This window comes from Lissotriton vulgaris, chromosome 4_1, assembly GCF_964263255.1.
Source record: "Lissotriton vulgaris chromosome 4_1, aLisVul1.2, whole genome shotgun sequence".
Lineage (NCBI taxonomy): Eukaryota > Metazoa > Chordata > Amphibia > Caudata > Salamandridae > Lissotriton > Lissotriton vulgaris.
In genome coordinates this window covers 854,477,747-854,549,835 of record NC_141691.1, presented here as the reverse complement: position 1 = coordinate 854,549,835, position 72,089 = coordinate 854,477,747, and positions in this window count along the sequence as shown.

Below are 72,089 nucleotides of genomic sequence, written 5' to 3'. Positions count from 1 at the left end.
CCAAGCTAAAACTGCAAATTATGAATGAGTCCTCAGGAAAGAAACTCGCAGACAAGCATTGCCAGAACGAGAGATATTGTGTTACAAAGCCTCCAGCTAAAGGCCACAGCATTAATTTACAGGCAGGTTACATTTTACAACCCAAGAGCATTAGTTGAGAGTGTTCTTTTGCAAAACTGTCAATATGTATTTTATAACGTATTCTTGTGCTCTTCTTTACTCTGCAGAGGAAATCTCTGGAGTGTAGTAGTGCAATTTGATTTATTTTCTTCTTTTGTTTGTATGCTTTGTAGTCCCCTGTGTCCTATTACAAGAGAATAAACTCCTATTTTTCAAGAAGAGGAAAAATCCTTAGTAATAACAATAAAAATAATCCTCCCTCGTACACACTTATGAAACAGGAACTGCAAAGCCTGCTATGCCATGATTTAAATTTAAATAATTGAATATCATGGGTCCTCTTTTAAAATATGCGCAAATGGTTCAAGCCTGGACAAGTTAGATGTCTTTGCAATGCGTTGTCCAAATCGTCGATTAATTGTGTGAAAATATAAAAAAACATTGTTAAGTATCATGTGTTTCACATTGTGATGTGAATATTAGAATACTTTTTTGTTGGGTTTAAGTGACAAAGTTTGCAAATGAAATGTTTGGAATTCTACAAATTCAGAAAAAATCAGGGGGCATATTATCAAGGGGGTTTATCTCCGCTTTTTTGGCTTTAAAAGCCATGAAAGCGGAGATAAAATTATCTCCCTATTAGCTAGCTGTCGCTAACACCAGTTAGCGACAGCTAGTAGGAGATAGCGACCATCTTGGACCCCGCTTTGCATGTCAGTGAAATTTATCACTAATGACATGCAAAGTGGGCGTGCCAAGATGTTAGCGACTGGAAACAGTCGCTAACATCGCTATCTCCTATTATCAACTTTTGGAGATATTCGCGCTAAGCGCGATTATCTCCAAAAGCTAACACCTGCCCCTGAGCAGTTCTTAGCCATGTTATCCAATGGTAGGTGGATAACATGGCTAAGAGCATTAGCTCGGTAATGCATGAATATCGCTGACTTTTGAGCGATATTCATGCATTTCGGCCGATTTTTATCGCTTAGGAGATAAACCTTGATAATAGCAAGGTTCCTAAGCGATAAAAATCGCCACATCTCGGCGATAAAAATATTGCTGCTAAGCCAAAATAGCGATAATTATCGCTAGTTGTTGGTAATATGCCCCCAGGATCCATATCATAATCTTGTGAGCACGTGCACACACGAAAAAGCAAAAAAATAGTTCTGCCTCCGATACTGTACAATATAGCACAGTCTAGAGCGCATGCGTTACATCGTTCTACTGTTTAGCACATGTGCTGCATACAAGAGTAGCAGATATACATGGTTTGCGGCTTTTTGCTCTGTGTTTCAGATCTGTGCTTTTAGCAATGCTTCCTGTATCTTCACCCAAAATGAAATTGTGCTCGAAGTTTTCTGCAGTGCCTCCATATGGCGGTTAAGTTTCAGTGGCGGCTAGTCACATTTGAAAGTGGTGAAGGGTACGGGCAGACAACCAGAGCTTTAAGTGGGAGGTAAAAATTGGGGGGTCTATCTAAGGGGTGTGGCCGACGTAATTAAGGGTGTGGCTTGAAACACATAAACCAAAAATCTGTGCTTAGCTTGATGTACCGCCCGGCCGGTATTTTGTGCTTCTGTCATTGCATATAATCCAATAAGTAACACATACATCTTCAACAAGCCAGGTTAATTGGCTTTGTCAATAGTTGTTAGGTGCGTAAGATAAGTAAGAAGTAACTATGGCTTTGTTGTATATAACACTGACAGTGCTTCAGTTCTGACATGAAGAGATTCTGAAAGAACTGATGGGCATATGTACAACAAAGTGGTGGAGCGTGTCGTTAGCCTCCTTGGCTTAATGAAACGCTCCGCCACTTCGGAAGCGCAAGGCTGCACCATATTCACAACTTAGCGCCAACGCATGCACCCTTGCACCAGAGTGCAAGGGTGTCTGTGTGCAGGAGAGGATTGGTTATGTGTAGAAAGGTGTCCCTTCCTCCACATAACCAATCCTAAAATGCCATTTTGTAACGTTCATGTGTGCTGCTTCATGCAAACACACATGAAAGTTACACAATGGCATTTAAAAAAAAGGTTTGTTGATGTACAGGAAGGGACACCTTCCTGTACATAAACAAACAATGGCATTTTGCCTTTTCCATGTGTGATTCACAAGGCAGCACACATGGAAAAAGACAAAAACAAGGAAAAATAATACATTTCTCCTCGTTTCGCCACCTTAAGACCAGGATTTTCTTGGTCTTAAATTTGGCACTGCCTCCTACGTACACCATCCTTGTACATAAGATGCAGTGTCAAATACAATGGGTGTAGCGGTGAAACGTCCACCACAATACCCACTGTTTATGTAACAGATCTAATATTCATTACTAAAACATGGGTGAGATCAATCTAAAAGCGCAGCACTTAGGAGGTGCGAAAGAGATAAAATTGGTGTAAAACATATGTTACACCCAAAACTGGTTCTAGTCCATGACTAAGGCTTTGCCTAAAAGTTCTTTTACCTTGTGTGCTAATTTCGCTAATCTAGCAAGTTCCATTGGGATCTCCAAGTTAAAAAGAAGTTTCATGGCATCTGTGCAAGTACGTGTTCCATATTTTAAAAGCAGAGGTTTCAGTAAAGTGCGACATGCGTGGATCAAACAATTTCATGTGCAAACCAGGTGAACCATAGATTCCTCATCCTGATGACACAGTCTACAAGTAGAAACCGCCTCTAAAGATTTCCGGCGTGTTTTGATATCTTTTATCAGCAATACCATAAGTCTCACTGATAAGATTTGCTTTAAAATTGTCTTGTTTAGGAGGTGTGGCTTGGCAAGCCATCATGGCGAACATGTGCTGAGTGAGCTCCGTCCAGCCTTAAAATAATCCTACATCATCCTGCTTCTCTGGTCGATTTTTGTGCCACAAAGCTGCCCCGCAGACATTGTGGACTGGTGTCACGTACCTGGGCTGAATTCAGCTCTGTGGAGTGGCCTGTGGCAGCTGTGAGGCATTGCTGACAGGACGGGATCTGCTGGAGGTGCGGCCTAGAGGCCCTGCGTGAGGCCGGGACATCGCCTGGGCCCTCCGGCGGGGGTCGACGCTGCTGCTGCCGAGCTGGTGCGCTGCGCGACTGTGGCGGACCGAATCCTGGTGAGTGCCTCCTGGATGGACAGCTCCCCCAGGGGTTGGCTGCCCATCCATGGCCGTGATGACCAACAGGGAGAGCTGTGCTGATGGCCGGCTGTGTCGGGCCGTGGGGTATGCGCGCGGCGGGGTCAGCAAGTTGCCGGTTCCTGGCCGCGTCCCTGGCTTTGCTGGTGTCTTTGGCCCTGCTGGGTCCCGAGGGACAGGTGTGTTTACCCTCCCGCCCGGTGCCCTCTTCATCTTGGCGGATGGCAAGCACCTTTTGGCCCTCTGAGAGTGGGGCCTGTCATCTACCTGTGCCACTCCTGCCCATTGGGCGCTTCTGCATTCCTCCTTTCCCCCTGCACACATAGGAAGGGGGTTCGGCGGTCTTATCGGACCACGGGGGAGTCCATTTGAGGCGCCGTGAGGTGGGCGAATGTGGCCTGTGGGCGAAGGGAGTGTTTGCCTACCTGTCTCCTTTCTGGGAGAGGGATAGACACCATGCTTTCTCCCTCCCACCCCCTGATCCATGAGGAGCACGCATCGGTGGTCAGTCAGGCCGCGCTGGTGTATCCCACTGGGGGCCTGCTGAGCGACCCGGACTGAGAGGCAACGGGGTGGGGCAGCAGGAGAGAGGCACTGGGAGTAAAGACAGTGGGGGCAGTGACCCCAGTGTGTGCTGGCATATGTGTGCCTTACCCTTGGCCTGGCAGAACTCTTGCATCGGCGGCCAATTGGGCCGCGTGAGCATCGTCAGTGTCCTTTGAAGATCAGGGCCTGGCTCTTTGCAGCACTCATCCTTCTAATTGGGCGCCTTTGCTTCCCTGCCTCTCCTTGTGGGGTGTAAATTGAGTAATCCAGTGGCTTTGTCAAGCCGCAGGGGGTGCCTACTGGGGGTGCTTTGAGGTGGGCACATGAGGCCCTGGGCTGCTGGACATACCCCCCACCGCATCCTGCTGTTCGGCACGAGGCAGACCTTGCGCTCCATCCTCCTCTCCCACTACGCGGAGTGCCTCCATCGGCAGTCTATCGGACTGCGCTGATGTCCTCGAGGGCTCCTGGTGGTGGAACTGGGCCACTGTGCTCCCTGTGGTGCATACTGATCCTTAGTGCTTCTTGGTGGGGGGTCCTCAGCTCCCCTCTTGGATTGTTGTGCGTTTTCCCGGCTCTGGTGCCCGGTGGGACTGCTGGGGCTATGCTCCCCCCGTAACTGTTGCTCCTGATTAGTTTGGACGGCCTCCCATACCTAAACGGCGATAGGCAGTTTGCAGGCAAGCCCTGCCCGGGGCGAGAGGTGGTGTGCAGTCCACCATGATGGGAGATAAACCGGGGGAGGGTCGGCCAAGTGGAGCATGAGTGACAAATTTACATCCGGGGGGATGCAAGGTGCTGTGCCTGACAATGCCGCCCTCATGGCCGCCATCATCCAGTCTAGGGATGTTTTAGAGGCCAAGATTGGGGCAGTTGGCTCAGATGTTATGCTGCTGCAGCAGGACTTGCGGAATGCGGTTGCAAGCATCACAGAGGCAGAGTCAAGGATTTTGGGTGTGGAGGATGTCGTTGCCACTCTGCAGCAGTGAGTACCTTCTCTGGAGACCACTCAACTGGGACTTTTATCGTGAGTGGAGGACGCCAAAGGGAGAGCTCGGCGCAATAACCTAGCCCTGTTGGATTCCCGGAGGGTTGTGAAATTGGGAACTTGGAGCGGCTAGAGGGCTGGCTCCCCCGGGGGCATTATCTAAATGTTTTGTGGTGGAGCACGCTCATAGGGCATTAATGCAGAAATCCCCACCAGGAGCTCGCCCGAGGCCCTTCATTTCCAAGTTACTTAATTATCATGACCGGGACGCTATCCTGAAGCTTGGGCTAGGGCCAAAGAACCGCTACTATTTGATAATGCCTGCATCTTGATTTTCCCAGACTATTCAAAACAGGTTCAGCAGCGGAAGCAATCTTTGATGGCGGCCAAGGCCCGCCTTCGAGAGCTCAAACTCCCCTGTGCATTGCTCCATCCTGCTAGGCTATGTGTGGTATATTGGCCCCACACACTCTTCTTCGATTCACCAGAGGAGGTGTTCCTGTGGACAGATGACACAGAAGGATTGCAACCCCACTCACCGCCAGGGAGGGAGTGTGACTCTTCCTCAAGCAGGGTGGCCCGGAACCAGCTCAAACCAAAGGGGAGAGGTAGCAAGCGCTCCAGGTCCAGGAGGTGCTTCCAGTCATGTGAAAGAGAAAAAAGAGAGAGGACCAGCTGACAATGGGCTGTGAGTTGGGATCCATTGGCGGGTGAGGGGTGGGACCTCCTGTTGGGGTCAACCTACTCTGCCTGCCGCAACAGGTACTTCACTGTTATCGAGGTATAGGGTGGAGGGGGACTGTTAATTTTTGCTTGGGGTTTTTTTGTTTCTCTGTTGCACTAACTTACATTATTCCAGAGTCAGCTTGCGTATTGCACATTGGCATCTGTGTCATTGACCTACATGGAACCCTTTAATGGCAGCTATGTGGGTAGTCCACAAGATATCCCGGGGTCCCTTCGGATATTTAGCTGGAATGCCAGAGGGGTGCTCGATAAGATTAAATGGGGCTATTCGAAAACAGGCAAAGCGTGCTCATGCGGATATTCTGATGTTGCAGGAGACGCACCTCATGGGGATGAAGGCGCTGTGCTTTCAATGATTTGGTTATGTGAATGTCTTCAACTCAGGGTTTGTGAGGGGGTTCCAGGGGGTTGCTATCCTGATTCATCACCGGGTTTCTTACACACATGTCAAGACATGGGCGGACACTCAGGGCAGATACTTGTTCATACAAGGCACAGTGGGTGGCGACACCGTGATGCTGGGCAGTGTGTATGCACCCCGTCTCTGTCCTGGGGGTTGGGAGAGAGAAATATGAGCCTGTGGGCAGATATACCAGAGGGCCTGGCAGTTGTGGGTGGGGACTGAAATGATGTGCTGCCGTTGTCGTCGCATCTCCGGAGAACAGGGTAACAGCAGAAGCTGTCGTATCACCGGAGAAGCTTGCCGCCGCATCCGCTGTCGCCATTGCATCACCCGAAGCGCCTCGCTTCACCGGAGAAGAGTGTCACCGTCACAGCAAATGCCGTCGCATCACTGGAGAATCGTATCGCAGGGCCTGTTGCAGCTCAGGAGATTCGTTGAGTCGCCGCCCGGCTGTCGGGCGTGCACACATCGTTGTCGCATGAAGAAGAAGACGCTATTTTATTTCATTGCACCGGATCTTCATTGCATCACAGCGCTGCTGGTCGCATCATCTGGAGGCGCACTATGAAACCAACACCTCACCTACCCACGTGGAGAAGAACCAACGCATCCCCTACGCAGCAGTAGGGACCCGACACATCACCGTTCTTGAGTGTAAGGAACCGACGCATCACCTTCCCTGCAACACTTTTGTTGTATAGCATTATGCATACAAAGGTTTATTGAACTCAAAGTGTTGCATTTTACATCTAAAGAGAACTAAGGTATTTCTACCATTTCTAAGTGCAGGATTGTGGATTTTTGTTGTTTGTGGTCTTGTGTTAAGCCTGTATAAAAATACTTATTTTTATACTTATTTTTATACTACAACTTGTGTGGTGTCCATCTGTAGTGTTGTCACTAGGTTACTGTATGTGTTCACAAATGCTTTAGACACTGCCTCTGAGATAAGCCTGTCTGCTCCTGCCAAGTTACCAAGGGGGTGAGCAGGGGTTATTTTAGGAGTGTACCCCCTTACCCTAACTAGACGCAAGGGTCCCTATTTGGTCAAAGGTACCTACCTCTGCCAACTAGAGACCCCCAAATCCAACAGGAGGACTATAGGGAACGGATGAAGGATGCCATAGATCAATATTTGGCATTCTATGTTGGCTCGGTACAGGGGGCTGCACCTCTGTGGGAGACAATGAAGCCCACATTTCGTGGGGTGGACATTTCCTTCTGTGCGGCAGCCATCAGAATGCAAAGGGAGGCCCTCAAATCCTTGGGTTAGAGGCACGAAGGAGAGAGGAGGGGGGCGACTGGATAGCTGCCAGCTGCTGCTGGCACAATAGAACTATTCGCACCTTCTCCTAGATGAGGCCCGCAAGGTGTGGCTGGCGACGCGTAGCAGGATTTACCAATAGTGGGATAGATCCAGTAAGTTGCTGCATAGACGGTGTGAGGGGTCACTTCACCCCCAGGCTCTCCCTGGCATTGTGGGACCGGACAGGACTTTTATTTCCGACTCATCAGCTAATGCTGAGAGCTTTGCTATGTATTACACTGATATTTATGCCCCAAAGGAATGCTTATCAGCAGAGGTAATCGATCGCTTCTTAGATGACCTTCCGCCTATGGTCCTCTCTGACAAAGTGAGTGTGGAGTTACATCATCTGCTCACGGAGGATAAACTGAGAGCCGCCCTAGGGGACCTGCATCCAGGAAAGGTCCCGGGACCGAACAATTTCCTGAATTAATTCTTTAAGCAATATTTCTTGCAGTTGGGTCCCCACTATCGTAAAGTGGTGAAGGAGGCCTGGGAACAGGGTCGTCTGCCCAGCAATTGGAGACATGTGGAGGTGGTGGTTTTCCACAAGCCCGGGAGACCTCCTGATCACCATGCCTCGTATCGCCCTATCTCCCGTCTGAACAATGAGGCCAAGATTCTGGCCAAGGTATTAGCAAATCGTCTCCAACCACATATTACTTCATAAGTCCATCCTGATCAGGCTGGGTTTATGCCCCAACAGGCGACCCGTCACAATATTCGGCGGGCGCATGTTGCTCTTGGAACTGTTCAGGAATTGGGAGAACGGGTGGCGTTATTTCTTGCGGATATGATCAGGGCATTTGATTATTTAATCTGGGTGTACCTATTTGCACTCCTGCGCAGGTTAAACATAGGGCCTCGTTTTCAGTCATTTTTAACACTGCTGTGTACAGATCTAACTGCATCTGGGTGCGTGGCGGGCTCTGTCTCCCCTACGCCCCTATTGGGCGGGGCACCAGACATGGGTGCTCGCTGTCCCCCTACTTGTTCGGGCTGGCGATGGATCTCCTTGCTGCCTGGGTTCAGATTGATGCTCAAGTTACCGGTCTTAAATGGGCACACAGACTGTCCGACCGTATTGCCCTGTAGGCCGATGATGTGCTGTTCTTCCTCACTAATCTGGATAGGACGGGACCGCTGCTGCTACGCATAATGCAGATTTTTGGGTAAAACTCTGGCCTATATATGAATTCTCGAAAGTCCCCCTTCTGGGTCTTGGGCGGTGGGGTCTTTCTCGGCTCCTGGGCATCTTTGCTGCAGGTGGTGTATGGGGGGATGAAGTACCTTGGAGTGTTTCTATTGGATTCCCCTACCATGTCCTGGGATAGGCTCTTGTCACCTGTATGGGATCGTGTACGGGAGGACATTAAAACCTGGTCTCACATGCCCCTGTCTATATTTGGCTGGTCGGCCATTTTCAAGATGGTTAGGCTCCTGTGCCTGCTGTACCAACTGCAAAATCATCTGTATCCGATTACCCCTAGGTGGTTCCGTCAGGTCAATGCGGCCCTGGGTCAGTTTCTCTGGGATGGTGGAGTGGCAAGGTTGGCCCTGCGGACTTGCTTTCAATCTACAAACTGTGGAGGATTGAAGACCTCTTATATCTTGTTATACTATATGGCCTCGCACTTGCTAGTCCTGAATGAATGGTGGTATGGGGATTGAACGGATCCGGGGTATGTGGTTGAATGACGGTGTATGGGGGAACACTCTTTGTTTACAATTCTTTACTCTGCACAGTTGAGGCGCTCCCTACCATCTGCCACGCAAACTGTTTTCCAGACCCAGAGACAGGTGCCTCGGGAGGATGGGTTGGTGTAACAGGTTAACCCGGGAGAATCCTCTTTGTCACAATGGGCACCTACCACACTTGGCGGCTCTTTCTGGATTCCGCGACTGGGACAACATCGGGATCTTCACCCTGGGCGACGTTATGCGGGGACCGGTTTTGAAATCCTTTCATGATATCCAAAAAGACTTCCAGATGCCGAAAACCCAATTCTTTAAATATTTATAGTTCTGACATGCAATTTCGCCTAGCTTGGAAGGGTTGAAGACACTGGCAGAGTTCAGTCTTGTAGAGGCCAAGGTGTTTATGGGAGACATCCAAGACCACAAAATCTCTATAATATACCAGTCCCTGGTCCCGCACAATTCCCATTCATTGCAGCATCTGAGGGAGACATGGGAGGGCGATGTCAGTCCGATGGAGGAGGAAGATTGGACAGAGGCTTTGGTCTCTCCGCGAGGGGCGGCTATTGCAATGAGCCTACGGCTTATCCAATTCAAATACCTCCATCAGGTATATCATACCAGGGTTAGGTTGTGGAGGGCAGGGTTTGTGGCTCCCCCTGTGTGTCTCTGGTGTGAAAGTGAGGAGGGTACCCGCTACATACTGTCTGGCACTGCTCCGCATTGGCACGATTCTGGAGGGGAGTGATGGCCTGTCTCTCTGAAGTGTTGGGGTGGGAGCATCCCTGTTCACGGAAGCTGGTCCTCCTGCATGTCATGGAGGGGATTGGGGGCAACATCTACAAGTGCCAAATCATGCTTCTGGGATTATCCCTAGCTAAAAGGGATATTGCTAGTGCCTGGAAGGCGGCAGTGGCACCCTCTGTTTCTGCCTGGAAAAATGGTCTGAACTTCTGTATGGGTCTTCAGACCCCAATCTTTGTGGCCAGGGAGTGTCCCCAAAAGCACTTTAAAATCTGGAAGAGCTGGGCAGACTATTGTGGTCTGGAGCTGGAGCCGGCACCAGTGGACCGGCACCAATACCCAGTATGACCTCCTTTTGCAGAAGTAAAGCAGAAAAGCTGCTTCATAGGCGAGGACATGTTACAACTGTATAACTGTGGTTATTGATATGATGTGTTGCTCTGGAATGGACGACAGTGCGATGGGGGTGGGTTGGGGGGGTTACAGTTTTAGAGTTAATGTTTCATTTGTATTGCTTTTCATTTTCTCCTGAATACACATGAAAATGGTCAGATTCAATTGGGGTATATTGATGCTGCAGAAGCTTCTGGGACACAGAGCTCTGCGCTATATGTGATGTTTTGACAAATAAAATGTATTAAAAAAAATGTGTCTTGTTTAGGGTGGCGTCAAGGTATGGCTGCCTTAGTGGATCTTGGTAGGAACTTGTTACACCCACTGCATGCCCCTTTCACGTTAAACAGTGCTTGAAAGCAGGATGTATGTACAAGGCAGCATTAAGCCATGTTAAGTGGCTTAACACTGCCTTGTACATAAGGCAAGGCCCCTATTGCCACAGGGGCTATAGGGGCTTGTACATATTCCCCTGAGTCTCTTTGTAGTTACACCAGAGGCCAGTGAAGGGTGGTACTGCTGCAGAGGGGAAAAAAATCCACTCTGAGGTTGAGGGCAAAATTGGAGTGCCCAATAGGGACCCGCCTCAGCACCTCAGTTTTAGAACTATCGGTGCTGAGCACCTGCAGGACTCATCCCACTTAAATCCATGAAACAACCAATTTTGACTGATTGATTAGATTACCATTGCGATGCCCTGTCCAAAATAAGGCATCCTTCAGTGTCCTCAGTCAGGGATCTCCAGGCTGCAGAGGGGGTTAAGGGGAGACAACCATTCGTCCTGTCAGGCACTGTACATCCTCTGGGGCTCACGGAGGGTCGCTGGGCCTGGTGGGGGTGAAATGAGGAGAGCCAGGCTAACCACTGGCCCTGTCAAGTGCTGTACATCTGCTGGGGTCCTCGGTGAAGGGCGGGAATCGGCAGGGGAGCTCCACAATGCATCAGAAGCAGTGTTAACCATTAAACTGGGAGCACTCACCCTCCCATCACCACACACATCAGATGTCCAGCGGCCTGTCCTGGCTCTGAAGACAATAGCACCCAGTGTTTATCTCTGGGCCTTTCATACCGGTTCGACTGGTTTTGATGGGCCCTGTGATCTGCGAGAGGGAGAAGAATCCCTCTGGGCCATCCATCTTGATCCTGTACCCCATTTAGGGTCAAGACACTTTTTCATCAGGCTTCTCAGGCCGTCCTAGCTGAGATGAGTATCAGTTGCTCACAGCCTTGGCAGGGCGGATTCACCATTTTTATCCAGCTTAAGGAAAGGAGCCCCATTGTGTTGTGTGTTTAAGGGTGGTGGCAGCTCCCTGCTACTCCCGCTTAGTTTGTGGCCATATTTAGATCAGCGGTGATTTTTACTGTGTGTTTTGTGCTTTTTAGCGCATAGACCGAACTTTTTAAAAAATTGCATTTTACTTTGCCTAACCCCTTTTAATTATGCAGGTACATCGCGGATGAGCTTTTACTCACCCGTTCATCTTTGTTAAGCCTCTCCTGGCCCCCTCTTCACCATAGCTGCTATCTCCATTGTGGCGAGGGTGGGGCGGCCATCTTGATGGTAGTCCTTCTCCCCAGCAGAACTGGTGGCAGCGTTCTAGCTGGTGGAGAGAGGACGCGCCATAAAATTAGCATGCCTGCTTTAACGCGCAGCGGTCGCGCATGGCGGGCGCGCCTTAGGCGCGCCGAAGGTAAGCCAAAGGTCAGCCCGTCTGCGCCCGTCCGCGCCTCAGACGTGGCGGACGCAGGACGGGCTGCCGGACTATCGTCGCTCCTGCCTAGCCCTAGCATCGCATATACGCGTGCGTCTCTGATGGCGCTTCGCCCCTCCTTAGACAAAAGAGCTGTCTGTACTATACTCGACCCTGTTAACCTTTACCCATGCACTACTTGCGGTTATTCCTGCTGTACACATGATACTGCCAGTCCTGAACCCGCTCCTGAGCTGGCTTCTATCTCGGCAGCTTTAATAAATGCCCGCTCTATGAGCAAACATGCTCTAGATATTTTCGCTCTACTAGAAGATGGTACTTTAGACCTGTTGTTTATTACAGAAACGTGGCTGAATGGGTCTTGTGCTCCTGATATTGAATTGGCCATTCCTAGAGGGTTTAAAATCCAACGGAAAGACAGGAAGGATGGCAGGGGTGGGGGACTAGCAATTATTTTTCGAGAATGCTGGGTTCTTAAGGTGGAAGACTCAGATTTTTTAGAGGAAGGTGAGCTTTTAAATTTTGCCTTAGGTCTATCCCCTCATTTCACACTGGGCGGTTCCCTTATCTACAGGCCTCCAGGTCATTCTGGCCCCTTTCTTAAAGCTCTCTCTGAGACTCTTGTTCCCCGTGCACTGAGGTTCTCTCGCTTTTTAATGCTGGGTGACTTCAATATCCACGTTGATGTTCAAGACTGCCGAGAAAGAAAGCTGCTATATGACTACTTTGATTTGGCCTCCCTTACCCAATGGGTTTCCTCCCCTACCCACTCTGGTGGCCATATCTTAGACATTGTATGCACCAACTTCCCACTGATGGTTGAGGCCCCACAAGTAGTTACCTGGTCCGATCATCAGCTGATTAGATTCTCCTGGTCCGCCTTGAGAGATCCTCCTAAGTCTGCTAAAACAATGGGCCCCCCAAAAATCAATGTGGGTAATTTGATGACCCATCTTAATTTGAACAGACCCATCCTAGGGGCAGATATGGATTCTGCGCTACAGGTTTACGACAGATGGATGAATGCAGCGGTGACTTCTTCTTCGAAGAAGGCCGATCCAGGCAGAAATAGGATGACGCCATCTCAACCTTGGTATTCGCCCCACCTCCGTACTCTGAAACTTGCTTGCAAAAAACTGGAGCGAGCATGGAGATTAGCTTATTGTCCACAGGCCAAAACAGTGTTTCGTGCAGCCCAGCGAGATTACTATAATAGCATTAAACATGCAAAAACAGAGTTTTTTTCTAAAAGAATTGAGAGAGCTAGTAACAATAGTCGGGAAATTTTCTCGATAGTGAAGAGCTTTCTCTCTCCCTGTGCTGAGCAGGTATCCATAAGTCCTTCTACTGAATGGTGTGAAAGGCTCTCCTCCTTCTTCCTATCGAAAATTGTTAATATTCAACACAGTTTGAGAACAGTTGGAGGAGGCGATAAAATGATAGGCAACAACGAAACTAAGGTTCCTCCCACCATCATCATGGAGAGACTTATTCCTCCTTCGGTCGAGGACACCCTGACAGCAATTAAATCTTTAAAATCTGGTGCTCCCGGGGATGTCTGTCCGGCCCGGGTGTTGGCCGAAGTAGCCGAAGTTGTGGCTTCCGAAGTCTCCCAAATAATAGGGCTATCTTTTTCCACTGCAACTGTTCCGAAAATATGGAAACAGGCTAAGCTTTTGCCACTGCTTAAGAAAACAGGCGCGGATCCAGCTGTGCCGAATAACTATCGACCTATTTCTCTTTTACCAGCTATGGCTAAAGTTGGTGAGAAGCTGGCATTCTCCCAGCTTAATGCCTTTGTGGAAACTTCAGGGGCGTTACATCCTGCCCAATCTGGCTTTCGTGCAGCCTATAGCACGGAGACAGCGCTGGTGGAGGTTACAGAGGCGATTAGAGGGTGCCTGGACAGTGGCGGCAGAGCGGTCCTAATTTTATTGGACCTCTCTGCTGCGTTTGACACTGTCCCACACACACTTCTCTTGGCACGACTGGCCGATATCGGCATAGTGAGTTCTGCTCTGGATTGGGTGAAATCCTTTCTTACAGAAAGATCTCAGCAGGTCTGGATTCCTCCTTATTCATCCTCGATTAAATCCCTTGCTACAGGAGTTCCCCAGGGCTCTACTTTGAGCCCCCTCCTTTTTAATGTATATCTCACCCCTCTTATTTTTTAGCTGAAGAAATGGGAGCGAAAATATTAGCATATGCGGATGATACGCAGCTCCTGTTCACGTGGCCAGATGCGAACACTGACACTGAGGTAGTGCGTTCATGCCTTTCCGCTGTGTTTAACTGGTTAGCAGCAGCACAGCTGAAGTGCAATGAAGATAAAACAGAAATCCTGCTATATGGCCAGTTTCCGTCCAATTTCAGAGAAACTCTATGGCCTTCTGATTTTCCCCAGCCAGGCGCTGTTAACATCCCTGCTAAAAATTTGGGAGTCTGGTTTGGGGAGGATTTGCGATTCGAGGCACACATAAAAAAACTCACTGGGGTGTGCTTCGGGTCCCTAAAAGCCATGAGGAAGATTTTTCCTTATCTACCTTCTTCAGCAAGAGAGTCGGTCGCAAGAGCCCTTATTCTATCACGACTCGATTATGCCAACTCTCTGTTGTGTGGCTCTCCGGCTTTTTTGGTCTCAAAGCTCCAGATCATCCAAAATGCGACTGTTCGCCTACTGTGCAATGTGCCATATAGAGAAAGTCCTCGGGCTCACATGAAGGAACTACATTGGCTGCCAGTAGCACAGAGGATTACCTTTAAAATTCTTACTATAGCTTTTAAAGCAGTTCATGACCTTGGTCCTTCTTATTTGAGAGACAGATTTTCCCGCTATGTCCCTACTAGGGCTCTGCGTTCTGCAGATTGTAATTTCTTAAGAGTACCTCGATTTCAGCGAGTTCGTTTGGGAGGCCAATCACTTGCTGTCACCGCGGCCAGGACTTGGAATATCCTCCCTCTCTCCCTGAGATTAACTGAAAATTTTGTGACATTTAAAAAGGCACTTAAAACATATCTTTTCAGAATGGCTTATTAATTTCTGTTCTCATCTTTCCCTCTGGCCACATGCTTGTTTCTTCTTACGCGCCAGGACACTCTGGTAGTATTTGAGCGCGATATAAAACAGCTAAAAAAAAAAAAAAAAACAGAACGTACAGAACGTATTATCAAGTTGCCTAGCTATGGTTCTGCTTGTACAGCTTCCTATATACACCATTTTTATTTGTATTATTGTTGATAAATTACTGATATTATCTTGTTAATATTAGTAGTAATACTTTTTGCTCATTTATATAGTGCAAATTTGACCCAAACATACTGAAGTGCTTTATTTTGAGCGTCAATTTCATTCCACATGAAGCATTTCTGGGCATATTACCAACAAGTAGCGATAATTATCGCTATGTTGGTTTAGCGGCGATATTTTTATCACCGAGCTGCGGCAATTTTTATCGCTTAGGAACCATTGGATAAAATGGCTAAGAACTGCTCTGGGGCAGGTGTTAGCTTTTGGAGATATTCGCGCTTAGCGCGAATATCTCCAAAGGTTGGTAATAGGAGATAACGATGTTAGCGACTGTTTCCAGTCGCTAACATCTTGGCACGCCCACTTTGCATGTCATTAGTGATAAATATCACTGACATGCAAAGCGGGGTGGAGTTACATCATCTGCTCACGGAGGATAAACTGAGAGCCGCCCTAGGGGACCTGCATCCAGGAAAGGTCCCGGGACCGAACAATTTCCTGAATTAATTCTTTAAGCAATATTTCTTGCAGTTGGGTCCCCACTATCGTAAAGTGGTGAAGGAGGCCTGGGAACAGGGTCGTCTGCCCAGCAATTGGAGACATGTGGAGGTGGTGGTTTTCCACAAGCCGGGAGACCTCCTGATCACCATGCCTCGTATTGCCCTATCTCCCGTCTGAACAATGAGGCCAAGATTCTGGCCAAGGTATTAGCAAATCGTCTCCAACCACATATTACTTCATAAGTCCATCCTGATCAGGCTGGGTTTATGCCCCAACAGGCGACCCGTCACAATATTCGGCGGGCGCATGTTGCTCTTGGAACTGTTCAGGAATTGGGAGAACGGGTGGCGTTATTTCTTGCGGATATGATCAGGGCATTTGATTATTTAATCTGGGTGTACCTATTTGCACTCCTGCGCAGGTTAAACATAGGGCCTCGTTTTCAGTCATTTTTAACACTGCTGTGTACAGATCTAACTGCATCTGGGTGCGTGGCGGGCTCTGTCTCCCCTACGCCCCTATTGGGCGGGGCACCAGACATGGGTGCCCGCTGTCCCCCTACTTGTTCTGCATCCCTGCTTTTCTGTTTTAAGGGCCTCAGTATACCATGCTTCCCTTTTGGCCATGGTAGGTTTTTTCACATTTTTCTGAGGGGCAAGAGTGTCAATAGCTGTCAACAGTGTGGAGTTAAACTTGGAGAGAGCAGTATCGATGTTATCAGAATTGGAGAGTATCGGCTGTTTCCATGTTTGTGTAAGCTTAGCAGAAGTAATTTTAATGCACAGGAAATTAAGTGAGTGGCCCAGAATCAGAAGGTGTTGAGCTGAAACTGAGTCTAAAAACTGATTTCCCAATTCCAAAGGAGACAGCTATTGGTGGAATGCCACATGCTCTCCACCTTGATATAAATTAACGTTCATAAATACAAAAAACAGCATATGCAGGTTTGAAGAAAGAGTGGCAATGTATTCTAAAACAGTCAGTGTTCTGCCCCGGGCTGTAAGCAAAGGAGGCTTCACCTGGGCTAAATGGGCATCTGGTGATATAATTGCACTTGGCCTTGCACATCTACAGTAACAGCACACTTCATCGAGATTGGGGGTGAGGGGGGATCGAGACCCGGAGAAGGGACAGGAAGTCACGGCGTCTTCTGCTCAGGGAACAAGTTCAGTGTCTTGAATTAGATCAAGGAATTCCCTGATTCTAAATGTCAAATGAGGAAGTATAATCTTTAAAATGTAAGACTCTAAAGCCTGTGGGGCAACATGACATCTGTAGAACTGTAAAATGTGTGGAGACCAAATAAGGTGGGTTTTTCCTTAAACATTTCAAACGTCCTCAGCAAATGACAATACGTAACAAGCGTTATCGCATTTTGTAGGCAGCAAACAGAAGCTCTTGAGCCGGAAATAGCAGGTCTTTTTTGGCTCCCACTGAGCAAAAGGTCTACACACACGATCGTGCAAAGAGCAGTGTGGGGAGGGGGCGATGACCCCAAGGGAAGAAAGGCCCATGGCTAGTACTTACTTTTACAGCAATCTCCTCAGCGCTCTCCCTGGGTCCCGTGCTGTGGATCTATGACAAAATATAGAAACACAAAATATCGAAATACAGAAATATCGGAGCAATAATATCGATGTAAACAATATTGATATCCTATCCACAACAAGGTAAGTAGTAAAATATCGAGAAAAAAATATCGATGTCAAAAATATCGTTTTAAAAAAAAATGTTTTTTTAAATTAAAACAAATATGTAAAATTAGTTTAAAAATATAATAAACATAGTTAAAATATGTTATATTATTTAACATTATTAAGTAATATACATGATTTAATAAAACATTAATTAAACATGTACATATAAAATATATACTTAATTGATAATTAGTTTTAATATTTATTGTAATAACTTAAACATAATTCAACATATTTTAAATTACAAATTCATCTACACACATAAAATATTAACATAAATAAAATTAAATTAATTATGCAAAGCAAATTTTAAAAAATTCATTTACTTTTAATATTTGTAACATTCATTATATAATGCATTAACTAAAACAATACAACAAATATTAAATAACAGAGGGAATAAAATACTATTCCAACTCCAAAAAAATACCAGTAAGGAAAATATTGGATAGCTTAGGGGTAAAAATTACTATTCGCACTCCAAAGAGTGCAACATTAGGGAAAGTGTTGGATAGCGTAAGGGTAAAAATTATTCTTCCCACTCCAAAGAGTGCAACAGTAGGGAAAGTTTCGGATAGCGTAGGGGTAAAAATTACTATTCCAACTCCTGAGAGTGCAACAGTAGGGGAAGAGTTGGATAGCGTAGGGGTAAAAATTACTATTCCCACTCCAGAGAGTGCAACAGTAGGGAAAGTGTTGGATAGCATAGGGGTAAAAATTACTATTCCCACTCCAGAGAATGCAACAGTAAGGAAAGTGTTGGATAGCGTAGGGGTAAAAATTACTATTCCCACTCCGGAGAGTGCAACAGCAGGGGAAATGTTGGATAGAGTAAGGGTAAAAATTACTATTCCCACTCCAGAGAGTGCAACAGTAGGGAAAGTATTGGATAGCGTAGGGGTAAAAATTACTATTCCCACTCCAGATAGTGCAACAGTAGCGAAAGTATTGGATAGCGTAGGGGTAAAAATTACTAATCCCACTCCAAAGAGTGTAAAAGTAGGGAAAGTGATTAATAGCGTAGAAGTGTTTGTTGACGGCCTGACAAGGCCTGTATGGTATTTTTAAGCCACACCCACTGATCACTAAGTGACCCAGCTTGCAGCCAATAGTAAAAAAATGCAAGGCGCCTAAACAGTAGAATTATTGTCATTAAATTTGGGGGCTTTAGGGACAAAATATAGTGGGGCAATGTCCCTGGTGCTGAAATAAAGGAACCACCACTGTTAAGTCATACTTCAGGCCCGTAAACACCCGTTCTGAAACTCTTTCATAAGGGAGAAATATTAAGTAGTATTAATTAATGATATTCAAAATGTCTACTTGGAACCTATAAAGGTGTGCTGCTAAATTAGCTTGGGAAATTAAACAATTTAATAAAAAATTATATAATATCTGGATTTTGACACAGAATGTGACACAGAAGCATTTATCAAATTCTGCATGGAGAAGAGCTAGTAAAACCATGGTAGCCATATGTAAAAACGTAATAAAAAAAGAAGGTTTAGCAAAATATCTGTGAGGAAAGTATCCAGAATTTCATTTAAAGGCAAATTGCATTTTATAAATGAATGTGATAGCCTACTGAATTTTGTTTGTTATTTGTAGTGGTATACCGGCAAGTTATAGAGGGCCTAGAGGATTCACCATACAAGATGTAACCATTGTCTTTTTGAGCCCTTATTCAGGATAGACTTCACGTTGCCTTGTTTAGTCAAAAGATCTGATGTGTAAATAAATGGTAAACAAAAACTGAGAAGCCACATTGGAGGAAACAAAATTATGGCAAAGCAATTTAAGGTTGGACAATTTTAAGAAAATACTAAAAAATATAAAATTAAAGGAAATATTTTAAAGAAGAGATCATTTTAAGGAAAACTCCTAAATTACATTAAACTTTGGAGGAGTTTAGGACTACTGTGGGGTTTTTCGGCTCAGGGATGGGTAATGTTTAGGTTGATGTAGGATTTTTAGCGGTCAGGAATAATTGACGTTTGGGCATCGAAAGGGGTTTTAGGTTTCAGGGATGAGTGGTCTTTATGTGTGTGAGATCCTTTTACGTTTAAGAGATGGTTGGAGTGTAAGGGTGCTGAGGGGTTTTAAATTTCAATTATGAGTAGTGGCTGGGGTGGTGAAGAGTTTAATGGATTCACGATGGGGTGGAGTTTACGGTGGTGAGGGGTTTTAAAGATTCAGAGGTGGGTGGAGTTTAGATGTAGATAGGTGTTTTTAAGGTTCCTGGGATGAATAGTTTTAGAGAGTGATGAGGAGTTCTTATGAGTCAAAGATTGTTGGTGTTTAAGGGTGGTGAGGATTTTTAGGGTTCAGGGATGGGTTGAGTTTGGGTGTGCTAAGGTGTTTTAATGGGGATGGAATGGGTGAGGTTTAGGTATAGAAAACGGTTTTTAGGGTTCAGGAATGGGTGGAGTTAGGGGTAATGAGAGATTTTATGGTTCAGGAATGGTGGAGTTAGGGGTAGTGAGGGGTTTTTTGGTTCAGGAATTGTGGATTTTGGAGGTAGGAAGGGATTTAGACCTCAGTGATGAGTGTAGTTTTGGTGTGGTGAAGGTTTTTTGTGGACAGGTTTTGATGGTATTTAGGACTTGTGAGGGTTCAGCGATGAATGGATTTTACGGGAGGTGATGGTTCAGCAAATTAAAAGCATTTAAAGTAATTGTTTGACAATATAAAAGATATACATATGAAAAATGTGCCCTAAAGTAAAACACTACATTAACTATCTCTGACAAGGGGGCTTGGCCAAGCTGCAGACCAAGATGGTCGCGTGGCTCCGAAGCTCCGTCGTCCGTCCAGGCAATCACTAACTTTCCCTTGTTCCAGTAGGGCCACTTATCGCGAGTTGGACCGCAATGTCCTGGTGAGCTGCTCCAGAGCCAGTTAAGCCCAGCAGCATCGAAAATGAAGCGCTGAGTCCGGAGATATACTAGCGGGATGGGCCGACACAGAAACCAGAATGGCGGCGGCATAGGCAATTGGAGATGCCGCAGAGAGACGTGACAGAGGGGGCGAGCTGCACAGATTCCCAGGTGGGCTGAGTGCGGTGAGTTGGCGGGGCGCGGGCCGGGACAATAGGCAGTAACGCGCCAGTCAAACTCAGCATGGCACAGGCAGGAGGCCCATTCAACCTCATGCAGAATGAGCGCTGAGTTTCTCCCAAGTGGAGCGCTAGTGCATGCAGGGACAGGGCCTGCGTGCATACACAGATATCGGTCTAGGTGATCCCATACACAGTATGGCAAACACCCACGGGGGTCCTCCGATTTAGAATCTGCCTGCGCCTGGCCACTGCCCTACCGCTCCCCCTCCTTCCCACCGAGTGATGCTCCCCCTGGCTAATCCTACTATCCTACTGCATGCCTTGAATGTTTCACCAACAGAGGCCACTACAGAAGCTCCTTGCCATTAATCCACAGTCTAGGACCAGGGGGTCCTATAGCTCGCCTGCCACCTGCTAGGAGAAACTGGCCATCACACCTTTCAGTAAGCGCGGTGCCCACACTACCAGACAACGCCTCATGTCCCGTGTCAGCACCAGCGACAGTTAGACCCCACAGCACCATCTTGCAGCATAGGCGCTGTGTTTGCCTGGCTTGCCTCAGTGAACGTGTCACCCCCAATCATTCATTTCAGTCAGAGGCTTCTCCGCCAAATCGTAATTGTTTGCCTTCTCACCAGAGCTGCGGCATGGGCCGCACAGACCTCAAGCAACATCTTCTATCCTTTGAAAAGATTACAGAAACTGCCCCAGATAAATCGACCAAAATGGTGGAAGGCGGCCAAAGGGTGGCTACATCAGAGGACAGCACTAGCCAAATAGGCTCTCTCCTACACAAGATGAGGGTAGGATTCAAGGCACTAGATGTGTGCTTTGACACGCTGGACAAACACATTGCGGACATGGGAGCCAAGATCCAGGCACACTACAGGCGTCTTAACGTGGTGGAATCCCACCCCTCTGACCTGGAGGACAGAACAGTGCAAATGCTTAAGCGACTCGACCGCGTTGAACGTATTCTCAATGACGTCGCATTCAAGAACGAAGATTTGGAAGTGCGCAGTCACCGAAATACCATTTGCAACTTAGGCTTACGCGAATCCACAGCTGCTGGCCGCATGGACACTCTTGTGGATAAGAGATTGATCTCTTTGGTAGAGACTCCTTCACCCCGGGCTTTGTGGTGGAGCGAGCTGATCGGTCGTTAGAGCCTAGGTCCAATCCAGGTTGCCCACCCAGGCCCATCATTGCTTGTATCATGAACTTCAGATATCGGGACATGGCACTCCGTATGTCTCGTGAACATGGCGAAGCCATGTGGCAGGGCTTCAAACTGTTGCTATTCCTGGACTTCACCATCATTGTCCAGGAGGCCAGGCTGATGGAGCAAGTATTCGCCCGTAATGCGACTTGCTTGTATTCAGTCCTCTTGACATAACGTTAATACACTAATCAACATGTTTGTCCTATTAATATTGCATTACATGACAACTAAATGAAGCTTGCATATGTGCTTTTACTAACGATATTCTGCTTGTATTAATATGGCCACTGCTACACGGGATTTCTTACTGCGCATAAGTCTGTCACACTCACGTGACATGACATTTATTTATTTATTTATTTTGAAAGTTTTATATAGCGCGAACAAGATCTTCGCAGATATCAGAGCGCTTTACATAGGTGAATAGCAGAATATACACAGAAACATCTATAGTGTTAAAAGTACAGTGAAATGATATCATAAACAATCAAGTAGTCAATTTCAAAGTCATACAAAAAAGCAAAGGGTTCGAACAAGTAGTACAGATGAGCACTGAGTCTTTGAAGTTGATCCCCAGTAGTGGTTCAAGTGCATTTAGCCATGAGGATCGCTTTTACTTCTTTCTTGAAAAGAATGGTAGATGGGATGAGTCTGATTTCAGGGGGGAGTGAGTTCCAAATCCTGGGAGCCATTCCTGAGAAAGAGCGTTTGTAGGTTTTTTCTTTGCGGAATCTTTTAGGCTTTAGCAAAAGATTGTTTGTGCCTCTAGTGTTTCTGGATCCTCCAGAAATCGTCAGCTTCTGAGCGAGGTATCTAGGTGAGCTAAGGTGGACAGCCTTGTGTGTCAGACAAGCGATTTTCAAGTGTATTCTGGCTTCAAAAGGCAGCCAGTTCAGGGATTTGAAGTCAGGGGAGATGTGTGAGTGTTTTTTAGATCCAGTGATAAGTCTCGCTGCGGCGTTTAAAGAGGCTCTTATGGGTGCCGTAGTAGCTTGGGGGAGACCGCAGAGGGCGGTGCTGCCGTATTCTATTCGAGGAATGACAAGTGATTGTACCGCAGTTTGGAAATCTTTGGCTGGAAGGAAGGGTTTAAGTTTCCTAAGGGTGTTGATTTGGAAATTTGCCCCCTTAGTTGCTTTGTTGATGTGTTCCTGCATGCTGAGATTGGTGTCGAGTGTTATGCCCAAGGATTTTGCTGAGTCCACGATGGTGGGTTGAACATTGAGTGCCGTTAGGTGTTTAAGCCATATTTGTGCGGTAGTGATCTTCGCGGGAGGTGAGATCAAAAGGAACTCTGTTTTGAGGGCATTAAGTTTGAGATGATTAGCGGCCAACCAGGATTGGGTGCTACTGATCGTTGAATTCAAGAGCGTGATGTCATTGGGTAATTGAAGTTTGAGATAAAGTTGGGTGTCATCAGCATACATGTGGAAGTGCACATTGGATTCTTGTAGCAAGGTGGTGAGAGGTTCCATAACTAGGTTGAACAGAGTTGGGGATAGGGAGGATCCTTGTGGTACGCCTAGCGATACAGGTCTTGGCGCGGACATCAAGTTGTTGCTCTTGAATTTCTGCGACCTGTTATGCAGAAAGGACGTGAACCATTTGAGCACAGTTCCAGATAGGCCCATTCTTGTGTTTAATAGGTCGAGTAGATTCTCATGTTTGACGGTGTCAAATGCGGAGGAGAGATCAAGGAGGATTAGGAGGCAGGTATCGTTGTTATCTAGGATTTGGAGGGCGTCATCGATTATGTGAGTCATAGCAGTTTCAGTACTATGATTTGCTCTGAAGCCTGATTGATGAGAGTTGAGAAGATCAAACTGAGTAATGTGTTTAGACAATTGTATTTGTACGCATTTTTCCAGCAGTTTGGCAAGAGTCGGAATGTTGGTGATGGGGCGGTAGTTGTTGAGGTCTGAGGGGTCGGCTGTAGGTTTCTTTAGCAAGGGCGTGACTTGTCCCACTTTGAGGGAGTCGGGAATGGACCCTTGTTGAAGTGATTTTAGTCCAGAGTGGAAGGAGCGACGGGGTAAGGGCTTTGACAGCGTTAGCAGGAAGGGGGTCCGTGAGGTGGTTGGAAGGTTTCAGTGTGCTGAGCAGTTTGCCAATTTCTTCTTCCGTGTAGGTGACAAAGGTTGACCAGATGGCATTGTTTTTTGGTTTAGTTGGTGCTATGTAGAGGGGTTTGGGGTAGCGGCTTGCATCCATGAGAAGGTCATTCTTTATGTTGTCAGTTTTTTGGATAAAGAAAGAGGCGAAGTCTTCACAGGAGGGAGCTTCACCCATAGTGTTGAGAGGTTGGGGGTGTTCTTTGGATTGCGTTCGGATAAGCTCAAACAGCTTTCTCGGACGATTTTTGGCTAGGTCAAGCTGACGGCTGAAGAAGACTGATTTTGAGCGTTTTATTTTCCTGAAGTAGGCATTTCTCTTTTTCTTCAGGGTTTTTAGGTTCAGTGCAGAGGGAGCTGATCTCCAGGTGCGCTCTGCCATTCGCATGGAGCGTCTGTCGTCATTGAGACTCCCGTCGTACCAGGGATTGGAGATTTTTGCGGAGGCTTTTTTTAGCTGCAAGGGTGCGACTTCATTAATTATTGAGGACATAGTGTTAAGATAGTGATCAGTCAAGGATTGGACGTCCTTAACGCCAGTGGGAGGAAGTAGTGAATTGCAGCTGTTGGGGGGCAGAGGGTTTGAGTTTAGTTTTTTCATGTCTCTTTTCCAGATTTTGGGCCTGGCGGATTGAACAGGGTTAAATTTAACTTTTACATTGATGAAGAATGTGATAATATGATGGTCTGACCAGTCACAGGGTTGGATAGATTCGAGTTGGATAGAGGCTTCTTTGGAGATGAAAAGGTCGAGGATAGAGCCTTTCTTGTGAGTTGGACTATTGCAGATTTGAGTGAGGTCAAGGGCGTTAAGGAAATTCTTCAGACCTTTTACCACCGCATCATTGTGATCGTTCCAGTGGAGGTTGAAGTCACCATACTCTCTGCTTATGGAGGGAATCTTTTGCTTCTGCGCACTAGACCTAAGATGGCTGCTCTATGTCCTCACATGTAAGAAGCTTGCACTGCTGCTTTTGCTAAGCTGTTTGTTCTGCTTAACTCTAATGCAATTGTTAAAAATAAAGTAATGGGAATAGAGTAGAGATAAGTGGTATTCAGTGCATTAATTTATTCTGTGTTCTAAAATTGTTTCTTTCTATTTTTTCATGTAACAATAATCTTGGGCCTGGGAGGTGCTATTACTCCATCTTGAAAACCCCTACTGCACATGTCAAACTCCAGAAGGAGATTAAGTCATTCGTCATTGAACCACAGCCAAGCTTACAGTACACTAGAAGATGTGCCTGGGAGCGTGAACTTTCAACCCCAGGAGAGGAAGCTGAACTGTACAATACTGAACGCTATTGTTACTGATTGATACATTCATTGCCGGGTGGAATAAAAGTGCATGGGAAAGTAAAGTTATGGGCGGGAACATTAATTTTAATATCTCCAAGAAAAGTTTCATTTTGGTATGGTGTGATGACCTCTCCTCTCTTCTTGTCCAATCAAAATTGGGAATCCTTACATTTGCAACATTGGGGGTGGTACACTGGCCTGTAAAATAGTATAGCTAGGGTAGGCTTAGCTGGTTAATTTGTCTGACTTGTCCGAATAGCTGACCTGTCACTGACCCAACGCACTCAATAGGTGATCGGGAGCAGAGGTGCTGGTGGAGCCCTCTGTCAGAAGGTTCGAAACCCAGATAGGGGTTTGAGAGCTGAAGTGCTGGCGAAGCACTTTGTCGGAGAAATCGATAACTCTTACCGGGTTCTGGCTGTTAGCTGCAGAGAGGGAGTAATGCAGGCGTTGCAACTTTAACTGCTGGTGTTGGTCTTAGCCCTTGGTGGTCCTGTCCTGATCCAATTTGGCTTTACCTGTCCTGATTCTGATCTGCATCTGCTTACCTTTATAGTGCCTGCACTTTTGGGGTTCTGTCCTTCAAACTGACCCGTGGCCAGGGTTAGTTCTTCACAAAATTCTAGGTAAATATTCAATGTGGGTATGTCATTGTACTGTTTCCTTCTCTCTTCCCCCCAAAATGTTAAATGTGTAAAGACTGCTTTATATAAGTTCTGCATATTTTCATTCTAATCGTTATTTTCCTAATTGAGAATTTTCTATTGTTCAATGCTTGGATTATGACATTTTAAAGACTTTAGATAAAGAGTTTAAACCTTTCCCGAGTGCAAATGTTCTTATTCTGCCTATTATTCTAACACCTTTGATCCCTTTGGACTTTAGGTACCGATGACGAAAATTGTTAAGACATTGGTATAGGTCATAAATGAAATTTATAAATCACTGATTAGAGTAAGTGCACAGGTTACCTGATTAAATCTCATCATATGTTGTTTATGGGCCCAGGTGAGTATGGTAATCTTAGTTGGGTGACCTGCAGGTGCAAGTATAATGGAGTCAAGGTCACGCTCAGAAATCTTGGCCTGAAAGTATGGCATGCTATTCCCTGCCTCATTGCGAGTTGAGGTCAATGGATGTGCGCGTTTCTTCAACAGTCCCACAGAGGTGCAGGAGTTCTGTCACACATACAAGCTCAATAACAAACGGCCTAGACTCTCACCACCTCAAAGTGGTTCAGATGCAAGCATGGAACTTTTCTCTGCATCATGACCTGGTTTAACTCTATTCTAGGCCTTGCTTCAAGTAGATGATTGAAGATATTGGGATGTAGTTTATTACATGCATCTTTACTGGTTGCCATCTGGCAGTAGGGGGGTTACCACCCCCCTATTGGTGTATACCTTGAATCTGTTCTGCGAATTACGAATGTACCTTGATTGGGCTTTTTTCATTATTTTGGAGATGCAATTGGTATTATGGCTTCTTATATTATTGTTAGTATTGCCCCTCTGGATGGGTGGGGAGGCTGGGTGGGGAGTGGAGGGGGGTATTTTGTTATTGTTAAGATACACCTGGACATTTTTATGATTAAATGCAGTCATGAGTAACAGGAATAAACGTTTGCTTCATTTCAGGCTTCGCCTTTTATTACCAACATGGCCTAGTTAGGACACAACTCCGGCCCGCAGATTTGGTATTGATGACATGGAATATCCGAGGCATAAATAATACGCGTAATAGGAGACAGGTAGAGCATTGTCTACTCTGCCATAGGGTGGACATAGCCTTTCTACAAGAGACCCACGTACCCACAACTGATCAAGCCCGCTTCGCCACAAACTGGAGAGTGCATAGATATTTTGCTAACTTTAGTAACTACTCCAGAGGCACAGCCATTCTCATACACAAAAGATTCCCATTCAGTCTCCATTCTATAGTCTGCGATAGTGAAGGAAGTCATATAATTGTAATTGGCACGTTAATGGGACACAAATTCATTAACGTTTTAATCAGCCCAAACAATTTGTGAGCATGGTCGAGGCTGGGCAAGTGTGCTTTATCCCCATATCTGCTGTCGAAAATTAGCTTTAATACTTGAGGGAAGTCTTTGCATCCATGAGTTTCTCGAGCGCAATCCCCGTGTAGTTACTGTGACCAGGATGCTGTTTTCTCCTCATCTGCTGCCCTGCTCGCTCTCTGACCCTTTATACACAAGAGGCATGTGAACACGCATGGAAGCCCCACCCGTTTGGCCCCGCCCACCCCACACTAGCGGTATGACAGTCTTCCCGTCTTTTCCCAACTATGATGGACAGCTCACTCAGGGGACCTCGGCGCCTTTTGGTGCTGTGGCAAAGTTACAGACACACATGGTCACTGGAGACAAATATTCTGGCCCTTTACGCAGCTGTAGTGTAGCAAAAGTACTATACATTTTCCCAACGAGGTAGCACTTACTGATTAGCCAGTAGAAAGTACTCCAGTTGAGTAGAGGTATGGCATAACACAGTGGCATCGTCGTGGATAAATTTGCAGGCATGATTCATTTTGGCACGATGCTCCTGTCACAAAAATTAAACCTCAACAGGAAGCACTTACAGATATAAATAAAGCAGGTGCCCGAGTAACGCATTATAATCAGCCCAAACAACTAGTGAGCATGGTTGAGGCTAGGCAGGTGTGCCTCCTCCCTATATCTACTGTCTACAATTAGATGTAAATGTACATGTATTTATATAGCGCAAATTACCCACATCGCAGGCATCTAAGCGCTTGCTTAGGGAACCCGTCCTGGTATTCCCCTGTGAGATAACCCCAGCAGGGTGTCCACAAGGTGAAAGCCAGGCATCCCGACGCGAGGGGCCGTTGTGGAGATTAAGCAAGCTATTGCCCAGAGTCGCAGAGTGTGAACCCGTGAGTCGAGTAGGCACCAGAGCGAGAATTATCGAGTCCGTGGAATTATTGAGCCCAAGCCCCGTCGAGGCGGGGAATTGAACCCTGGTCCAGGGCTGATCTCAGCTTCCGGGTCTGCCGCCTCTAACCCCTGAGCCACACTTCTCCACGATGTAATCCTTGATGGAGGTCTTGGCAACCAAGAGTTTCTTGAGCCCAATCACTGTGTACTTCCTGTGACCAGGAGGCTGCTTCCTTCTCATCCGCTGCTCTGATTGGTCTCTGACCCTTTATAAACAAGAGGCATGTGAACTCGCATGGAAGCCCCACCCATTTGGCCCCGCCCCACACACACTAGGTTATTCAACGTCCTCGCGCCCTTTCTCACTATGATGGACAGCTCACTATAGGGACCTCGGTGCCTTTCGGCGCAGTGGCAAAGTCACAGACACACGTGGTCACTGGAGACAACTCTTCTGGCCCTTTACGCAGATGCAGTGTAGGAAAAGAACTATACATTTACCCAACGAGCTAGCACTTACTGATTAGCCAGTAGAAACAGAACTCTAGTATATATTTGTGCAAATCAGCGAGTGTGCCGATTTTCAAGCGAACTCGCAGTTTTTTTTGCCATTTCGCGAGATTTTGCGGACAGCAAATCCGCAAAATTCGCTCATACCTATGGAAAATCCCCCGTCCTGAAGGCTATGAAAGGCAATGGCGATTCCCTAGTCGGGCCCCAGATGACAAATTATTCCAACATGAAATTCGGGAAGCTATAGAGGACTACTTCGCCATAAACAATGGCTCAGTGAATTCTGCAGCGATGTTCTGGGAGGGCTTTAAGGCATACAGAAGAGGTGTATGCATATCCAAACACTCCGGAGTTCTGCAAGATTTGCGCAGCACTCTAGAAAGTTTAGAGCACGACCTTAAGATATTGGACTCCAGGCAGCTGCTCACACAAAACCCTGAAATCGACAAACAACAGATAACCCTGCTCACAGAATACAGAGATACTGCTGAAATAGAGATCCTCTTTATGGGGAAATATCATAATGCAAAACAGTATGGTGAGGGCAAACAAAAGGGACGTGTATTAGCACAGATGATCAGACCCCCATACAGTAGGCGTATATTCCCAATTTACTAACATCGACAAGGTAACAACTCACAGACCCACTAGAAATCCAGAGGGAATTTCTGTCCCATTTTAAGACCTTATACACCTCTAGAGTGAGGCATGACTGCTCTGAGCAGGAGAACTATTTACCTGAGATTGCACTGGTCTACCCCGAGACGTATATGCAGGACTTCCTTGTGGAGCCCATCTCGGAGGTGGAAATTATCAAAGCCATCTCCGCCCTGAGATCATCCTCGGCCCCCGGCCTGGACGGATACACAGGTGAATTTTATAAGGCCTTTAAAGATTTGCTGGTACCGCAGCTCCTAGAGGCATACGCAGAAGCCCTGGAGAGGCAGGTTTTGACACCCACTCTGCATGGAGCGGTCATAATTCTCCTCCCCAAACCTGGTAGGGATCCCTTGCTTTGTGGCTCATATCGGCCGCTTTCACTCTTGAACCTAGACTACAAAATTTTGGCCAAGGTTCTTGCTTGTCGTCTCTCCCTCCTGGTTTTTATCCCCCATCGCTCCACAGCCTTCAATTTACGAACCTTATTCTCTACCCTCCATAGAAGAAATCCTGAATCACGGTGCTGCGAGCTTACTCGACACATAAATCTCTAGAATGGCCATTCATTCTGTTCATCATGCAATGCATGGGAATGTCGGTCGGGTTCGTTCTACCTACAGCAAAGCAGTACAGCCAGACTGAATGGTACACTGTCAACACCCTTAAACCTATCGCGAGGCACGAGGCAAGGCAGCCCACTTTCACCCTTATTATTCATTTTGGATATGGAGCCGCTGATTCAGCATTTTTAAGAAAAACACCTTCACAGACGCCTTCAAGTTAACACAGGTCTATTATTAGTATCATTATATGCAGACGATACAATACTTGATGTTCGCAACCCACATATCAATCTAGAACCCCTCATTCATGAAATTCTCTGGTTTGGCGCGTATTCTGGTACAGGCATCAATTGGCACAAATCCATGATTTTTCCCCTCACAATCAGCACAGTAAAGTGGGACCTTGAGTTCTCACTGGAGTGGTGCACAGATTCAGTAAAATGTTCGGATATACACATACATCTTGACACTGAACAGATTATTTGCCTCAACTACGGGCAGGCGATACACACATTAGAGGCACAGATCGACAAATGACTCAAATTTCCACTTTCCAGGGCAGGTCGGGTAGCCCTTGTCAAGATGGTCGTGCTCCCTAGGTTTCTTTATTTATTTCATAACATCCCGATCCCCCTGCCATGCAGGTTTTTTTTCACTCTTCGTTCCCATTTAATATGATTGGTGTGCGGCGATAAGCGGGCCTGGGTCTGCTGGCGGGTTATGACGCTTCCCTGTGATAGAGGGGGATATGGAGTCCCGGATCTATAGCTGTATTATTTAGTAGCCAAGTGCAGTTATGCACAGACGTGGTACCACAGAGATGCTAGAATTCCCTATTTACGTCCGGAATCCAATCTAGTTCTCCCTGACACATTGGCAGGTATCTTGCCCAAGGGCCTTCCCAGAGACCCCAAAGACATCCAAACTGTGTCCACAACCAGTTGGGCTTGGGAGAAACTAAGACAGATCTCTAACATGCCAATTCTTTATGCTAAATCCATTCCACTCCCAAACACAAGATGGCTGCCAATTACCGGTGAAAACCTCATACAGCATACATGCGCTAAATTCAACATTGTAAAAATGAGCGATCTGTTTCCAGATGGCCATATTTTCGAGGCCAATAAGAGAACCCGCTTCCCTGATGCAACGTTCATGGATAAGTTTATTCTAGTGCTAATTTGTTTAGTGCTGCGTGCCGCTTTTCATGACTTTGCTCTGGACCCCCCGTCCTTCCCCCCACTAACCATGGTGATTGAGAGCACTCAGGTGTGCATTTTATCTCCAAGCTCCACAAGGCGTGTGCTACCATTATCCCACTCAATGATGACAAGATCCGCAGGGATTGGGAGAACAACTTGGGTAACCCAATAACAGATGACCAATGGGCTGTATGCTGCACAGTGACGAAGAATGTCTTCCTTGAGAGCCGCCACAAATTGATACACTTCAAATTTTTTTGTAGAACATACGTAACTTCCAGCCAGAGTCCACAGAATAGATCCTTACAGACCTCATCACTGCCCTAGATGTAATGCTTCACAATCAGACTTTGCCTACCTTGCATGGACCTGCCCGCGCATCCACTCGTTTTGGGTAGAGATACATAGGACTATGAGCAGTATGGTTAACTTACCAATAGATCCCTGCCGGAGATTGCCCTCATAGGATACGTGGTTCAGTTTCCCCAAAAAAGCTGCAATTTGTTGCCATTTGTCTGTTATTAGCCAAAAGAGAAGTCGCCATTCACTGGGGCGGCAGGTCCGCACGCACGGTTAAGGGATGGTTGAGTAGCTTGGCATCCTGCACCACAAGGAGCGAATTGTATGCGACCACGATTCCCCCACCTCTAGACCCAGGGACATATGGGGCTCTTTCCGAACCTACCTTGAAAAACAACAACAAGATCCCCCTACACAACAGGAACAGGGTATTGTTCGAACGGGAGTGGGATAGACAACTCCAGCAAATATGCAAATGGCCACTCTAACACCCTCTTAGACAGTTATTCCGCCTCATATTATACATCATGTATAAGGACGTCAACATGCTGGGGAGTATCTGTATAATGGGGGCAACTGTACACAGCTAGAGATTTTTGGGAATTGGCTTCTATGAAGAGGTAAATGACATTCTTTATGAAAATCTCCATTAAACATTTTAGATTAAATGGTTTCTCAGTAATGGTATTCAATGAAATTGTTTTTCTATAAAATAACATGCATTCCACCACATCTGTATATCGCGGATAATTCTTGGAATACATGTCACATATTAAAAACATGCAAAGCATACTTCATAAATATAGTCAGTTATGTTAAGTATTTTCAGGATATGTAGACTAAAAGTGGCATTATGCTGAGTCACTTTCTATGGTGTATTCTTCATTTGTTTGAATTCTCTTGAAGGAGATTGTCTTTTTTGTAAGTATTCCCCAATTGTTTTGCATGAATATTTCACAACTGGACAGTGGGAGACTGCTACGCAGCCTCGTACTGAATGTGCCTAACCCTAAAATCTGATATTTATTAGGCACAGACAAACTGGCATATTTGAAATTCAGGCCCATGAATCCACTGAGTAAAATTTGCACAGGTAGCATACGCCATTGTGGGGTGATGTGAAGTTTTACACCCCCACTTGTGCGATTTCACAAAAGGGTTGGCAAACAATTGTGTGTTCCTGCTACCAAGACAAGTGTCTTAGGGTGTCATGTGAAACTGCTTAAGATGTTTCAGCATAACATGCAAATCGTGCATTTAACCAGCTGCATAATACCTACAATTACACTAACGGGCGTGTTTATTTAATTACAGCAACAAAAGGTGGTGTGTACTGCAAAGCTTGGTTGCTGTGGAGTTCAAAGTAATGAGGACGCGTGAAGTATTTAACTATCTTTATTGGACAGAGTGCCGGAAAACACAACCGCTTACACTGGAACGGTCGGAGCCAATGCCATAAGATGGCCGCCTTCCGGTTCCGCTGCTCCCCTTCCTGTTCCGCCTAGCGGAACACTAGAGCGCTAATACAAAAGCATTACCACATATCTCCCCCCTTTAATCATTGCAATTCAACAGTATAAGTTCTTACTTCCAGTCCATGTTAAAGTCCTTAAATCTTTCTGGCGTCTTCACCTCTCTCCCAGCTCTGGTTCTCACCTTCGTCATTCTCTCATTGCATTCCTGTTCCCTTCTTGCTGCATGCTCTACCTCTCTTTCACCATCTTTGTCTATCACTTCCTCGCTCCTCTCTTCATTGCATCTAATCCTCTGCTCTCCTCTCTCGCCTGCTCCATCTTCGCCCTCTTCTACTTTCTGCATACCCTCTTCTACGTCCTCACTTCTCCTTCTGCTACTTCCATCTTCTCCATCTTCCACGACATTCTCTTATCCTTCTTCCACTTCGCTTTCCCATTTGATGATCTTGCTGCATTTGGCCATCCTGTCTTGTGACCATACCTTTCCATCGCTAAGCAAGGCCGATCGGGCATACGGCTCTAGAACTTGTAAAGGTGGTGAGAACTTGCTCTCGCCTTTCTTCTTGAGGACCGCTAGTTTGACTCTCACCCAGTCCCCTTTCTCTATTTCCGTTCTCCTCACATTATGATTTCTGTTGAAGTGTGTCGTGTAGATCTCTTGTGCTCTCTCCAGGTTTCTCTTCACCACTGCTGGAGACCACTTGCTCTGTATCACCAGCTTCCTCCACGCCTGGTTATCCTTGGTGAATGCTTCTCTCCCTCTCAAAACCTTAAAGGGGCTGTATCCGGTACTTCCTGGTGTGATCCTGTATGCCCAAATCATTCTTTCCAGTTCCTTCTCCCAGTCTAAACCATCGTTGATGGCTGCTTGGTTGGTTCCCATGATCACGCGATTAAACCGCTCCACTTGGCCGTTTCCTGAAGGATGATATATTGGTGGGTGCTTCACCTCGATGCCATTTCTCTCTGTGAAGGCCATCCATTTTGCCGAGGTGAATTGAGGTCCATTGTCGCTGATGATGACTTTCGGGATTCCTTCTCTTATGAAGGTGGATTGTAGGAAGTTCACCACTGCTTCCGTGTCCATGATTTCTCTTACCTCAATTTCAGGCCATTTGGAGAATTTATCTACTAGGGCCACTACATACTTCTGTGTCCCTGCGCTATTTAGGACTGGTCCCAAAATGTCCACAGACAGCATTTCCCAGGGCCCATCTGGTATCGGGAATTTTCCCAGAGGGGGTCTGATTAGGCTTTGCGACTTGTCCGCCCTGGCGCATGGTTCGCACTGCCTCACATGTCTCTCGACCTGCATGTCGATATCCGGCCACCAGTAGGCTTGTCTGGCTAGGGGCTTGGTTTTGGTGATGCCCTGATGCCCTTCGTGCAGCACAGCCATTAGATGTTCTAATATGCCTTGGGGTGGTACTACTTTGTCCCCTCTCAACAGGAAGATGGGATTCTCGGCCAACGATAGTTCCTCTCTCACTTCCCAATATCTTCGGAGTTCCTCCTTTAGATGCCTTTTCTCTGGCCATCCATGGATGACGTATCCCTTGATAGCCTCTAGATCCACATCCTCCTTGTATGCTTCTTCCCACTCTTGCATGCTTATCACCTTTTCAGCGTCTTGGATCGTGGCAACAACATAACCTTCCCACTTCTGTTCTTCTTGGCCGTTCGCATCTTCCATGGCTGCCGCTCTGCTGAGAAAATCAGCCACCTTGTTCTGTGGTCCAGGGATGTGCTCCACATCATACACGAAGTCCAAGAGGCGAAGTGTCATCTTTGCTATCCTGGGTGTGGCGTGTGCATGGCCACTCGAAGTTAACACTCTGACCAAAGGCTTGTGGTCCATCCTTACTAGGAACTTTGCTCCCCACAGGTATTGGCGGAATCGCTCCATAGCCCACACGACGGCCAGCATCTCCTTCTCGACCACGCTGAACTTTTCTTCGTTGGGGGCTAGGGATCTGGAGGCGAAGCTGACAGTTTGCATTTCACCCGTCTCTGACCGCTGCATTAAGACTTCCCCTAGGCCCCGGTCACTGGCGTCCGTCGTGAGTATGGACTCTGCACTGGGATCGAATCCTTTTAGGGGAATGGTGGCACTCATCTCTTTCTTCAGTGACTCGAACTTCGCTTGTTCCTCCTGACCCCATAGGAATTTGTTCTTCTCCTTGAGCAGCTGACGTAGGTGGTGCGTCTTGGATGCAAAGTGAGGCACAAACTTACTATAGTATTCGGCCATTCCCAAGAATGACCGAACATCTTCCTTCTTGCTCGGGGTGGGGGCATCTTGAATAGCCTTCATGTTTGCAGTTTTGGGTTTGATCCCTTCTTCACTTACTTCGTGGCCCAGATACGTGACTGATGTTACTCCCAATTTGCACTTCAACCATTCCGCTGTCAACCCGTTGTCCTGCAGGATCTTGAGTACCTTATGAAGCTTTTCATTGTGGTCGTGCATGGACTTTCCCATCACCAAGATGTTATCTTGAAAGAACTGGACGTCGTCCACGCCCTTCAGCAACTTGTGCATCATCTTCTGGAAAACCGCGGCCGCAGACGCTAGGCCGAACGGCATCCTCACGAATTCTTTTAAGCCGAACGGAGTGATGAACGACGTGGGGTGGGTGCACGAGGGGTGTAACTTTACTTGGTGATAGCCCGATGATAGGTCCACTGTTGAGAACCACTTGATGTTCTTGGTCTTTGACAGCATTTCGTTGATGCGTGGTAAGGGAAACTTGTCGATGATTATATTTTTATTTAACTCTCTCAGGTCCACGCACAGCCGGACTTTGCCATTCGGTTTCTGAGCCACCACTAACGGAGAAAGCCATTCTGCACTTTCTATGGCTCTGATGACCCCTTCCTTTTCGAGTCTGTCCAGTTCCTGTTGTACCGCTTCTCTGCTTCGGAATGGGATATTTCTCACTTTATGCACTACCGGAGTCGCTCCCTCTTTCAACTTGATAAGGTGCTTGTATCTGGTTAGCTCCCCTATTTGGCCAATGAATACTCTTGGGTACGCTCGTTTCCACGAGTCGATGTCATCTCTTCTGTCCATGTCCATAAGGAGGATTTTCTCGATTCCTCCCGGGTTGAGTTGAATCCATAAGGCACCCTGGTCTCTCCAACTTAACACCGAAGGGCCTTTCTCTGCTATGTATAGCTTGCATATGGCTTGGCGGCCTCTGAACTCAAATGATAGAGGACAATACCCCAACATCGGGATTTTCTGTCCCGTGTATGTGACGGGACGCAAGTCCATGGGGTGTAGGTTCTCACCGTGCTTTGACACGAACTTGTCCTCCCACACCTTCCTTTGAATTATGGAGATTGGGGCACCGCTGTCCGCTATCATTTCCAATGGTATTCCCCCAATGTGCATGTCCAAACGGGGCTTGTCGATTCCTGACCCTTCCATTTCCAGTACCTGGACGTCTATGTACAGTATTTCTTCCAGTTCTTCTGTCTCCTCTGATTCAGTGGTTTCGCCCTGCTGTTCTTGGCCCACGTATTTGACTGCTGTTCCTTTCGGTTTCCGGCGGCACACTTTTTCGTAGTGGCCAAATATACCGCAATATGAACATTTCGCCCACTTTATCGTTTCCAAGGTGCGGAGCACTCCCGCACCTGTAGCAGCTCTGACGTCCTCCTTTGATCGCCCTCTGATCTGTCGAATAGTTGGATTTTGGGCATCTGCTGTCCTGGTTTCTCTGGGGCTCTCTTGGCTTGGGACGCTCTCCTCTTACTTGTGTCGTTATCTTGCACACGGTCTGCGTGCCTCCCGTTTCCTTTTTGGCGGCTTGGGCACAGCGTTTGGATATCTCAACCTTCTTTACCATCGCCCAAATTTCTTTGAGGGGGGCATCTCCATTCACCCATAGCTTCTCCTGGACATGGGTGCTCGATGTATGCATGATGATCTGGTCCCTGATTAGGTCATCATGCAGTGTCCCAAACTTGCATGTGAGCGCCAGTTTTTGCAGGGCAACCACGTATTCATCTACAGTCTCATTACTCTTTTGTTTCCTTTGGAAAAAATTATAAAGGTCAATGGCTACACATACCACCGGCCTGAAATGTGCGTCTAGGTCGGTGATGGCGTGGCCGAATACATCAGTGTCCACAGCATCTCTTTCTACTTTAACGATGGTGTCGTAGACTCTGATCCCTTCCGGGCCCAGGTTGTGTAGCAAGATTTTTTTTCTTCTTTTGCTGGAGTATGGCGCGCCTGCCTCCTCCTCCAAAGCGTCGAGGTAGTTGAGGAAATATCTCTTCCAGTCCTCCCATAGCCTCTCTGGTTCCCCTGGATTGGTTAGGAAAGGCACGAGTTGTGTGAGGGACGACGATGGTACCGCCATGTGGTCCGCTCTCCGTCTGGTGGGTTGGATGGGGACAGTCCTCCCGGGAGGGCTACCTGGCTTGTTTTGCCCAGCCTGGTCCCTTGCCTCAAGGTCACTGTCACTGTCTTCTGCTTGTACTGCGTGTTCGGGAGCAGGTATTGTATGTGTTTCTTCCACTCCCTCTGCCTGTGTGCCTGCCACCCCTCCTGGGCGAGCGTTGGATGACTCCCCTCTGCCCTCTCCCAGTTCCGCCAGCTTGCCAGGCCAGGTTACTCCTCACCGAGGCCGGTGCTCCCCTCTGCCCTCGGCCTGCCTCCCCGCTGCGCGGGCACTATCGCTATGCTCGCTGGCATGAACGCCAATGGGCTCGTGACCGGGGATGATGGCCCCGTGATGCGCGGTGACTGGGGTGCCTGCAGGCCTACCTCCACCGTCTGCTTCCTCTGTGCTCCGCAGACTGAGGGGCGCCCTGTGTGCTGCTCGTTGTGGCCCTCTGCCACGCTCCGTCGTGTTCTCAACTGTCGATTGCGTCGGTCTGTTTGAAAATGCAGCCTCATCAGGATCTGCTCAACCAGCGCGGCACGCTGTTCGTGGGTCGGCGTCACGCCTGAAGCCTCGTCGCCATTGTGGAGTTCAAAGTAATGAGGACGCGTGAAGTATTTAACTATCTTTATTGTACGGAGCGCCGGGAAAACACAACCGCTTACACTGGAATGGTCGGCGCCAATGCCACAAGATGGCCGCCTTCCGGTTCCGCTGCTCCCGTTCTATTTCCGCAAAGCGGAACACTAGAGCGCTAATACAAAAGCATTACCACAGTTGCACCTTCCTATTGACAATGTAGCAATATGTTTTAAGAGTATATTTGGATGGCTTAGTCTAGGGACTAGGTACAGAATTAAAATGTGCAGCATTTTACAATACAGCCATAGTCTAATTCATTGGTTAGCTAGATTTGTAATACATAGAAATAGTTTATTAGAAATGTGCTTCATTAACTGAAAAGTTACCAAACTAGTTTAGCCATCTGCACTGGCTCCATTCCTCTTAAGAGTACAGTAGACTATGTGACAAGCTTGATGGGGTGTCTCTCTGGGGAGAGGGGAGGTTGTAATTAGATTGGACCAGTTCGATGATGGGATTACATTCCCAGAGAGATCAGCAGCTTGAATCTCCCTTATATCTTTTGAAGGTAGTACTTTCTGGGACATATTTGACCAAAATACAAGGAAGTATGGAAATCTAGGGTCTGTTCAGTATGGGTAAGTAACAGTAGGCGGGCCAATAGGTGTTACAAGTAATTATTTTGTCATACTATAAGCAGTCTAACCTCCCCCGCAAATTAGAGTGTTGCTTGGAACCAAGGATGAAGGAAAGAAAGACAGGAAAAGTAATCTGCTGTTGGATACAATTATGCGCTGCCAGGGTCTTAACTGTGCATGCTCTACCTTGTACCTTGGAATATAGAAGGCAGCTATGAGGATCACGTAAGCTGGTCCCTTACACCTCACAAAGAAAAACATGGTATGCAGGACTTATCAAGATGAGCCACTTCTGTGAACCAATCCTTCCCATGGTTGAAATCAACGAAGGACATTACAGAAAGAGAGTGAGCTGCACTGCCTTGGAGAAAGAATGCAGGATAAGTTGCAACTGTTCTTTCATTCCATGGTCTTAAATGAATTCTTGAGGACAGTTCCTTCTCCGAAATTTGTGACCTTGGGTCATATGTATCAAGGCCAAATGGGTTCGCAAGCGCCAAAATTCGCAGTATTTCGGCCTTTGCAAACTCATTTTCGCAAAATGGTATGTATGAAAGAATTTGGGTGCAAAATGAGGAATCGCAAAATCTGTGATTCCTTATTTTGCAATTACATTAAAGGAATCGCAAATTTTGCGATTCCTTAAGATGCCCTTAAGGAATCGCAAATTACCACCAACTTTTAGTTGGTGGTAAGTTGCGATTTCCTTGAAAAATGCACTTTTCAGCATTTTTCAAAGTGCCATGTGACGCACATACATGCCCTTAGGGCATGTATGTGCACCACATGTGCATGTGCACCCATACTTATTTCAGGGGTGCAACAGGGTGTCCTTTGGACACCCCTGCACCCTTGAAATTATTCTCAATTTGCGATTAGCAGATTGCAATCCCAAATTGAGAATACATTCCCATTCCTTCCTATGGGCCAGGAGACCCATAGAAATGAATGGGAAAGTATTCCTTAATTGTGAATTTGCAATTTGCGAATTCGCAATTAAGGTATATCAAGAAATCGCTAAAAAATTGCGATTTTCTTGATACATACCAATTAGCGATACTGAAATAGCGATTTATTAAAAATCGCTATTACAGAATCACTAATTGGTATCTTGATACATATGGCGCCTTGTTTCTAAAGAAGCATCCATGATAGATGGGTTAGGGGACATCTAAAGCATCAGTTACAAGAGCCCCATTTCTTTTACATGTGTTATCTGAAATATGGATACCAGCCACTAGTGTGTGAGATGGTGTTTTTGAACAGAAGACAATGAACTGCTTTGAAATATTTTTACTAGAGGGCTGTTAGACCTGGAATTTATAAGCTGATTACCCCAGACTTTTTGCCTCAACCTCCTCTATTTTTGATGCTGTGATAGATTTTGTTTTGCCAACTTAGAGGCTTTGGACACTATGCCACTGCGAAACAGTGTCAAAGTGCAAGTGCTCCCTGTATAAAGTATAATAGTAATTGGTTGTCCATGATTGGTATGTTTGCCTTACTAGTAGTCATAGTCATAGTCAAGAAACTTTATTCGGTTTTACGAATAGCAAACCATAAAAGCAATATTTCAACAAAAAAAAGGACAATTATATAATTACAAATATGTACATTTAAACTTGTACAAATAGTGAAATAATCCATTCACATGTTAATACAAGAAGAGTTAAAAAGCTTTCATCCGAGATGTGCAAACTTAAAGCTAAAATTTAGTTAATACCATGACTACAGTACAAGGTTCCATTAGTTTGGGAGGCTTTTTCTCAGTCTCAGTGTATTTTTTAAAAAACTAACCACAAATAAAGTACTTTCTGGGCTCAGCATTTGCAGGAAGCAAAGAGCCGGACGAACCTGGGTAAAATTAATATTTTTTTAAAAGAGGTTTTAAGAAGAATCTACGGGGAACATCATAATAATGGCAAAAGAACATAAAGTGCATTAGGTCCTGTGGATATGAAATATCACAGCCACAGGGCGGCAAAACCTGCCCTTTATGACTTCCCTGTGGAATAGCAAGTAGAAGGTGGTAATAGTTAAACCTAAATCTGGTTAACAGAAACCGCTCATGGTATGAAATAGGCCACCTTAGATAAGGTTCCAGCGAGGGGACGGTTTTAGGAAACATAAAGTTACGAACACTAGGTTTACCCAGTTCTGCCCCTTCTCTGTTAAATTGTTGCCATAGTGAAAAGGTTTTATTAACATAGGCCACATCCTCAATGGTAATCGTTTGAGCTTAAAAAGAGATCCAATCGTTCAAGGTCATTAAAGCAGGATTTTTAATATTTAAGCTAAGGGATTATCCAGAGTCAGGGCCTCTTTAAGTAGCTGATGATTGAGGGTAAGATCCTTATTTAGCCTTTCATCCAAAATTGCAGAGGGCGTAAAGCTAATGTATCACCAATAAATGGAAGCCCTGTTTCTTCATGAATGATTAAATTTGAGGTACCCTTTCTTACTCCCAATAGTTGTTTTAAAAAGTTATTCTCTGCCACCTGGATGCCCTTCACTGCTGTATATCCCCATAGCTCACTGACATAGCTGTCAATTGCGACACTTTTTGCCTGGTACAGCTTCAGCATTGCAGCAATTGGGCGTTTGCCCATTTTGCTTGCAAAGCTGAAGATGGCGGCATTCGCCCGTGTAATCTCCCCTCTTTTCTTCTCAACTAAAGCAGCCCAACTTAAATGGTCATCAAACCAAACTCCCAAGTATGAGAAAGTTGTAGTGATGGGCACTTTTCCATTGTTTATCGTAAAGGGGAAGTTGCGATTCGGGCGGGTCCCGACCTGCAGTATGAAGGATTTGGGATTATTTATGGCTAAATCACGTTCAGCCATAAAACTGTGGAAAGCATTCAGTAAGGTTTGCAGGCCTCTGGCAGTTCTAGCCAAGAGAACTGCATCGTCCGCTTAGAGGAGGACGGGAAGGCCCCTGCGCCCTACATAAGGGAAATCCACACTGGTTTCAATCAGAGACTTCTCTAACTCGTTAATGTGTAGGTTAAAAAGAAATGACACTAAAATGCACCCTTGCCTTACTTCCCGGGTAACTGTAAAATCCCTTGATACTCCAAGATTGTGTGAGAATCCAATGCCGAGAAACAGCGACGACACTTGCCGCTGTAATATGGGTAAAGATATATGAACCTGAAGGCAAACAGACTACGTTTATGGACGATTGAAATTGAATTTAAGGATTGACGCTGGAATATACATGACTGGGGAATAAGATTGGACGCTATTATACGAGGTGCCCCCAGCCTGAGAGTTATTAATTTTGGAGTTGGATGCTCTTATGATCTTGAGAAGAGCACAATTCGGTTTGAGACGCAATTTAGGAGATTACTTGACATTTGTTGTAATTACACCGGATAGGAGATTGGACTTGGAGAGGATTCGAAAATATCTCAGCCCTGAGGAAGTCAATGTGTGATATTTACACACGACGAAACACGTGTCGGCAAAAGTATTGACAACAATACCAACATTATTGGAAAGATGTATTGAAGAAACTGTGGATTTTGGAAATCACATGGAACTTTGAAAAATAAATCTTGAGAGGAATAAGAGACACTATTCAGTTGGACTTTACTTGGACTTGTCTAAATACTGTGGGCTACTGGAATACATGAAAACAGATGTATTGATTTTGTAATGATGAAATGTTATTGTATTTGAGTGCTCAGAGACATATCTGACTTTTCATTTCTGTGTGTACAGGAAATCAGGGGTGTTGGGTACTTGCCCCTTCTCTAGATGCACCACGATTAGTATTTCAGTTACCTATCCCTAATACATTGTAGGAGCACCCTGACGTTGTGAGTATCCCAGCCTATTAGTTGACAAGAGTGACATCCACCCCCATGGCATCCATGGACTGCCACAATTTCCCCCGATTGACACAGTCAAAAGTGGAGGAACGGTCCATGAACGCCATGTAGATGGCACCCTTACGAGCTACAGTATACTTCCCAAGGATCATGTACAGGTTAAGACATTGGGCTAGAGTAGAATTCCCGGGGCGAAACCCGTACTGAATATCAGAGATAACTCTGTTTTCTTTAGCCCAAGTGGTCAGTCTGTTCAGGACTACCCCTCCCACTACCTTGGCAACAGAATCAATGAGGGAGATTGGTCTATAGCAGCAGTGCTATTACGGTCTCCCTTCTTAAAAACGCGGACAATCGTGGAGGCACTCCACGATTCTTGGCATCCTTCCAACCCTGCTGCATTAAGCACAGCCGTGAGGACTGGGGTCCAGAGAGGTTGATTTGATTTAAAGAGATCTGAGGGGCAGGCCATCCGGGCCTTGAGCCTTGTTACAGGTCAGGCCGGAGATGCCTTTCTCAACCTCAAACATCGTAAACAGGGACAATGTTTCATTACTGCCTACCAATTTCAGGTAAATATGGACTCAAAAAGGTGTACCCAGTCATCTTCTGTGATGTTTGTACCAATAGCATCCGACCCTTCTTTTTCAAATCATTCCACCAAGCACAAAACACCCCAGGTCCACAATCTACTGCCCGTAGAGATCCCAGATCTTCTAACAACTCCGAGTCACAGCCCCCTGCTCCAACCCCCAATCTACTAGCTCACACCATCCCACTCATTGAAGATAACCACCTCTTCCAAAGGGGCCGCAACTCTCCTCCCTCTCGATTCCTCGAACTCCCGATCTCGAAACCCAAACCTGATCCTCCCACCCCTTGTATCCCCTCGAACAATAACTCACCACAAAGCCCCTCCCCCTCACTAGCCCTCGCCCATCCAAACTCCTATCCTGAATCAGACCCTCCATCCTCCATTATCCCTCCTAACAGCAACTCGCCCCAATACCCCTCTCCCTCCCTAGTCCTCGCTGAACTGGATCCAGACCCTCCAACTTTGACTCTCCCCCCTATCACGGTCTTGCCCCTTTGCCTCTCTCACTCAAGGCCCAGTTCTATCCCCCCTCCCCAGCTCTCATGATGACACATGACCTGGACCTTCTAGAAGCCCAGATCGCCACGCTAATCCTCGGACTGAAAGAAACCCTTTCCTCCCTAGAGAAACTCCAGCTACCCCCTTCACGTCTCACCTCCCAACCTCCAGCAACCTCCCATCAGGAATGACTCCCTCCTCCCTACCGGGTCCCTGTCCCCCCAGGCTCCGGCCTCCTCTCACTAAACCTCGGACTGAATCACGATTTGACAGTTCCAGAGGAACTTCTCCCTCCCTCTCCCCCCAAGAAGTGAGCTCCATTGTCGCATCCTACAAACCCCCTCGCAACCAGCCAGCCCAAGCACTACCCCCGCACCACTCACCCCTTTCTTCGATCTAAGTCATCACTAGAACGTGGAGAGACCCTCCCCACCGAAAAGCCGCCAGACCCCCAGCCTATCTCTCCTTCTTACCCGGAGCGAACTCTGTCAACCCAAACTCGAATACAGGCCCCCCATTAACTGCATGCTTATCAACTGCAGATCCGCCGTCAAACATGCAACGGAATTAGCCAAAACCATCCTCTCCCATGACCTAGATGTAGCCTTTATCACTGAAACTTGGCTGAACACTTTATCCCCTCCCATTTTGGACACACTGGTGCCGCCAAGCTTCTCACTTATCCACAAAGACAGGCCCATACGCAAAGGAGGTGGAATAGCAATTATCCACAAAAGTGACCTCTCCACCACTGAATACCTCTCCTTCCGTTATAACCCCTTTGAATGCCTTTCGGTCAACCTCAATTCGCCCTACCATAGCCCACTTCAATGCCTTCTCCTTTACCACCCTCCAGGCAACGCTATTGAATTTGGTGATCAGCTGTCGGATCTGATCACTCAAACTGCTCTTAATAGCGACTTCAGAATAATTCTGGGCGACCTCAACCTAAGATGGAATGAAACCAAAAACCTGCTCATCCAATCTCTCACCTCCCTTCTACAAGATCACGATATGATCCAACACTGTTCAGAGGAAACCCACCAGAGAGGAGCGATCCTGTACGCAATCATTGCGGACAAAAAGACAATTTTGATTGACCACATCATCCCAGTGGACTGGTCAGACCCTCACACCATCCTCTTTCATATCAACCATCCGGCTCTATCCCTCCCACCCACCCAAACCTCTCCTAAGTGGTTCAGAAACATATCAAGAATCCCCCTGACAAGCTAGAAGATGCTCTTAGCTCACTCCTCCCGAACTCGACGGAGCTCCTCACAGCCACAGAACTCATCTCGCTCTATCATTCCAACCTGGAGCGCGTCCTGGATCAGCTGGCACCTAGAAAACTAAAAAAAAAACAGAAGCATCCCCTCCAGGTCTTGGTTCTCCACTGACATCAACGAAAAGCGAAGACTCCTAAGAGCCGTGGAAAGAACTTGGAGGAACAACCCCGCCGCCCTCAACCGGGACCAACTCAAGGTAACTCGCAAAACCTACTTTAATCATATCCAGAGCAAAAAATCATCCTTCTTCTGCTCTGCTCTAGACAAGGCTAAAAACCGCCCTAAAGAACTCTTCAATATCATCAGGAACCAAACCTCCATTCCTATGATAGGCAGCTTAGCAGCGTCCAAATCCCAATGTGATCACTTTGCTAGCTTCTTCAATGAAAAAATTGCCTCAATTTACCGATCTTTCAGCGACTTGCCCACCGCCCGCACAGAGTCGCTTCCCACTGCTACTACCCACTTAAGGCCAGCAACCGCAGCCACTTGCTGTTCTTCCTCCCGATCCATCCAAATTGAAGCAATAAGCGATTTCATTGCCACCGCTAATCCCTCGTCACACTCCCTTGATCAGCTTCCCTCGAGACTGACCAAAGACCTGAAGCTCACTCTAGCCCCTATCTGGGCCAAGATCATCAACAGCTCTCTGAGCGATGGCTCCATTCCTGACTGCCTTAAACTAGGTCAAGTCACGCCACTCCTAAAAAAAACCGGCCTTGACCTTAAGGTCCTGAACAACTTCAGACCAGTTTCAAACCTTCCGCTCTTATAGAAATTTCTGGAAAAATGTGTGCTATCTCAGCTAAGCCATCACCTAGAAAACACAAATCTTCTTGAACCACACCAATCAGGGTTCAGAAAGGGCTGCAGCACAGAAACCGCAATCCTCAATGTGATGGATGATCTACACATGTCGCTCGACTTCAACCAATGTAGCCTTCTCATCCTCTTAGACCTCTCAGCGGCGTTTCATACAGTGGATCATACCCTGCTACTCAATGTCCTCCAGAAGAGAGCGGGTTTGGAAAAGACAGTTCTCAAATGGTTTGCCTCCTTTCTCAACAACCGCACAAAATAATCAAAATTAAAAGCATTGAATCGGACCCCCTCCCCATTACTAGAGGAGTCCCACAGTGGTCAGTACTCTCTCTCAACTTTTCAACATTTACATGGAGCCCCTCACTGCAATTCTAAGGAACTCCAACATCCCCTTTCACCTCAATGCAGACGACACACAACTCTAACTGGAAACCACTTCGATCGCAGACATCCACAGATTGAACGGCACACTCACAGAGGTCCAACATTGGCTCTCATCCAACCACCTCAAACTTAATGAAGAAAAGACAGAAGTGCTCCTCATCTCAAATAAGGATGAAAACGCCCAAATACTTGACTGCTCAAAGCTTTAAATGCCCTTAATGTTCCTCTTGTACCTACAACCTCCGTCAAGTCACTCTTGACCCCAAACTGGACATGAAAGAACACATCTCCAAAACTGCCAAAAGTGCTTTCCTTAACCTGAAACTTCTCTACAAACTGAAACCCTTCCTCCCCATGAAAGACCTGAAACAGGCCACTCAGGCACTGGTACTCTCCAGAATTGACTATGGCATTGCTACTTTGACTGGAACAGCCAAATCGCACCTGGGACCTCTGACCACTACCCTCAACGCCGCAGCGAGAATGGTCATGGGAACTAAGAAATATGAGCACATCACTCCGGCTCTTAAGGATCTGAGGTGGCTCCCTATTTACCAACGAGGCAGCTTCAGCACAGCTTGCCTCACACACAAAGCCCTGCATACAGGTAAACCAGAATATCTGGCCAACAAACTCAAAAGAGCCGGTCAGTCTAGGAACCTCAGAAGCTCCAACACGCTCCTACTCATTCCTCTGAAATCACAGAAACATAAAACATCTAGTAAGTCCTTTGCGGGTAATGCTCCCAAGATATAGACTCCATCACCCCCACATCAGAATGACCGCCTCCTTCCCGAAATTCAAGATGCTACTCAAAGCCTTTTTTCTTGAGCGGGCTGGATCGTAACAAGAACCCCTCATTTGACTTTGATAGGTCTCTATCTCTGTGCTCCCAGAGAGAGCCGGAAGACTCACCCGTGATCTCTGCCATGTTGTGCACTCATGTTGCTTTTGTACAGACTTTTCTTCCCCCTGTGCTCCCTGCCCTGCTAACGTACAACCTGTCTTTTGATGCTTATTTGTATTTGATGTGAAGCGCTCTGATACCCCCAGGTCCAGCTAGCGCTATCCAAAACTTAAAGAAATGAAAAAATAAATAAATAAATAGGGGTTTGTTAATTATTCCCCAGAATTTCGAGCTGTTACATAATGTTTCAGGTTCAAGGAGCTCCTTCCACGTATTATCCTTAATTACCGATTTCCCAGATGGCAAAGCCTGTTTACAATTAAGGTGAAGGAGCCTGATTCGAAATTGGTCTCTTGGGATAGACTTCAGACCCGCCTTTAACTCTTTCGCCGCTCTCAAACAAGAGCTGTCGAACCACTTGGGGTCTCTGGGTAATAATTTTTTGGAACGGGTAGACAGCAAAGTTCCCGCCTTTTTGGTAATAACCTTGAAGGCATTAAGTACAATCTCTGGAGAGGAGTCAGGTGACATGCATACTGCTAAGTCAGTAGCACAAGATTCCTGGATATTATCATAGAATGCTACGGGATCCACCTGGGACCACTTAAGTCGGCGCCTACCGTCAATCAATAGATCACCACCAAGGCATACACACACAGGGTTATGGCCGCTATATATGCTACATTTGATTTTAAACTCCACAGACAAAGATTGTAAGCCGGTAGATATAAGAATATGGTCAATGAAAGAAACCCCATTGTGACCCTTGAAAGAAGGAACAGGCTGTTTACTAAGGTCGTCTACCAGGGACATGGCTGAAACCAGATCTAATTCATTAAGTAGATTATTGAGCACATCTCCCTGCATCGAGTGCTAAAAATAAAGACCCCCCCGTCTTAGCCCAACTCAGTTTTCCCATGCAAGTCAATGCCGGGTCTCCGCACAGTCTCAAGTTAAAATCACCTAATACCATAAGGCAATAAAAAGAAGAGCTGCAATGTTGTTTGACAAATTCTCCCAGTAGGGTACCTTGCAAGATCCCGCAGTATGCACTGCATTATAAAAATCAATCAAACAAAGATTTGCATTCCCTCGCTTTAAAACAATAGCTTGGAGTTCTGGATGGGGGGGAGCAAATTTCCTTTATTATACGTTTCAGGGCTAGAGATGTATAAATAACCAAACCGCCCTTAGCTCTACCCCTTAACGAGAGTGATGCGGGGACGAAGAAAGCTTTATAGCTTTACAGATATACAGAAACTGATCAATCTGTCTTTAAGCACGGGAGAAGTCCCGAGAGATTGGAAACGGGCATTGGTAAGACCGCTAAGGAAAAATACCACCATTCCTTGGACGGATCTTGCCAACCTGCGACCCATTTCTCTCCTCCCCTTTATGGGCAAGATGATGGAGAAGTTCGTTAATGGACATCTGTCCAGATTTGTTGAGGAGACACATGGACTGGATCCCTCTCAGTCGGGCTTCAGGCCGAGACATAGCACCGAGACCACCTTGCTGTCAGTCGCAGACGATCTACGTATGTACCAGGATGGGGGTTATTCCGTCATCCTGGTTCTGCTGGATCTGTCTGCGGCGTTCGACACCGTGTCTCATGACATCATGACCACCAGACTTGTTAACATCGGTCTGGAAGGTGTAGCTCTGGCATGGTTGAGGAGTTTCCTGACCGACCGCACCCAGACTGTCACCTTGGGTGCTTACCGGTCAGAGGAGTTGGGGATCTCAAAGGGGGTGCCACAGGGGTCTTGCTTAAGCCCGACCCTGTTTAATATCTATGTGGCCCCCCTGGCTAACATCATGAGATCCCATGGGTTCATCCCTATGTCATACGCGGATGACACTCAACTCCTCTTCCCGTTTAAACATCTTACGGATACGGTCAGGAACTCTTTTTCCTTGGGGATGAAGGCAGTAGCCCACTGGATGGCATCAAACTTCCTGCAATGCAATGTGGCAAAAACGGAAGTGATGCTGTTCGGTGAGGCAAAGCTCCTATGGTCACCAGACTGGTGGCCGCAAGACCTTGGCCCAGTCCCAGAGCCAAAGCAGGTGGTAAAAAATATCGGTGTACGACTGGACCAGGATCTCTCTTTAAAACAAAACAGCAATCAAGTAGTGGGTTCATGCTTCCATGTGATCGCTATGCTGAGGAAAGTCTTCCCCTTGCTCCCTGACACAACTAGGAGAACGTTAGTGCAGGCCCTTATACTGAGTCGACTGGACTACTGCAACGGGCTGCTCCTGTCAGTCAACGAGGGAGTTATCGCGAGATTGCAGGTAGTCCAGAATACGGCGGCCCGTCTTGTCCTAAATCAGCCTCCCCGCACACCATCGAAGCCTCTCCTGAACACCCTACATTGGCTGCCTATCAAACAAAGGGGGAAATACAAGATAGGATGCACTATACATAAAAGTCTCCAGAACAAAGGCCCAGAGTATCTAAACAATAGATTCTCTCTCTATAGGCCCGCTCGATCCTTGAGATCCAGTGAACAAGGTCTTTTACAAGTTCCAAGAGCCAGAAAGACCAGACAAGGTGGAAGAGCTTTGTCCATTGCCGGACCAAGATTGTGGAACAGCCTTCCTCTCTCTTTGAGACTCTGTCAGGAGTATCTCCTATTTAGGAAACAGTTAAAAACCTTTTTATTTCCTAATTAATTACTACCATCTGCCTACCTATTGTTACAAGCTGAAAGGTTTCTCAAAGGCGCGGAGATACTCCTCCGGGAGATGATCCTAGCGCGATATAAACCCGCTAATAATAATAATAATAATAGCCCTCTAGGAATAAATTGCATTCCACCATCCATGTCTCCTGTAAACAAATCACTGGGTATTGTTTGATAAACCGGACCCACTTTGGGTCAAGAAACTTCCCCGCCAATCCTGCAATATTCCAGGAAATAATGTTATGTACCGCTGTCTCGAGGGAATCCTCCGGGGGGGCAGGCAAATGAACCTCTGATAGTGCAGGCGTACACACCCTTGGGGATGGCTGCCTATGATGTAAAAATTGAGTAGATAGCTGTTGATCCCGAGATGCAGCAACCAAAACAGTCCCAGGGCTCAGTCAGTCGAAATTCTTCTAGACCTGATAGGGCAGCATATCTGTTTGACCCCTGGTGAATTGACGAGGAGGGGTACCCCTCCAGGGAAAAAACTCTTGGGATATGTGGGGTTGCATGAGATCTCTCATTTTTCTCTTTCTGGGTGTTTCAGTGATTGGAGCCATAACGGTTATCATTACAGATTAGCACAGGGTTGTAAAAATAGCCTAGGGGGAGGATCTGAATATTTGGTCCCCTGTGCAGCTGGACAGACCGGGATTCTCTCAGTATTCTTTCTGCTATCATACAGTTATTGAAGTTTATGATAATGCAGTCCCCCTCCCATGTTTTCCTGGTATTGCCCACCCAGCCCACACGGGGGACCATTATGATGTTTCGGTCTACTGCCGTGCCCACAGAGGTGTTACTCAAAAGCCAATGTGTGACCTTGTTCTTGAGCTGACTAAATTCTTCCTTGGTGCTTTGGGGAAGAGGTTGAACATTCCCCAAGATCACCTCCAAAGGTGTCGATTCGGGGGGATAGATTAATAGATACAAATTTTGTGGAAGTAGCAGAATAGTTACCTGCAAGATTACCAGCATTATCTGCCTGGCGACGGGGAGCCTGTGCCTGTTCTGGGGCTGGGGGAGTACTAGCCCTAGCCCGACATTCCCTAAGTCCACCCACTACTTGCCCTGTGTAGTTTGAGACCGGGTTTCTATGTCGGTTAGTGAGGGTTGGAATCCCCTGATCAATAGAACGGTGTTGAGGACCTGCAGAAGAATCTAAACTAGTTGTATCAGTGTTAGTGTTTTTAACAGTTACAGGTAGTGATGCGGGTTTTTATGTGCACTACTAGATTCCGTTCTATGTCATTTAGTTTAGACACAATAGGTGCCAGTTTTTCCTCTAGTAATTTAATTAGAAAAGATTGCTATACTTTCTAATAAGAGGTGTAAGTCTGGCGGCTCCGTTACCACCTGGGAGCGCCTTGTGACTGGGGCTGGCGATGGTGGGTTATTGGGTTTAGATTTTTTTGCTTACACTTTCTTTTTCACACTAGTAGAATCCCTAGTAAAGTACACTATGTGTGCTAGGGCTGGTAATGCAAATGCTACTAGTGGGCCTATAGCACTCATTGTGCCACCCACACAAGTAGCCTTTAAAGGGAACTCAGGCCTGCCATTGCAGTGCCTGCGCAAAGTTTGTTAAATTGCCATGTTGTTCTGACAAGTGCACTCACTTGCCAGACTTTACCCTTCCCTTTCTATAAATATCAGACACCCCTTTGATAGGTCCAGGGTACCCCCTAAGCAGGGTGCAGTGCATGTGAAAGGTAGGACATGTACTAAGGAGTGCAACATGTCCTAACAGTAAAATAATCTCCATTTCGTTTTTTACTGTTGAAAGGCCATCTCACCCATAGGATAGAATGGGAAGGCTGTGTAATATGTTTTTCAGCCAAGCTTCCCAAAGGCTTAAGATGGAGAGGTGAAGTTTAGAATGCCTGAACTCACAATGTAATAACACATCTTTCTGTGAAGGGGTTTTTGTATTGAGCATTTAGAAGCCACTCTTTTATAAGTGGCTGGGTTTTTGTGCTCTAATATTTCTGTGTGCCTCCGCCTGGTTGTGGATTGACTGTCTAAATTTTAAATCAATAGGATCTGGGGAATGTCTTGACCCAGGTGAGGAGGTGAAACAGCAACAGGCTGACCTGCATCTGGAGTGTAGGTGGAGGAGTAGCCCCTAGAGGTGAAGAGGCCTGCGTTACTGCTAAAAAACAATTATCCCATTGTCATGACTCCATCACACAGTTGGCGCAATGCTCCTAAAGGAGCTTTATCCCTCATAAAACCCACCCCTGCCCCGTGCATCCTGCACGCCAAAGTTAGAATATAGTAAAACATATAACATACTGTACATATTGATTGGTGTAACATTTCTGTAGTTTGTACTATTTATTTGGAGTCATGAGTGTTATTTGTAATGACCATGAGTGTATTGTAATAACCATGATTTAATGGCATAATATTTGGGCAAAAGTATCTAGTTTTGATGGTGAGGTTTGATGGTTGCTAGATTTAGGTTTTGGGGATAAGAAGCACTTGCTACGGGCTAGCCGGCAGGGAAGAAAAATCGAGAAACGCACACGCACGCTGGAAAAAGGTGCGTAATGCATCATCAGAGGTTCGGGTGTGGCTCAAGTATAAATAGCCACAACCGACGTTACCAGACGCTTTGCCTTCCTTCACCTTCGAAGAAGACTCACCTGTGCAGCCTCCAGAGGACACGATGACCTGGCAGCGCCCCAAAAGCATCCGGAACAGCGAGACCTTCGCCTTCGAGCTGCAAGAAAAAAAAAGAATAGAAAAGAAGCATCTTTAAGCTAAGTGAACATTTTTTATTTTATTTTAAAAAACAGGCGCCCAACGCAAGCAGGTAGTAACTATAGAAACAAACTTACCTGCCAATATTCAGAGACAATTCATTTGAATCCTGGTCAAAGACATTTCCTGACATTTAGATTCCTGAAAGGAATGAAAAGACTTTGAGACTTTTAATCAAAGAAAGCCTTTTGGAGATATTAAGATTGTTAATCATATGTTATGTTTAGGATGTTATTTCTTTTTGCTATAAATATTAATATACAGGTTGTGAGGAACCAGAATCAAGAGGTAAACAGAGTAAGTGACGCAAAGAACAGAATTTGCTAATTTTACAGATTTGAGTGGTAAATTTTAAAATAGGAAAACACCTGTAACTTATTCTTTTCATTAATATCTACTTAGGAGCACAATTACCACAAGACAGCACTCTCAACCTTCATGAAGATAATCAACGCCTAGTACAAGACTCTTCACAATGACAACACGGACGCGATGCCTAGCTTCTGAAGTCACAGGTAGGCTCTCTTTAGAGTTTGACTAAAGGGAATTACTTTAAGTTTAGGTAATCAGCATCATATTAACAAGAGCTGAAATTACAAATTCTTCCTTGTTGCTTCGCAGGTCGACAACCAAGGAACAGGTAGCGTCTCCGATCTGACCCTCCTCCCTAAATTCTATTTAATCACCTTAGTGTAATATTTAATCACTGGATGCTGCCTAGAACTAAGGGAAGTTGGTCTATAACGTCTCTGCAAAATCAGCCTACAAGCATCCTACAGGTAAGAGTGCTTGTAACTTGAAAGAAGGCAAAGCCCACAAATAATATTTCGCCCAGACGCCATGGATCCAACTACCTCAGTTTCTTTGCAAGACATAGCAAGTATCTTGACTGACATAAGATCAGAAAATGCCACCCTTAGAAGGGATATTAAAGCCCTACAAACCAGTATTCAAGGTGCTAATGTTTCAGGTCCTAGTACCTGGAGCTTTTCTCCCACTCAAAAACCAGTACTGAAACCACCAACATTTCAGCCTGCACTTCAAACGTTACATACGAGTTCCTCGAATGCACCAACTAAAATCCAGGTAGTTACTCCAGTACCAGTTCACTTAGCACAACCAGAAAGATGTTATGGGGACAGTAATAAGTTCACAATCTTTTTAAACCAATGCAATCTGCATTTCATAGCCAAACCCACAGCCTTCCCTGATGATTCTTATAAAATTGCTTTTATATTATTGTATTTAGGAGGAGATGCAGCCCTTTGGTCAGTGCCAATTGTAGAACGCAATGACCCAATTCTCTATGACCTCAGAAAATTTAAGAATACTATGAAAAAATTGTTTGCTAAACATGCTTTTGTTCAGTCTGCAGATCATGAACTACTTCATTTAAAACAAGGGTCATCAGATTTACTACATTACATTTCTCAGTTCAACAGATTAGTAATAGAAGCTAATTGGCCGGAAGGCGAAATGGTTTCTCTTTTTTATAAAGGCCTAAAAGACGAGTTAAAAGATATGATTACACAAATTTTGGATCCACCAGATGACATGGAAGAGTTCATAGATTTGGTAGTAAAATTGAGCAATCGTTTATCAGAACGTAAAGGAGAAAAAGGGAAAGCTGAACAAAGGTTGTTTTCCTTTAAAGACAGAGTTAGTGTAAAAACGGAGCCTACGACTAACTAAGATCTTGGAGAACCAATGCAAAATAGTACTATAAAAGGACCTTTATCTAAAGAAGAGAAGGATAAAAGAAGAAAGTTAAATCAATGTCTTTACTGCGGCAAATCAGGACATTTCGTTAAAGAATGTCCAATACTCCCTAATAAACCTAAAGGAAAGGTTACATATGCAGGTTTAGTTCAGCAGTTGGAAAAATGACATGCTCGACAAAACAAGAGGTCAGTTTGTTGAGTACATTATCCAGCTTGGCCTCCATTACTCCAGATATAACTTTCCAACACCTCAGTATCAACATTTCTTTGCAGTCTCACTCAAAAGAGGGAAGAGTTTGGTCAGTTGACGCTTTAATTGACTCAGGCGCCACAGGCAATTTTATTGACACACACTTTTTACACGAATTAGTATTAAAGTCAGAACCCAAACTTCACCCAGAGGTAGTCAGAGCAGTTGACAGAAAATAATTATCTTCTGGACTCATACAGTACCATACTGAGACTCTTCAAATGACTTGTTTATCCATACATAAAGAAGAAATCACATTTGATATCATAGATGCTCCACAATTCTGCCTTATTTTACGAATTCCATGGCTTGTAAGAAGCCATGGAATTGGTGATTGGGTGAAGAAAACTGTTTTATTAAATTCAGAATTTTTTCATTCTTCTTGTCTTCAACATCAGGTTCCGGAACTATTAGTACAAGGTTATGATTTTCCTATGGACTCAAAGAGTGTATTGTTGTTGGAAGGAGTCCCGAAAGAATATTCGGATCTCTATGATGTGTTCAATAAAAAAAGGCCAATACCCTACCACCACACAGGGATTTTGAATGTCGGATTGATTTAATGCCCGGGGCTCCTTTGCCGTGTAGTAGGATATATGCCCTCACTGAAAAAGAAAATGAACACCTGAGGGAATATCTAGATGAATACCTAGCCAACGGTTTCATTCGACATTCCAAATCACCTGTGTCTTCCCCCTTTTTTTTATCCCAAAGAAAGGAGGTGGATTGCATCTGTGTATTGACTACTGTGCTTTAAATAATGTGACCATTAAAAATAGATATCCGCTCCCGCTTTTTCCAACTTTATTAGATCAGTGAAGAGATGCTACCATTTATACATAATTGGATCTGCGAGGAGCCTACCATCTGGTGAGAGTCCGAAGGGGTGACAAATGGGAGACTGCATTCCGTACCAAATTTGGTTCATATGAGTACCAAGTCATGCTTTTCGGACTCTGTAACGCTCCAGCAGCTTTTCAATTTTTTATAAATGCGGTCTTAAGAGATGTTTTTGATATTTGTTGTGTAGTTTGCATAGATGATATCCTAATCTATTCAAGGAACACCACAGAACATGTAAAACAAGTAAGAGCTATTCTTCAAAAACTTCTTGACAATTCCTTATTTATAAAATTAGAACAGAGTACCTTTCATACTACAAGAGTAGAATTCCTAGGGTATATTTTAAGTCCTAAAAGAATTGAGATGGATCCAAAAAAGATTCAGGCAGTACTCGATTGGCCCAGCCCTTCCACAGTAAAACAAATTCAGAGTTTCTTAGGATTCGCCAACTTTTATAGGCGATTTATTTGTAATTTTTCTCAAATTATAACACCGATAACTAGATTATTACAAAAAAATTCTAAATTTGAATGGACAAAAGATGCTGAAAAAGCCTTTAAAAATGTAAAACAACAATTTACTTCAGTACCTATTCTAATGCATCCTGATCCTTCCATTTCCTTCATAGTTGAAGCAGATGCTTCGCAATTTGCTGTTGGAGGAATTTTGTCTCAAAGGCATAAGGAGTCTGGTCAAATGCATCCCATAGCATATTATTCAAGAAAATTGACCCCTACAGAACAAAACTATGCTATTGCAGATAAAGAATTGCTAGCCATAAAAGCAGTTTTTGAAGAATGGCGCCATTATTTGTTAGGTGCTAGACATCCAGTGACTACATATACAGAGCATAGAAACCTACAAAGTTTATGCTCTGTAAAAGCTCTCACCGCAAGACAGTTACGTTGGACAATTTTCTTTAATGATTACAATTTTATAATCACTTATCGTCCAGGAAAAAAAGACAATTAAAAAGCTGAGGCTTTGTCACGCACTGGAATTCCTGAAGAAAAAGATTGTTTACCAGACATAATCCGACCTGTATTGTCAGCTTTGTTTCAAGATAGGAGCTACTTACACTGATGTAGTAGAAGATATCAAAAAAGAAGTACAAGTAAGACAAACACAAGAGTGGCAAAATCAGTATCCTTTATTACAAATAAAGGACAAATTATTGTACATGAATGAACACATATTTGTACCTACTCAAATGTTACAAAATAAAGTAATACAATTACATCATGATACTTTGATGTCTGGACATCCAGGGATAACAAAAACTTGTCATTTAATTAAAAGAACATTTTGGTGGCCTTCTATTTTATCGGACGTTCAGAAATTTGTTGAAACCTGTGTTATCTGCACTCAAAATAAAACACAACATCAAACACCTAGTGGTCTTCTTCTTCCACTTCCATTACCACCTCAACCTAGGCATACTGTATCCCTAGATTTTATTGTTGAGCTCCCAAAAACGAAGAATGGTTTTACCACCATTTTAACCATAGTTGATCATTTTTCTTGGATGGCCCATTTTATCCTGTTAAAGAAAATACCGTCAGCTAAAGAGTTAACTCAGATATTCTCTAAATAAATAATTCCTTTACATGGCATTCCCTTGGTGATAATTTCAGACAGAGGTCTCCAATTCATTTCTCAATTTTGGCAACATTTAGGAAAGACTTTAAACATGGATATCCGCACATCTTCTAGCTATCACCCCCAGACTGATGGTCCTACGGAAAGAACCAATCAAACCATTGAACAGATTTTACGATGTATGTTAGTAGAGAATGAACAAGAATGGTCGGATATATTATGGATTTTGGAATTTGCTTACAATAACATGGACAACTCCTCTACTAGCCAATCTCCATTTTTTAGTACGTATGGTTTCCATCCTAAAAATATTCCTGGGTCAGTTAGATTTCCTTTTATAATCCCATCTTTGGATAAACACATTAAAAGACGGGTTCATATCCAAACTCAGGCCCATTATCATCTAGCACAAGCAAAAGAAAACCAAAAAGGTATCTCAGATTCACACAGAAAACTACATCCCAAATACTCCATCGGAGACAAGGTGTGGTTATCCACAAAAAATCTCAAAATAAAAACTTGTAAAAAATTCTGTCCCCGTTTTATTGGGCCATTTGGAAAAAATAATAAATCCAATCAGTGTAAAGTTGACCTTACCTCTCAAATACCGATTTCATCCAGTATTTCAAGTGTCTTTGATTAAGCCATTTAATCCCATGGCCAGATTTAAGAAACCTCCCTCAGCTATACAAATTGATGGGATTCCAGAATTTGAAGTACAGAGAACCGTGGATTCAAAAAGAATTTTTGGGAAACTGTTTTATTGAATACATTGGAAGGGTTATGGCCCAGAAGAACGGTCCTGGGAGCCTCTTGCTAACTTACAGAATGCTCCAGATTTAGTAAAACACTTTTATCTGCAATACCCAGAGAAACCAAAACCATTCCCTCAGGTTTTGGGGGACTTTTAAGGGGGGAGTACTGTCATGACTCCATCACACAGTTGGCGCAATGCTCTTAAAGGAGCTTAATACCTCATAAAACCCACCCCTGTCCCGTGCATCCTGCACGCCAAAGTTAGAATATAGTAAAACATATAACATACTGTACATATTCATTGGTGTAACATTTCTGTAGTTTGTACTATTTATTTGGAGTCATGAGTGTTATTTGTAATGACCATGAGTGTTTCGTAATAACCACGATTTAATGACATAATGTTTGGGCAAAAGTATCTAGTTTTGATGGTGAGGTTTGATGGTTGCTGGATTTGGGTTTTGGGGATAAGAAGTACTTGCTGCGGGCAAGCCGGCAGGGAAGAACAATCGAGAATTGCACACGCACGCTGAAAAAAGGTGCGCGATGCATCATCAGCTGTTCGGGTGTGGCTCAAATAGCCACACCCGACGTTACCAGACGCTTTGCCTTCCTTCGCCTTCGAAGAAGACTCACCTGTGCAGCCTCCAGAGGACCTGACGACCTGGCAACGCCCCAAAAGCATCCGGAACATCGAGACCTTCGCGTTCGAGCTGCAAGAAGAGAAAAGAAAAGAAGCATCTTTAAACTAAGTGAACTTTTTTTTTTTTTTTTAAACAGGCGCCAAACTCAAGCAAGCAGCAACTTTAGAAACAAACTTACCTTGCAATATTCAGAGACAATTCATTTGAATCCTGGTCCTAAGACATTTCCTGACATTTAGGGCCCCATTAGGATGGCGGGCGGGCTTTGCCCGCCCGCCATCCTATCGGAAATCGGAAATCGGGACCGCCCGCCCTAAGGGCGGGGGTCCCGCACGCACCATTAGGATGTGCCCACCACAGTGGCGGGCACATCCTGTATTTATAGTATTGTGGCGGGCAGAGCTCTGTGCTCCGCCCGCCACAATACTAAAAATGCTTTGCAGCATTTACATAATCAAAGCGGCAGGCACTGCGCGGTGCCTACCGCTTTGATTATGTAAATGCAGGGGGGTACCAACCCCCCCCCCAGTGTGCCACCCCTCTTTGGCCTTCACTCCGGGGGCCCACAGGGGGCCCCCAGAGTGAACACCGCCACCATATTAATCATTTTCTGCCCCGGCCGCAAAGCGACCGGGGCGGAAAAGTGGCGGGCGGTGTTTTCCTACGTTGCGGTCCCCCCCGCCATTGTAATGTGGCGGGGGGAAAAGGGTGGCGGGAGGTCATTTCTGTCGGGCGGATCGTAATGGAGCCCTAAGTTTCCTGAAAGGAATGAAAAGACGGTGAGAATTTTAATCAAACAAAGCCTTTTGGAGATATTAAGATTGTTAATCATGAGTGGAGAAATGTGACTCAATAGTTAGAGCGGCATACCCTGATGCAGATTTCTAGCCCGGGACCAGGGTTTAATTCCCCGCCTCGGTGTGTCTTGGGCTCAAAAACTTCCACGGACCTGATAATTCTCGCCTCGAGTGCAACTCTGGACAATAGCTTGCTTAATCTCCACAACGGCCCTCACAACGCTAATGATGCCGGGCCTCCACCTTGGGGGTGCCCAGGAGTGGACGCCTCACAGGGAAAGGCCGGATGGGTTCCACAGCGGTATTCGTACAAGCGCCTTGAGACCCTTGAGGGTGAGTAGTGCGCTATACAAGTATCAATTTACATTTACATATGTTATGTTTAGGATGCTGTTTCTTTTTGCTAGAAATATTAATATACAGGTTGTGAAGAACCAGAATCAAGAGGGTAAACAGAGTAAGTGACGCAAAGAACGGAATTTGCTAATTCTACAGATTTGAGTGGTAAATTTTAAAATAGGAAAAAATCTGTAACTTATTCTTTTCATTAATATCTACTTAGGAGCACAATTACCACTAGACAGCACTCTCAACCTTCATGAAGACAATCAACGCCTGGTACAAGACTCTTCACATTGACAACAGGGACGAGACGCCTAGCTTCTGAAGTCGCAGGTAGGCTCTCTTTAAAGTTTGACTAAAGGGAATTACTTTAAGTTTAGGTAATCAGCATCATAATAACAGGAGCTGAAATTACAAATTCTTCCTTGTTGCTTCGCAGGTCGACAACCAAGGAACAGGTAGCGTCTCCGATCTGACCCTCCTCCCTAAATTCTATTTAATCACCTTAGTGTAATATTTAATCACTGGATGCTGCCTAGAACTAAGGGAAGTTGGTCTATAACGTCCCTGCAAAATCAACCTACAAGCATCCTAGAGGTAAGAGTGCTTGGAACTTGACACCCATCTCCTGCTGGGTGACTAAGAATCCAGACCCCAAGTAATCAAATGAAGAAGGTGTCATTCGCAGGGAGGCACCCAGAACTGGTTTGAACAGGGGTCAGTGCCCCCTGAACACAAAGACTTTAAAGCCATTGAGGGGTATAACTATGAGAGCTGAAGCCGCTGAACTTTGGAGAATAGCTTGATCAAGATTAAATAAGACTGGATCTACCTCGTGGTCAAGAGGAACCATTGCCAAGGAAGAAACTGAAGGTAAGAACTGACCCTTGCTCTGTGTTCTGGGGCTGGCCTATAGTTTGCTGTTTTAACCAAGAAAAGGCTAAAGGGACTTTGCTGTGTGCTATATCCCCCGGCTTGAAAGGACTTTGCTGTGCTGTGTCATGAAGTAACATTTTCCCAAGGGCCCGAGGTGAGCTGGCTCCCTGTTGCGGAAACTCCGGAACAAAAAGGTTTCCAGAAGAGTCTCAGCGACGCTGTGTGTGTGTGCTAGTTGCAGCCTGAGACCCTTGTAAGCAGTGCCCTGAGATTGTGGGCACCTGGAGTCCGCACGAGGATTAGCGACGCTGTGGGAGACCATCATGAGGATTGCCTTGTTATAGTGCACACCTGGAATCCAAGTGAGGGATATATGACGTTACGACGCGTACCGTCACAACGCGTGCTGTTACAACGCATCTTTTACAACGCAAGTCGTGACAACGACTTGTGTTGGGGGCGCGGATCGAGAATACTAATATTTACTATTCTAACACCAGTCCCCGTGGACACTAGGGAAGGTGTTGGAATAGTAAATATACTATTCTTAATCTTGTAGCGCTCTCCAGCGCAAGTAGTGGTTAAGACTTGCGTTGTACAGGACGCATCATAACAGCACTGCGTTGAAACATCCGCGGTGTAAAGGATGTTTCCCCCAAGTGAACCTCATCAACGCTGAGTGTGTGTGCTTTGTGCTGCATGAGACCTTTGTGAGGTTTGCCTTGTTATTGTGCACCCGGAGTCCAAGTGAGTCTCAGTGACACTGTTTGACCTTCGTTAGGATTGCATGTTAACGTGCATCCAAAGTTAAAGTGAGTCTCAGCGACGCTGTGTGCATGTGCTAGTTGCAGCTGAAACCCTTGTAAGCAGTGTCCTGTGTTTGTGGGCACCTGGAGTCCAAGCGAGGATCAGCGACACTGTGTGCGTGTGCTTTTTGCAGCCTGAACCCTTTGTGAGGATTGTCAAGTTATCGTGTCGACCAGAATCCAAGTGAGTCTTATCAATGCTGTGTGCTTGTGCTTTGTGCAGCCTGAGACCTTCATGAGGAGTGCCCAGTGATCGTGCACCTGAAGTTCAAGGGAGTCTCAGCGACGCTGTATGCAAGTTCCCCATGGCAGCCTGAGATCTTCGTAGCAGTAGCGGCATTGGCCCGGCAGCTCCAGAGGAGCTGAGCCGCAGGCCCAAGTTGCTGTTGCCCATTCACAAAGATTGCATTGGAGGCCCAAGTCGCTGAAGGAGGAGAGGAGAGTGAGATCGCGCCCACCAGGTAACGTGTGTCTACGCCTGGGGTGGGGTGCGTGCTCGGAGGGAGACACTCTCAGCCTCTCTCTCATTCTGCCAGCGCGAGCCTCTGCTTCGGCTCGTATCACGGCCCGTACTTGTCAAGGGAGTGGCAGTACCGGGGCCGGAGTGCGGTACTGCACTTTTTGTTATAGGATACCCGAGTTGGGGGCAATTGTTGACAAAGGCTACCTGCGAGTCAGCACGAGAGGCGGAGAGACCACCTAAGGCATCGTTTTGGTGCTGGAATGTATTACGCTTTACTCTATTTCTGTATAAAGGAGTACCTGATTGTCGTATCACACATTGCATCACTTCTGCATATTGGAGTACCTAATTAGTGTATTACGCATTGCATTATTCCTGCATAACTAACTACCTGATTAATGTATGACGCATGGCATTATTTCTGCATAACGAACTACGTGATTACCGTATGACGCATTGCATTGTTTCTGCATAATGAACTACCCGATTAGCGTATTACTCATTGCATTATTCCTGCATAACGAACTACCTGATTCGTGTAATATGTGTTGCCTTATTTCTGCACAACGACGTACCTGGTGGTTGTATAAAGCATTACATTATTTTTACATTGCAAAGTACCTGATTGTTGCGTTACGCATTGCATTATTTTTACATTGCAAAGTGCCTGATTCTAGCATTACGACGTGCATAACATGGTATTAGGATTACAGTGGAATGTTTAGACGTGCTCATTAATATCGCCAGAACTTACAAGGGTTGGCTGGCCTAACAACTGGCCAGATGGAATATTACAAATATGCATATGTTGGATTTATATTGTGTGGTCTTACGGTATATCTTTTTATATAAAATGTATCCTTGTTTTTATGAAACTTGTGTGCAGTACATTTGTGGTGTCATCATTGGGTTGCTGTGAGCGTGGTTGCAATTACTTTACACATTTGCCTTGAAGACAAGCCTGGCTGCTCGTGCCAAGCTACCAAGGGGATGAGCGGGTCTATCTCAGAAGGTGTCCTTTCTTTCCCTGACATGGAAAAGCGGTTCTCTATTTGACCTAAGGTACCTACCTCAGCCAACCAGGGATCCCGGGTCTAACAAGAGACTTGCTTAGTTTTAGCGCAAAAAATAAATGCATTGCTCTATAACAGTGTCAGTTTTTGAAAAGCACAAACCAAGCTCTGTTATCCTACATGCCATACATCAGAAAGTGCTTTAAATGCAAATAAAGCATTCAACAAAATTGTTTGTATATCTCCTGATTCACATATGCTTGTTTTTCTGCCATTTTGATCATTAAAGAGGTTTCTACGTACATGTTTTTCTTAATTGTAATCTGTCTGGTTCTACAGTTCCTAGCCACGTGCATTTTGTCTGAGGGAGTAATGACACAATTCACAGCTACCAAGAACAAACTGAGAATTCCTCACTAAATCTTGCTTTTACTTTTTAATGACTAGATTGTTTAAAAACGCTGACAGATTTCACAGCAGGACTAAAGCTACCCTCCACCCTATTTATAACTTTTTTTCCTAATCCTTTGACAAAAGATATTACTTTTGATAACAAAATCCTGCAAACGTCTTCATATTTGTTTGTTGATGCATCTAGCTGCTTTGTGTCAAGGCTGAATGAATGTAAATGTGGGTAGTCTGAAATGAGAATTATGCGAGCGTGTCTGAATGAAGTATGAGGCTTGACAGCTCAAGACTGTTTTTTTGTTCAAGGGAAAACAGTTTTTCCCATGAAAATTGCAAAGAACTAAGGGTCTGATGTACAAACATTAAGAATACCAATTCTTAATTGTGGTTCTCTCTGAATCGCAATTAGGAAATCAATATTCCTAATTTATGAAACTACTGATTCCATGTGGGTCACAGATTGCTCTACCTCATGAATCTTGAAATATAAGAGGTAGGTCGCAGGTAGCCCCCGGTTTGTGACCCATAGGGGATCACAGCTGTCACAGTGATGGTGGCCTGCTTAGGTCAGTAGACCACCATGTCTGTGATTGCTTTTTATTCAATATTCTTTTTTTTTAAATGCATCCTGATTTCCTTAAAGGCAATTGAACTGAATTAAAAAAGAAAAAAATGAAACCTTGAAGTTGCTTTTTTTAAGAATACGCACTGGTCTGTGGGACCCCTAAAGGGTACCCTTCCCCTTTTCGAATGGGTTACCACCAGTTTTAAACTGGTGGTAAAGTATTAATGTTTTGCTACTAGAATTTGGTCACAGTACAGGAATACATACCATACTGATGTGGAATTTGGAAGGAACGCTCTAAACACTCCAATTCCAAATACCAAATCCCGAATGCAAATTGTAATTCAGGAACAAGCTACAGAATCACATTTTGTACAGTTAGAAAGCATTTTTACAGACGCAAACAGAGACCATAAAATGCTTTGTACATCTGGCTCTAAGTGCTAGATGTATAAAGCGTTTTTGAGGTCACACACAATCCGATTCTCAGAAGAGGGCCTCTTGCAACCCCAACGAAGCATTTTTCAATGTACTATGGAATTTGTGTTTACGACCCAATACCAATTCGGAATTTGGACAAGGCCACAAATGAAATTCCAGTGGTATGTATTAATTTTTTGCTTCTGAATTTCAGTCCCAAATAGTAAATTAAAACTGTCATACATTGCTGCTTCCAAATTGTTTATTTTTGTTAAATGTTTTATTTTTATTTATTTATTGCATTTTCAATCAAACATACATTCAAAAGGAGAGAACATTGGAGAGACATTGCATATTACATAATGAAAGAGGAATGAAAAATGTGAATAATAAAATTCATAGAAACCATCGTCTGCTGGTTATGCATTGACCCAAGTTTCAGTAGATGACACATTGTAAAGCAGAATCGTAAGTTAGCATTGATTTCTACTGGATCAAATACAGTACATCTATCCTTGACTATTTTGTCTATTATGTCTAATAATACATGGAATATAAAGCAGTGTAGGTGGTTTAATCTGCCCCATGCTCATCTCGCCTTATATAGCAGCTCATTCCCCACTATGCATGCCATGGTATACACGGCCACACATGACTTCATACAGAAGTGTCCTTTAAGTACTTCATTAATGGCTCCCAAATGTCTCTAGGGCGGGATGACGTCGGCAGGAGATCAGCATATGTTGTTAGTTGGTCTCTCCAGTATATGAAGCCGGAGAGCATTCCTTAAACTTGGGAGCTCGCCCCTACCCTACCTGCACACCAGTCTGCACTTAGCCAATAGTAAGTCCAATGCAACAAATTCCCTGCAGGATTGTTGTATATTAGCTGCATACCCAGGAGTGCCAGCAGTGGGGTGAATAGAATAGCAGCACCAACCATTTTGGATAGTGCCTCCAGCAACTCTCTCCAGTATTCGCATATTGCCTGGCAGTGCCATGAGAGGTGCAGGAAGTCCGCACCCTCCCAACGGTATCAAGCAGCTATCATGCTCCTTTAATTTAAATTTGTGCAGTTTGTAGGCATAAAGGAGGTTCTGTTTAGATATTTGAAATGGATTATGCGTAGTTGGCTGCTTGCATTGATGGCTTCTGTTTGCGAGCAACAGTAAACCCATTGCTCATCAGTAAGTGGTTCCCCCAAATCAATATCCCATTCTTCTCTGACACCGTGCATCGTTTGTGGCCTTTCAGTCAACGCAGTTCTGTAAATATGGGAAATAGCATGTGCCGGCCCCAGCATTTTCAGCTCCAAGTGGAGGGCTTTCAGTTTGGGTGGTTCTATTAGGAAACCAGGGACGTTGGCCCTAATCTCGTGGTTGAGCCTTATATATAGAAACACTTTCAAGGAAGTAGTCCTCACACCCACTAGCAGTTCCCGCTGGGTTTTAAATTGCCCCTCACAGTATAGGTCCCCCCATAGTAAGATTTTGCTTCCGGAACATTTCCTGGCACGCAGCTTCCTGAGTGACCAGCGCATTGTGCAAGTACGGGAGTGGCAACAATGGGGAATATAGTACTGATTGCCCCATTATTTTGGACAATCTCTTCCATGCAAGGTTGGTGCAGCTGACATGTAGTGAGCGACACCCTCGTCCAGAACTACGTTTTTCAAGAAGGAGTTTAGAGGCTTAGGCCACATGTATCCCTGTTCAATAGCCAGGTGCGGCATGAAAGGGAGGGGATGAAGCAAATAAGTAGCGTAATGGGCCTGGGCGCTAAGAAAATACAGCTCCATGTCCGGAGCTAGAGAATAGTTGTGTCAGGACTTTCCATCCCACCCTGGGTTCCTTTCAACCCCATACGACTTTATTGAGCAAGGATCGGAGAGTATTGAAAAAGGGACGGCCAGGATTAAGGGGATGTTGATGAACAAGTACAAAGGTTTGGGTAAGATTTTTTTTCATTAGTGCCACCCTTCCAGAAAGGGAGAGTGGCAACGTGACCCACCTATCTATCCATGAACAAATAGTCTCAATCGCTGTGCCATAATTGGCTCGGAGGGTTGTTTCTCTATATCTGGTGATGACCACACATAGGTATTTTATTTACTGATCACACCAGCTAAGCGGAAAATCATGGGTACATTGTACAAAGGTGGGAGTGAGTGGAAATATTTGAAATGTATTCCAATTCAGTCTTATACCTGAAATGTTGCCAACCCTTATAAATTCCCGAAGAATCGGGTTACGGTTGATGCTGGGACGCCTAGATATAGAGTGATATCATCAGTGTATAGTGATATCAAAATCTGCCGAGAGGGATATTGGAAGGTGTATTCCCTGTGATGCTGCCGGATTTTGGCTGCTAAGGGTTCAATTGCTAAAGAGAAAAGCAGAGAGTACAATGGACATCCCTACTGCGTGCCCCTCGTAATGCTAATAGGTTCGGAACATAATCCATTAACCTGAACTGTTGCCTCAGGCTTAGTGTATAATAAAAAAATAACAATTGATTGACAGAATGCAGACCAATGTTGTTCATTAACACCAGTACAGAGATCTGGGCCTAAATCCTTTGTTTTTTTGCTGACCATGCCATTCCAGTTTGGACCAAGCTATATGTAAATTAGTCATGACCCTGCGTCCAATGGGAACAGTTCAGCCCGAACTGCCAGGCCAGGTCCTCCCTGGACTGCAAACAAGCATCCTAGGACCAGTTTTGGGATTCCAGCCATCATCAGCTAGGATTGCTTGACTCCAGTGGCATGGAGAGCACAGCTCTCACGTCTGGGCATACCGGTCCCACTTGAGGTGACAAATGGATTTTGCAACGAGCACTCTGCCGGTGTTTCCGGTTCTGGGTCGCAATCGGCAGCGAGGAGGAGACGCGAAGAGCAGAGGTGCAGCTGAGGTGCGGCTGAACCGTACCGAGAGAGGCACGGCAAGTCTGTATGAAGAAGGGCAGTGGAGCAGCGTTCTGAAGAGGTGGGGCAGCAGTGCGGTAGTACAGCGCGGCAGCTGAGCACCGCGAAAATTAGCCGAACCGAACCGAAATAGACAGCAGAGGGAGCAGAGCATTTTGAATTGCGAGCCACAAGCCGAAGGAAAGTTGAAGGAGACGAACGGCAGTGCAACTGTTTGTTCAGCGACAGGAGCACAGATAAGAATAAAAGTGAAAGAGTGGGGAAAGGGGGGCTTCAACCAGTCCCATTTTAATCCTGGTCCCGAATTTCACGGCATTCTACAACTGGATGAGACTCGAGTGAATCAGCAGGTACCAAGTGTATTAAGCTGAGGAAAATGCTGAGGGGACGCGGCGGAGGAATAGGGAGTGATTGAGGGGGAGCGGCAGGTTGCGCTGTGAGCACTGCGAGCAGAGGCGTGAGCCGTGAGCCATAGTTATAAAATTGATTTGACTTGTGCATTATGCATTGATTTGTGCTGGCTCTGGTTTCATCTTGTGACGAGGCATTGATTTGTGTTGGCTCTGGTTTCATCTTGTGACGAGGCTCCGCCAGCTCTGCCCAGCCCCGCCAGCCTTTTTAGCTCTCCTTGGTACCATTCATAAATAACATTACATTACGTCCCTTACATCCACTAAACCTCCTGTTATTTCCAAAGAGTTTCTGTTTCTGTTTCCGGAGGAGGAGGAGGAGCTAGCTTGAGCTGCTGCTCTGTGTAGAGTATCCCATTCTGCCACAAACTTTGCCATAATCCTTTTCCATTAATTCGCAGAGTCTACTACGGAGTCTATTACGTTTACTACGTTTATCACGCCACTTTATCCCCAGTGCCAGACGGGGGTCAGAGTGTGGATCTGATTGGCCCACTGCTGAATCGCCCAGGGCTGGGGCAAGGTGGTACGTGAATAGTAGTGAGTAGTAGTGAGGTTTCTATGAGACAATTGAGGAATTTCTGAGCCAGTCAACTCTGCTATCTTTTTCAGGGTGGAATTTTACGTTATTCTAAACTCATTTGTATGGTTATCTGCCTTCAACGCCTCTTATTAACAGTTGGAGGAATAATAGGTCTCAGTGGCGGTAAATCGCTGGGGCAATGGTAATGTCTGTTAGGCAATTGCGCTCACAGTCTAAAGCAAAATCAACAGAAACTATAGTAACCATAGTTCAGAGTGCCAAGAGCCTCCTGAGTCCTTTAAAACCTCAGAAAACTATTAGTAGACGTAGAAGTGGTGCGCATTTAACATTGTTGAAATCTTATCCATCAGTAAAGTCAATGTTTACTGAAAAGGGAAGAAGTACTAAGTATGGAACTGGTCAACAAAATTGAGACGAAGGGAAGGAGGGGAATATAACAGTGGTTTCAATGGACTCCGAAATAACTGCCAAGACTGGAGTGGAGAGTCATATAATAGGCCCAGAGGTGCTTTTCCCCGTTGTATCTATTGTAAAGATGAAGGGGGATGAACCAAATGTAGGACCCCCTCTATCTGTAAGAAGAGCAGGTCTGCATCAAGCTGATGGGGATGATAATATTTCGGAAATGGAAATGGAGATGGCACTATCCAGTCTTGAGACAGTGGGCTCCCCTCAAGGCAAGGGCAGTGAAAGAAAGTAAGCCAATTCAAAATCTCCGCTAGCAGATCTGATATTCCTTTTTGAAAAGGCAAAAGACAATGTTAGCGTGTCCCAGAGGCTCATGTCGGACTCCCCTGTAGTAAAAATAAGTGCTCTTACTCCAAAAATGGAACGGCAGAAAGAAGGCAGCTTACTTATTGGGCAGGCGAAAACAGAGGATTTAACTCTTCCGGATATTGCCATTCCATTGGAAAAGAATGCTGATCGAGTGAAACAGCTAGAAAAACTGGATGCTCAAGGTTCGGTTTCTGATTCTTATCATAACAAAGAAGGTTTGACATCTTGAGAAGGAGTTCATACACACACGCCTATTATGTATAGTAGTACTCCTACTAATTTATCTTTGGTACCGGACTTACATGATTTCTCTGGTGAAGAACAATCAATGTCATATGATAAAAGGATAAGGAATTCCATGTATCCACTGGTTGTGAATGAGAATACAGGTCCAGAGGGGGTAATGAACACGTTTTTTAAACTGGAAACCACCCTATCTGCAATCCTGTCTTTGCTGGAGAAAAGTACTTCTAACACCGATCATATACTCAGAGTCCTCACGCCCATTTTAGGAGGGGTTTCAGATCTTAATCATCATAGACAATCTTGCGTGAATTGTGCTTCTTCTACAGTTAGTAAATCATGTCAAACGAATAATATAATAAATAATGCTGAAAAAGTGTTTGGGATAGGGAACCCAAAAGATTTGTTCGCAGACTTTGATAGCTTGTCTCCTCCAAGAAATACAACCTCGGGGGCGTGGCCAACTGCCGAGCATGGCGGCAGCTTGAAGAGGGAGCTCCGCTAGGCATAACGGCCTGTACAAAAAAATCCGTCCTATGATCCGCGACATCGCCCGCTCGAAGGAGCGACATCAGTTCCTGGAACCAAGCGGCACCCATTGATCCGCTCCCGGAGAAGATCCGATGCCGGGAAGTGCTCCGTTCTAAAACGGACTGCTGGGGCCTCTAACTGCCCGGCAGCACCGGACTGGCGTGCCAGGCGGATCCGTGCGGAGGTGCCCCCTGCCAGGGTGAGACGCAGTGACACCAGCCGGCGCCTGCAGCGCAACGCAACGAGACCTGCCTCGCCGCTCCGGGTCACCGGAGGGAGCCCTTGGAGGAGAGACGTCGACAGCCTCGTCCCGGACAGGCTGCGCCTCACGCACACACGCGGACTACACACCACTGCCAGTGGGGAAGTCCATGACGACTGGCGGCGCCATTTTTGGGGACAAGCTGAATATCGGGAATACCACTGCAGTCGCGAGGTGAGCCCGAGTGAGCTGGGGGTCCAGCACCGCGCCCGCAGATCAGCCCATCAAATATTTGCACAGACTTACCGGGGGGGCGGGGGCTGCTCCCTGCCCCGTGGCACACGGTACATGTCCAGAGGGGGCGTCTGTTGAACACTCCAAACTACTGAACGGAGCTGCAGCCACATAGGGAACCCACCCCGGTGAGACACCACAGAAAAGCGCCAAGAGTCAGACAATACTTTTGAGGTGCTCCCTGCCAGAAAAGCGCCGGAGAATACATAAACCACGAAGGAGCGGAGTGCACACGTGGGAGGACACGCGACGAAAGCACTGCGACCGGCCTCCTGGCAAGCGTGATCCCACGGCCGTGTTATACGGGGACGCTGTGGGTGGCGGTGTGGACCCCTGCTGCAGGAAGAGACCCCTCCAGATCGCACGTGGCCAGACGACAGGTGGACCGGGCTGCACGACAGTGAGCGCGACGCCATGGCGAACAAAGGCACAAGAGGTGCGACGACGCGAGCAAATCTCGATAAATTTGCGTATACACAACACGGACACTCTCAGGGCGGCGGGCGCCACTCCTCGGGTGCGCCTCCGGACACGGAAGGGGCAAAGAAAGTCACCCTGGAAGATATTATGAGGACCCTCACTGAGGTACAAGCAACAGTAGGCACTATTTCCTCAGAGGTGAATCTGCTTAGAGCGGACTTCAAGAAAATGTCGGAGAGGGTGTCCCAAGTGGAGGTGGTCACGAAATCGCTTATTGAGGACACTTCGGACCTGCAAGTGGCGATGGAACGGATGGAAAAGGTCACAAGGCAGCTACAGGACAAGCTGGACGATCAGGAAGGACGCTCCAGAAGGAACAACGTCCGCATCTTAGGCATTCCGGAATCGGAGGGGAAAGGCGCCATGGACCTGTACATTGAAGACCTTGTTAAAAACAAGCTGCAACCGAAAGGCCTGTCAAACTTTTTCTCTGTCGAAAGGGCGCACAGGGTACCTGGGGGTGCGGCCAAACCGGGAGCTACACCACGACCTGTCCTGGCCCGGCTGTTCAATTTCAGAGATAGAGACGCCATCTTGCAGGCGGCGAGGGTCGCACCGCCTGTAAAAATTCAAAACTCGACTCTGGCATTTTTTCCGGACTATACAGCAGAGGTGGCCAGGCGCCGGAAATCCTTTACTGAAGTCAAAAAGACGCTACGTGACAGGGGACTACCCTACTCGATGCTTTTCCCCGCCAAATTGCGGATTGTGGCCGAGGGAAAGACATGGTTTTTTGATACGCCAGAGGTGGCGCGAGAATGGCTAGATGGATGGAGGCAGGTGGGCCAACCCCAGAGACCGCACAGGGACCGCCGGAACCAACGCGACGAGAGGACGACGGAACACCGAACCACTAGCCCTACGACCGAAGAGGGAGCCGCGGGACTGGATTCTGATCTGGAGAGAGACCCTCTCGACTCGGGCCAACATGCTAAGGGTTGATTGATTATGCTACATATGGAGTGGCAAGCTTGCGGACCTTGGGACCTCGTAGCTGATGGAGCTGAGTAGGGCGGGCATTGGCCGCTGCCTGTGGGGGACTCACCTACCCCACGAGCAAGTAAGATGGATAGGGAAGGGACTAAGCACTCTGCCAAGTTGGGGATGCGGGCGGGACGTAGTCCGTGGAGCAGGGGAGCAGGGAGGGGGTGGGGAGGGGAAGTTGTAATGTTGTTGTTATTGTTATTGGTCATCACTACTTACATGAGTAACACGGTCGCACTACTGGTCATCCACACTTGGTGCTCCGACACACGTCCTCTCATGCAGATTGCGTCACACTGCTGCTTATTGACGCCACTGATCTTGACTACAGATGGCACAACAAGTCCAAGCTGCACCCATTGAAGGCACCCATGCGCTGACAGCTGTACCCCCACTGAAACTGCTTACGTGGAACGTCAGGGGACTAGAGGACAAAATTAAAAGAGGTTTGGTACTACAAACCGTCAAACGCCACGGGCCCGAGTTAATCTTGCTACAAGAGACACACCTAGCAGGGACTACATGCAAAGCTCTAGACAGACGCGGATACACCATGGCAGTTCATGCTGAATTTACAACGGGCTCCAGGGGCACTGGGATACTCCTTAAGAAAAACTCACCCTTTCTGGTCCATAGCCACAGGACGGATGATCAGGGACGCTTTGCGGCGCTTACGGGCCAGTGGGAGGGAAGAGCCCTTAATGTCGTGTCAGTATACATCCCCCCGGCGCTGCACTCTACAGCACTGCCGGAGCTGGGGCACTTTCTTCTTGATCTTCCGGAGGGCGACACAATCATGGGGGGGGACTTTAATGCTATCACCGACCCCTTGCTTGACACCTTCCCCGCACGAAACCGCCCACGAGAGGCTGCGGTTCTTCCCAGCTTCCTGAACGCACTAGGCCTCACGGACGCCTGGCGCCAACTGAATCCCACGGCGAAACAATACACGCACTACTCCTCCACACACAACAGCCTCTCGCGTATTGATTTCTTCTTCCTTTTAGGGATAGGATTGGGCTCCGTAGATAAGCTGGAAATTCTACCCAGGGGCATATCAGATCACTCCCCAGTCTTGCTACACCTTACCACCAGAGAGTCGAAACGCGCCAGAATATACCCAATACATCCCAACTATCTTCAGATTCCTGGAGTCCGGAAAAAACTCAAGCTGGCCACAACAAATTACTTTGCTGAAAATGTGGGAACGGTCTCCTCACCCTCGGTGCTCTGGGAGGCA